The following is a 72,089-nucleotide window of genomic DNA, read 5'->3' on the forward strand; positions in this document are numbered from 1 at the left end:
GTTGCTTTGAAAAGAGAAGTGGACAAGTAATTTGGGACAAATTTTTTTTCCAAAGTGGACATGTAAAAAGGGACGGAGGGAGTACTATTTTTAAATTATAGCCAATCAATATAGTCAATACCACTGAAGGACAATGTCTTACAGGTTCAATAAATTTTACATAATGTCTTATAGATCTAGCCAACAATTATAGTCAACCTCATTGGAGATGCTCTAAGTAACTACCACTTTCTCTCATTAAAAAAAGGGTCCCTTTTACATATTATTTCTAAACTTACCGGTTTTGTCACTACTTACCATTGCAATATTGTTAAAAATTTAATTATTGGCTTTCCATAATTATGTTGTTAACTTAGGACTCATTTGTTAAATCTGAACGACAGTTTCTGAATGATTAAATTTCTGGATGATAAAAATTTCTGAACGCTGAATGAATAGATATTGTTTGATAAAAATTTTCTGAATGATAATGTAGATATATTATGTGATATTTAATTATTATTATGTTTGTTAAGATTTTGAATAAATAGTTATGCAATGCTATAATTAAAATCCTTTGTTATAATTAACTTCTTGCAAGAAGATTTAACGAAATTGAATAACATATTTTCATGATAATATTTATGAGGTTCTTTTGATTAAAATTACTTGTTGTAAAAATGAAAAAATAAATCACGTATTTATATATTTAATTTAAAATAAAATTTTAATGAAAAATATTGCTCAAGCTCTAAATTGAGCATAAGGAAAGAAAAACTGATGGGCATCGCATCACTCGTGACTGTCCTGGATCATCCAGCTTCCTTTTTATGCTCCTGCCATTCAGCTAAATTTTAGTGTCGTCCAGTAAAATTTTTGTGTCGTCCAGCTAAGTATTAGTTTGACAAATGATCTGAATAGCAGGTGTCGTTCAGTTTGGTACCGTTCCCCTGTTAACAAATGAGGCCTTAGTACCAAAATTTTGATAAATTGATAAATCCACAGTCAAAAATGTATATATTTAATACGAAAAAACTAGTATACGCCTCAAATTGCACAATGCGATGCATATTTCAAAAATTGTTACTTAAAACGCTAAATTTATCATAAATACATAGAAGCAAGTTTCAAGGAGTCCACACTTTTCTTAGAGTCTTGGAGTCCAAATTCCTGAATCCATTATATCTTAATATGATGGTAATTATTTTATGTTCTTTTTTAAAAATAAAAATATACAAACACAATATTTATTACTTTAATATCTAACCTTTTAAACTAACGGTGTTAACATCAGTTATGTGCATTGCATAATTCTAGAAAAACAATTATACCTAATTAGTCATCTCTTACGGGCCCTGCAAGATTTATTTGCGTTTTGATCCATCATACAACCGAAGAATCACGATTGCATATTATTGTTTTCGATTATCCTATTATGCTCTTGATGGTTTCTCAGGTTGAAGAATCTGATACGTTATTTTATGGTTTTCTTCATTTTTTATATTTTGTTTGATATGTGGTGTTCTTCGTTTAATTTTTGTCGTTCTTATTTGTTTTTATAATTGCAATTTTGTTTTTCTTAGTAATAATCAATTAAGTTGATTTGTGGCTTGCATTCTCATTCTCATTCTAATTTTGTTTGTGTTTTTCTTATCATTTTGCATTGTTTTGCAGAATAAAACATAATTATACGTCTTTAAGGATTGTTTCACATACGAAGTGTTACATTATTCTGCAGGATGTTTAACAAAATATATACTTAAATTTTGTAGGTTTTGCGTCTGCCCCACATATTAAGAGCTTAGACTCAAAAAGCTCTAATCATGAATATGATCTCCGAACAGTGGAAGTTTAAATTCGGATGATGAAATTGAATATTCGTCAACAAAGTGTTGTATATTATCGAACTAAAAAAGGGCTTCGTTCTCTTTCGTTGCAGAATACTAAGGCCATCTCCAACGGATGACTTTATCTTCATATTTTTGAAGTTAGAGCAATCAAAACAACTCCAACGCATGCTGGCTTTATCTTCATATTTGAAGATATCAACATTTTATCTTCAAATTTGAAGGAATACTGTACAACTTTATCTTCATTACTATTTGACCAACTCTCACACAACATATATATGTATCTATCTTTCTATATTTTATTGTATTAAATTGAGTTTAAAGTAAAGTTTGAAGGATTGGTTGGAGAAGAATAAAGTTTGAAGGGTTGGTTTGAAGATAAAGATAGAGACAAGATTGGAGATGGTCTAAAGAACGACTTCGGGTAATGAGATTGATTCATTCTCACTACCTAATTTGGGATAATCAGTTTTAATCGATGTGATAATGTGTGTATATGCATATTAGGGTTCATATCTATTTGAAAAGGGCAAAAATTGTAACTACTTGTATTTGTATTTGTAGTACTGTTGTGTTTTAAGTTTTTTGTAATATGAATGCAGATTATACTGTTGGAAAATTGGCTGATTTGGGTAAATTGTTCTGTAATGGTATTCTATATAGTGTTAAGTAGTGTTTTCTATGAAGTGTTCTGCACTGTTCAATTACTTGTGTGAGTAGTTTTAATGTTGTTTTTGAGTTCCTAGTATTATGAAGAGAACTGCAATGCTGTTGAATTATTTGATTTGGTCTAGTTTAGTGTTGTGCACTATTTTTTTAGGTACTGTTGGAAAATTGGTTGATTTGGGTAAATTGTTCTGTAATGGTATTCTATATAGTGTTATGTAGTGTTTTCTATGAAGTGTTCTGCACTGTTCAAGTACTTGTGTGAGTAGTTTTAATGTTGTTTTTGAGTTCCTAGTATTATGAAGAGAACTGCAATGCTGTTGAATTATTTGATTTGGTCTAGTTTAGTGTTGTGCACTATTTTTTTAGGTACAATGTTCTGTACTAAAAAGCCCAAATCAACATACATTTCACAACTATAGTATCCTAAGCTATCTAATTGCATGATCCTAGTATTTATAAGCCGTTTGATTTTGTTGTGTTTTGTTATTTGATCAAGCTCTTCATGGTATACCTTTTGCGTTGGTTTTCTTGTGATTGCGGAGTTACGAGTCCAGTTCTTATTTAATGCATCAATGCCTAGGGTATTTGTTTTTTTAGTGCACTGTCCAGCTACCTGAGCTTAAAAACTGTTCAGTCGTAGTCTTGTAATAGCTCTTGGGTTCTAGTTATTGATAATGTTTACTGATGTTGTGGTTTTGAGAAAGGTGTTCTGCCATGTTCTATTTTGTCGTTTATGTTTGATGAAGGTTATCAGTGTTAAACTATTGGTATTAGTATGGCTACTGTCAATGTGTATAGATTAAGTGAATTGTGTTTTGCAATGTATGAATATAAAATAATTAACTATATAAGAATTTGAAAGAGTTAATTCTATACAAGTGAATCTTAGAGATAAGAAATAAACTGGTGTCCTACAAGTTAGTAATTGATATTAATATTGTGCATTGGATTTAATGGCTGCATTGTAAAAGTTTTGTGTAAATCGCAATTTTAACGCGTTCTACAAATGATTTAGTTTTATTCATGAAATAGTTAATTCGTATATGTATGATTGACTTGTTGATTTGTTTAGACATTGTGATTGCAGGACGACGTCGAAGTGCAAGGCTTGTTGAAAGTCCAAGGGTGTACAATAAGATGAAGAAAAGGCCCGTGTATGTAGACCTTGGTGAGCAAGATCAATTTCCAAAACAAGATAGAGAAGGAAGCAATGACATTGTTTCCAAAGAATCGAGTGGCATTGCAAATAAATAACCAGGCCGTGGAATTGAAAATGTGATAAGTAGTGTTCCACGGCCTATACCTTTAACTAATGTTCATGATATTAAGTGTGAAATAAATCTTATGCGGGACAAACGAGCACCGATTTCACATGATGAAGGTGATGATTTTATGACCCCTCTAAAGAGATTGATAGAGAGTGAGAAAGCTATCATGACAAATATGAATGAACGGCAGAGAGTACCCCGTTCAAATATTGAGGGCACCCCGTTCAAATATTGAAGTTATTGAGTTAAAGACAACACCTCAACAAAAAAGTTAACCTGAATGAAGGGCAATGAAAGAAGGCCAGAACAGATAAGGTATTGCTATATTAAGGTCTTGACTATTGATTAGAGTTATAGTTTTTGCGTATTTAAGTGTGCATCAATATTGATGACCATAAGATAATGAATTCTAGACAAAGTAGAAACAATGATGAATGACTGAGGACTAGTATAATTATACCACTTTTTTTAAGCGCTAATCGTTTAATGATTTGATGGGAAAACATATAATTTTTTGTTGTGTGCCTCAGTTCTCTATTTTGTCTATCATACCTCATAACAATTCAAATCGTATTGCAGGTCAGTGAAGAGGGTACGCATGGAAGAGGTGAAGATGATCGGGGCGGGCAAGAGAATGATGGACTGAAGGGGGTAATAGATTCGAAGGTAATTTTATGTGCAACACATTATCTAGGTGTTTTGGGATATATGATGGTATTGATTGGAAGGCTCAATATGCCTGACAATGATTTGATAATAGGGCAACAAGTCAAGAAAGGATGATGAGAGGAAGAATTTGTTGAAAACCAGGAACAAGGCAAAAGGTGTTGTGAGGAGCATTGTTATGGGTAAAAAGGTCAGAACATACGACGAGTACATACAAGAAAAGTTTTCGTCATCGATAAAGACCGATGTGCTCTTAAACCTATCAGCAACGGAGATTAAATGGATCAAGGAAACAAGTTTTGGAGTGCTTTTAGATTTCCGTATGATTTGTTATGTGCACAAGCTCAGATATAATGTAGTGGATGCCTTTGATAGCGAGGACTGCTCACTTAACTTAAAATCAGGGGAAATTATGATAAATGAGATGATTGTGCATAATATTCTGGGCCTCTCACAATGGACTAAGGAGATCGAATTCACTCAGAGAGAAGTAATTGATAAAAGCTGGCAAGAACAATATTCACGCTCACTAATATTACTGTTGATGGTGCGAGATCATATCCTATCAAGTCGACGTCTAGACAACAATTTAAAATGGAATTTTTATGATTATTATGTACAATTTCTTCTTTGAGGCTAACCAAAACTAGTTTGTTTCTAGGGTTTAGGATAGCAGCAAGTGAAATTAATAAATTACTATCACCCCAATACTTATCAAATCTCTTCTTCATCTTAGAAGTCGTTCTCATCAAACAATTATCTTCACTAAAACGAGCTTCATCCAATATTTTTTTGATGTGCCAAAGTTCAGGGAGGAATAAATTCGAAGTGTGATAGTCGAAACCTGAAATAAGATTAGTGACCATATCAAATTCCTCAAGAAAATCACAAACAATTTTAGTTTTATCTCAATCCTCGTCGGAGGGCAATCACTGATAATTTAAATCTCTTTGAGCGTAACGAATAAAGACATCCTTGTAACTTATTGAAACCACCAGCATAACATATGTGGCATTCCACCTTGTACCGCAGTCAAGAATAAGTTTTGTATCAGGTAACTTCAACTGAGTGACAATATCACGATAAACATGAAGCCGGGAAGCATAATGTGTAACATACTTTACACTGGCACGCACGTTATGAATTTTAGACTCGATCTCAGTCATACCATACTGCACCAGAATATTCAGTTTATGCGCACAACATTTTACATAAAAAAACTTTCCATCAAGAGGAAGAGCGACTACATATTTTAATGTGTCCTTCAAATATTTCACAACCACATCGTTATTGCTTTCGTTATCAACTGTAATTGTCCATATCTTTTTCTCAATTTCTCAATCAACTAAGCACTTGTGCAAAACATCAGAAATTACTAGTCCAGTATGTGGTGGTGGGACATCAAAAAAATTTAAGATGCGTTTTTGAAAGGACAAAGTAGAATCAACAAAGTGACACGTCACTATCATATACTGTATAACATGTTGATCTGATGTCCATAAATCCGTAGTCACACTGATTCTGTTTGCATCTTTCAATAAATTCTTGATTTTGTTTTTTTGAATGTTGTAATTACTAAAACAATCTGTTCTCAAAACATTTCTACCAATTTTTCCCAATGAGGAGTGACTGTCCTCATGAAAAAGTTAAATAATTCATACTCACCAAAAGGAAATGGTAACTCATGAACAAGGACCATATGAAAGAAGACTTCTCTAACCTTAGCATGATCATACATGAACTTTTTCCCAGTAGTTACGCTTTCAAATATGCCAAGACCAGCAATGGTTTTGAGAGATAATTGTTGTTGCCCTTTTAGTTTGATTTGTCGTAAACCATGCACGTAGCCTCATATGCCGCAGAAGATGAGATGTACAACTACTAGTTGATTTTGAATACTTCTTTTTGCAGTAAAGACACTCAAATCCTGTAAATGTCCCATCAGGAGTTGTTATTTTCTTATTTCACTCCAAGTCTGTGAAGTTTTCTTCCTCTTTTTTTCCATAAGGCTTTGCTTGCGTTTCGTCTTCTACAAATATCACATTGTTTGCATCATTGTTTTCATCAATGTTTGTTTATGAAGGATGTTGCCGTGAAGGTTGTGAACTTATTGTCAAAATTTTCCTGCAAACCATAATCTAGTTTTAACACGTACATGCAATATACTCATATTCCAAATTTTCAATATATGTTATAATGTTAATATAATTGAAAATCTTTCATTTCCAAAAATATGATCATTACCTTTCTTAAAACCATGAAATGGCTTCTCCATTCTCGTCGTTGATCTGGCGAGCGAATACCGGGGGCGGAGTTTTGGGTTGGGGGTGATCGGAGTGCAAGGGATTAGAACATTTACAATTGATGGTGGTATGAGAAGTGGAGGCAGGGGATGTGTGCGACGACAGCGCTGACCGTCGGATAAAAGTGAGGCTTCTCGATTTAATCGCGGTATAGAGGTGGGTTGCTGCAGTTGGGGCTATTACTGTTGGGGGCAACGATAGTGACGTTCTGACTGCGTTTGTGGCGATCAACGACATCGATTATGATTGAGACACAATAAGGCTATGTTGCAGGAAGAGGTGGCGATTAGGAAGTGACAACCATATTTTCCGGTGGCTAAGAGAGAGAACAAAGGCAAGTGGGGTAATTCGGCGAAATGGTGATAAACCCTCTCTGCGCAATTGTGAAGACAAGTACCGTATTTTTGCAATTGTTTGATTTAGATTTTTAACAAGATAATATATATACAACAAATATAGACTAACAATATATTTGCAATTAATATGTTAAAATATGGTATTTTTGCTAAATTTCCTAAATTTTAAAATAGTCATTAAAAACTTATTTACGAAATATATTTTTATATGCTCTTTAAATTAAAGTTTAAGAGCTGATTTGAAGAGTATATAGTGACCGTTTGACTAATCTTATTTTTCAGAAATAAGAATTTAAATTTATAAAAAAGTGCATGAAATTGTATATTTTCTTTAAAATAAATCCTTATTTTATCACATGCCTTTTCAACATTTATATCCAAAAAAAATATATATATTTAAAACATTAAGCCCTTAAAGGCAGATTAGTCTTACACATTTACTCCCTCTTTACGTTAATTTTTGGCACATATTTCCACACTCTTTCCACACTCATTTAAAGTATAATTTTACAATATGTTTTTTTTAATTTTTTTCTCTGAATAAAAATTTAACGTTTAAGTTTTTAAAAAAGGAAAATTTTAAAAAAAAATTATAAAATTATATTTTATAGAAATCTCAAAATATGCGTAAATAGTAAACGTGAACAACCACGGGGATTGGTAGTAGTAGTCCGTTAATCGAGGACGGAGGGAGCAGTAGTCCATTTTGGAATGTTAATCGAGAGACATGATGCCTTAATAATTGCTGGCAAAGTTGTTTTTGTAGCTGACACCATCTCTCTCCCCTAAAAGTCCACTCCCTTTGTTTTTGTTGAACGGTGTTGAGATCGTTAATCATACTCCAATAACCACACCTCGCTCTCCCACAAACAACCTTAATCACCCTCCCACGTATTCATAAATATTCATGTAAGTACTCATGTCTTCCTTTCTTGTTTTTAAGTTATAAACTCTCACACTTGTAATAACACCCCACTACTTGTACACTATTTAACACACGCAAACACACATGTATGTATATTTATATGATTGGCTAGATTGCTGTGATTGAACTATGTTATTTTTACTTCATTTTTGAAAAGGGTCATCAATATTTCTCTGCTATAGTCTATGTTTGGTGTTTTCTTGGTATAATCACCTCAGTTGTTGACTGATTCAACTAGTATTGAAGTTTTTTATTTATCTTCTTACCTGTTAATGTTCTATTTTGTACAGGATTTTGTGCTTTTGTTTCCAAGAAGCAGCATATGTTTGTTGAAATACACCTGTGAGATTTTTTTGACTTTCTTCATTTTAATAAGCACAGCCATCAAAAAAGACCCTTTTCTTGACTTGGTTTGAATCTTGAATATTGGGAGTGTTTGAGATAGGGGGGTCTCTGCAATTTAGCGAATTAGTGATTTATTTCGTTTTATTGATTGGGTTGTTTGATAGGAAAGATGGGGTCTTTTCCTGGCCATGCTTTACCAGGAACATTGTTTCTCTGTGTTGGTTTGTGGCACATATGGTGTTCTATTGTAAGGTATATATCGAATCCACAAACGTTTCGAGTTAGGGTTTGGAATCCGGTTTCTGGTTTAGACGGCAGGCTTAGGTACTTGGAGCTATATCTTATTGCTATAGGTGCTTTTGCTGATATGTGCGTAGAGCTCTTATATTCGACTCACCTTAAGTTCTTTACGAATGGGATTTTGAATCCCCATCACATGAATGATTTTGAGCATGGTGGGATGCTTCTGATGTTCTTTATCTACAGTGTTATCATTCTGCTGTCCGAGCAAACCAGGTCAGTCTTCATCTTCAGTTTTGAATATATAAATTCTTTCTTCTTATATTTGTGCAAAAATAAAAACTACTCAGCATAATAGTTTAGTTTGAGAAGGTATATGTGAGCTCAGGTTATACATGGTATTAGCTTTTGTAGTAATCTTTAAGATTTAACATGGTGATCCCTCCCCCCTCCCCCGTATTTACTTCCATATGGGCTGACTTGCATAGCTATTTATAATGGATTGTAAAATGATATTAGGCGGTGATCATAATTTCAGTAAAAATTAATATCTTTATATTCAATATTCAAATATCTGTATCTTTGCCAGAAAAGGAAACCCTGTTATGTTAATGTTTGCCTTAGTACTTTACAGTAATTTGTAGACATGAAATACTCACTCTGCGGGTTATATTAAATTTGCTGGATAAACTTGTTTTTCAGAAACTCTGTATCAGGCTTTTAGGGACCACTATGAGCTTTTAAAAGTTCATTTACTGTTGCTTGTAAAGAGTGGTAGATTTTTATGTATAATAGACATAATTCTGATTAATAGGTTTACTTGGAGGGCAAATAATTCTGGCGGAATCTTTAATTGTCCAGGAGGAGATGAGATTTTTTACGGGGTCAAGACAAAAAGTTTGAGTCTTCTAATTTTTTTTTGATATAATTGAGTATCCTAAAAATATATCCAGTCAAAACTCCTCCCACCTGGGATTTTCCTTTTTTATAAATTGGCCAACTTTGTTGCTGGAGTTATTAATTTTAGCTTCTTGTAACTGTATCACTGCAAGCAACTCTTTTTCTTGTTACGGTTGTTCCCTTGTTTTTTTTTTTTTGCCCCTTTTTGGGTCAGAAAACACTTAAGACAAGAGTTTAGTCCCACAGACCATGAAACCAATCTGGAAATAAACAAGATGTTAAGACAACAAAGTTACTATAAAATAGTTATTACAGTCTAAACGCATATTTATACCTTTTTTGTCGCTAAATAAATGTATACCTCATTTTCGTAACATAGGCAGCATATGTTACTGTTGAAATTTGCATATCTGAGATATCGATCTTAACTGATAAAAATTTCTAATGTTGATTTCTTTGGCTTTTTGGTTAGTTATTGATAAATGGATGACTTCAATATTTATAGCAATAATATGGCAAAATCAATTTAATTGAACCCATGATCATTCATAGAAAATACAAGATCAGTCTTCTCCCATAATTGGCTAAATTACCAGATGACAAGCTTGAATTAGTGATGGTAAGTATTAGTGGCCAGCAGGAGTAATTTCTGTACTGTAGTTTGGAGAAGTGACAACATTTATGATCATAGCATTTGGTTAATTATTATCAACCTTTTCTGTTATAGTACTGGAGAATATTTACCTTTTCTGTCTGTATATACGGTCTGCAAGATTATAATATGCAAAACTCAAGTGTGTGTGTGTGTGTGTGTGTGTATTATATCTGATACTATGATTTTTGATCAAACTATAATAATGATGACATAGATAACAACACAAACTATAGGACTTTTTTATTGCTAATGGTGCTTGCATTTTTGGTAATTGCTTACACTTTGACCTCCTTTGTTTTATCAGCTATCTTCCATTGCCAGAAGGAGCTTTATGTTTCATCGCCTCCACAGCATTTTGTGCAGAGTACCTATTATTCTATTTTCACTCGACTACTCATAAAGGCCTCGAGGGTCACTACCATCTCCTCCTCGTCCTTCTTGTAGCGTTTTGCATCTTATCTAGTGTCGCAGGAGCACTCATGCCAACCAGCTTTGCAGCTGATTTGTCTAATGGCATTGCATTAGCACTTCAAGGCCTTTGGTTTTATCAGTCTGCTTTCACATTGTACGGGCCGTCCATGCCAAATGGTTGCCGACTGAAAGAAAACGAAGTCTCATGTATTTCTCCTGATCACGAGATTCGAGGGCAGCTGCTTGCAAACTTTCAATTATTCTCCATTGTATTTGGCCTCATGGTTGGAGTTGTGGGATCATATGGTTTTGCAGCTAAGAAATATGGGCAAGCTGAGACTATAAGTTCACAGGGCTAGCATAATTCTGTTCATCTTCTTATTTTTTGGTGCTCCCTCCTGAGAAGGATTACATATGAGAATCTCTTTCTGTCGAAACAAAGAGAATATAGAATGTACTATTTTTTATTTTTTCTGACTCTTATGTTTGGCAACACGAGTTTTAGTTGGGAATGCAAACAAGCTTTCCAAATATTAACTAATTAACAAGCTAACAGAGTATTAGTAGTGGTTTTTCGAATAATCATTACAGTTCTTTTGGAGCAAAAATTGTATAATGACATCTTCTGTTTAATTTATCCTTTTCTTTGCAACGTAATTGGGCAAAGACACTTGTAGAAAACAACTTTCTGAAATGGACGTTTTGTAAAATGATTATGGCCTGCACTGCAATTGGCACCCACTTAACAGCAAAGACACGTTCCCAGTGCGTGATTTCCTAGTCTAACATATCGCTTGTTTTTTCTGTTGTATACTATTTACTTGTGCAGGTTGATGGCCATTACCAGATGGCGGACATATCGCTATCACCTCTAAGCTTCAACGATTACTTGGTCGGTTATGAGATTCCTTTACAGGTACAATCTGACGCTTTCCTTTGTTTTTGAAAGAATTTTATTTGTAAGTCTTGCACCAAAAAGCAGAACATTGTATTTTAAATGTGATTTATTTGTTAATTAGCCCACACAGTGTGAATTGTGATCTTCATTGTGAATTCTATATTCTTCTGGTGGATGAGAACCCTGAGAAGACCACATTTGAAGAGCGGGCATGAGTTAAAGTTACATGGAAAAGCAGTATGTACACAACAGAGGGAATGGACTCTTTAATCATCAACAACAATTCGGATATGACAATCTCCTTCACAGATGAAACATGTGAATGGCCTCCATACTTGTGCCAACAAATGCTTCTATTGCATAGCAGAAAACACATCTGCTGTCAGAACCCTCTTCTCGTGCTCTTCCTCAAGTCTGGTTGAGAGGAAAGCATCAAGTTTACCGGAGAGTTCAGTCAACACAGGTCAAAAGTTCTCTTGTCTAAACACTTGTATCTTTTAGATAACAGAGCTTTATACACACATATCAGGAGTTGTTTATACGAAAGGCTTACTAGCTATTGCATAAGCAAGCCACACAGTATTGCCAAAATGTCAAATATCATGTAGTTAAGATTATTTTGAAGTCATCAATACATCCCATATATAGAGTACTGTACATTATATCTCCATTTGAGTCTTGTTAACAAGAAAACACAGGATAAACAAGGGCCATGCTGGGATAAAACAATCCAAAGTTCTGCTCCACACCTTCAGCCTTTAGGTTTTCATTGAACATCGCGAAGATAAAAGTATCCATCCTGTCTTCTGGTCTTCTTGGAGTCCCATTCTTCGTAACATGATCCACAAGATTTGTGTTATAAACTCTCGCATTATCCACACTAGCATAAGGATCATTCCCCGCACTTGGCCAACCAGACTCAGATATAGCCACTGCTATGTTACCTGCACCCACCTTCTCTATTGCTGCATGAATTGCATCAACCATAGCGTCAAAGAGATTGTAATACTGATAGTCCCCGTCCACCACAACAGGCTTTGTGGACTGAAAGGTCGCGTATTGCAATGAAATGTCAGACGGGTTCGAAGCATAACTAAAGTAGGGGTACACATTTACCAAAAGGGGTGCACCATTGCCATTCAGAAACGATATTATGTCCCCCATTATTTGTAAATTATCAGGCGAAAATGTTGCATTTGAGGGAGGAAAAGATGCTCCTAAAACGCTTGTTGGGACGACGGTTGTTACCTTAATAGTCCCCAGACCAAGGGAATTGAGAGCATTTTGCATGTTGTTGATTGCAGCAGGAACATTCTGCGCGAACTGTCCAGGAACAGCTTCATTCCCTAGTGTTATGTAACTAAATGTGACGTCGTCTTTGAAGGGAACGACGTTGGTGTTAAGCCAATCTGTAGAAGGTGCAGGATCATTGGATGCCCCGAGCTTAGGGAGGTCCTCGTTTCTGACTCCGAGGCAGACCCTGATGCCGGACTGGCGTAGAGCTCCCAGTATGTCAAGGTTTGGTTCAAAAAGCCTCATTTGTTGTATGCTACATTTGGCGTAAAGGCTTTTGACATCTGCTGGAGCTGGGAGATTGTTTCCGTTTGTTCCCATGTTTACACCAATTGATTCTGCAACAAAATTAAAATATATAACATATTTAAACATATTTTTATGAAAAATATATGATTACACAAATAATGTTGTTGTATGCCATCAATTTGGGAAACTCTTACGAGGTGGTACAACTTGTGATTTGGCCACATTAAGAAGAAGCGCGACAAATATCAGCATAAAAGAGTTCATCTCAGTCCTAGCCCAGCAAAAATTGAAATATTACTAGTTGTAATACTAATTGATGAGTGATGATGGCATCGGGCACACCCATATATACACAACTTTGGGGGTACATTAATTCTTTAGTTATCAGTTAAGAAAAATACATGAATGTGGTTGAAAATATTACAATAATTTATTATTTGGGATCTTGCCACCATTATCTCTAACTTGAAATAAAAAAAAAATCAGATATGGGTTATTTTTTTGATATCCGCATATGGATTAGTTTTTGGTTTTGGTTTAGAAAATCAAAAAATATTGATTTACACCTTTATTCATATTCACTGCTTAAACCTGTAATGGCCCACTACTTATTACTTTTATAGATTTTATATTTAATTTTTAATATATTTATTTTAATGAGGGAAATACTGTGTTCTAAATATTAACCTCTTAACGATATCTTCTAATACCCGGTATCTCGTAGTACCCTCTGACGTATTGATTCGTTCCGATCATCTCTTCAAATAATATATTTTCTATTAATTGTTCACTTAATAGAAGAAAAAATCATACATATATTATACAACTAGTCAATGTTAAGATTGTTTAATCTCTTTCTCTATTTTGATTATAATTAACCTTATTATTATATTTGTGTGTGCAGGATGATGAATTTTGTATTTGAGAAGGCATTGAACAGAAAATGAAGAGTACGAGGAAACAGAGTCATTGTCAGTGCAAGAAAAGAATAATGAAAGCGAAACTATTTAACAACTCTCACCTCCTTAGTTAAATGTAATTTTTAATTTTGAAACTGAGTTATGTGAATATCATAGGCAATATGATCTGCAAAATATTTATGACATATTTTTTTTGAAAAAAGATGTTTACACAAACAATGTTGTTATACGCGGTCTATTTGGAAAACTCTTACGAGGTGGTACGACTTGTGATGTTACCACATTAAGAAGAACAGCGGTGAATATCAACATAAAAAAATTAATCTCCGTCCGACACCAACAAAGACTGAAATATTATTAGTTGTAATACTAATTGATGAGAGTGGTGATGGGCATCAGGCACACCCGTATATACACAACTTCGGGGTACATTAATTCTTTAGTTTTCAGTTAAGAAAAATACAAGAATGTGGTTGGAGATATTGCAGTATTGTATTATTATCTGCGATCCCTCCACCATTATCTCTAACTTGAAATAAAGTCACATGGATTAGCTTTTGGTTTTGGTCTTATCTAGTAAATAATGAATTACACCCTTATTCACATTCACTATTTAAACATCGTCCTCTTTTTATGATTTATAATGGCCCCACTTCCTTATCACTTTGATAGACTTTATAATTAATTTTAATACACTAACACTGGTCTTCTAAATAATAACTTCTACCCGTAACTCTAGTACGTCTTAATGTCAGTATCTCGTGATATCGCGTGACATACTAATTCCTAATATGCTAATTTCTTCCGATCATCCCTTCTAGTAAGGTATTTTTTATTAATTGTTCACTAACTAATAAAAATTATACACACATATTATACAACTAATTAATTTTGAAACTGTTTCATCTCTTCTCTATTTTGATTTTAAGAAGTCTTATTATTGTATTTTTTAGGATAATCGATTTTGAATTAGTGCATTGAACAAAAAATGAAGAGTACGAAGATATAGAGTTATTGTCAGTGAAAGAGAAAAATAGTGACGACGATATTACTAATGAACACTAACCTCAGGAGGTAAATAAAATTTTTAATTATAAAGCTAAAGTCTATGAATATTATAGACAATATGTTCTACAGAATGGGTTTGAAATTATGATAAGAAATACGAGAAAAAATGATTGGGTTAATACATATCTAACAGTTGGTTGTCATCACTATGGTGAACTAAATAAAAAAAAAGTGATGGATATCGTAAAACTTAAATCAGTTGTGAAAACAAATTATAAAGTAAGATTTTGCACGAAAAGGATGGATGAGTAATAAATGGGGCACATGCCTCAATTTGGTAATGAGCACAATCATGATTTGAGTCCAAGTAAAGCACATCAATTTCGATATGATAGAAATTTGACTAAACATGTAAAGAGAAGTCTTAATTTATAAGATGAAACTGGTATTCTGATAATAAGAGTTACAATACTCTTGTGGTTGAACACAAAGATCACGAGAATATTCCTTTTAGCAAAAAATAATGTGTGAATTATATGAAGGTAATTAGAAAATTGAGGTTGGCAGAGGGCGATGCTGTTGTCCTTCAAAATTATTTTAACAAAACACAATCAATAGATTTTTATTTTTATTACCCAAAAGATCTTGATGTTGAAAATAAAAAAAATTATTAACTTACACTCTTTTTTTTGAAGAAAAGGAGATAATTCAATAAATAATAGTCATACGGCATCTACAAGAATGATCGAGTCGAATAAACACAGAAAAAATTAACATGCCTCTCTTCATACCCAAAATGAGAAATCAATATAAAAGAGTTCATCTCTCTCCTACACCAACAATGACCAACAATGACTTAATGACTTACACCAACAATGACCAACAATGTCGTATGCGAACTCTTACGAGGAGGTACAACTTGTGATGTGACCACATTAAAAAGAAGCGCGGTGAATATCAACATAAAAGAGTTCATCTCTCTCCTACACCAACAATGACCAACAATGACTTAATGACTTACACCAACAATGACCAACAATGTCGTATGCGAACTCTTACGAGGAGGTACAACTTGTGATGTGACCACATTAAAAAGAAGCGCGGTGAATATCAACATAAAAGAGTTCATCTCTCTCCTACACCAACAATGACTGAAATATTATTAGTTTTAATACTAATTGATGAGAGTGGTGATGGCATCAAGCAAACCCATATAAACACAACTTGGGGGTACATTAATTCTTTAGTTTTTAGTTAAGAAAAATACATGATGAATATGGTTGGAGATATTGAAGTAATTTATTATGTGTGATCCCTCCACCATTATCACTAACTTCAAATAAAAGGTCACATGTATAATTTTTTTTTTTGATATCTGCATATAGATGGGTTTTTGGTTTTGGTTCAGATAATCACTAAATATTGAACTACGCCCTTATTCATATTCACTACTTAAACACCATCATCTTTCAGTGAGTTATAATGGCCCACCACCTTATTACTTTTATAGATTTTATATTTAATTTTTATTATATCTGATTTAACGAGAGAAACATTGTTCTAAATATTAACCTCTTACTGATATCTTCTGATATCCGGCATCTCGTGATATCCTCTGACGTATTGATTCCTTCTGATCATCTCTTTTAATAAGATATTTTCTATTAATTGTTTATTTACTAATAAAAAATTATTTACATATTATACAACTAGTTAATGTTGAGATTGTTTCATCTCTTCTCTATTTTAATTTAAATCAACCTTTTTATTATATATTTTGTGCAAGGTGATGAATTTCGAATTTGAGAATCAGTGCACTTAACAGAAAATGAAGAGTTGAGGAAACAGAATCATTGTCAGCATAAGAAAAAATAATGAGAGCGAAACTACTAAACAACCCTCACCTCCGAAAGAGTTGAGGAAAAGGAATCATTGTCATATTACTTTTTTTTTAAGTAACTGTAGCATATTGCTAATATGAAATAAGAGTGAGTTGGGCTCTTTGGAATATAAAGATTTTGGAGTTTTATAAGACTTATACCAACACCGTTAGCTTAAAATAAAAATGCACAGTAGATGTGAGAGACAAATAGATAATATCTATAATTTAAAAAATTTCAACTAAAAACCTTATATATATAAAGTAATTGTATATTATTGTCTCTCAATTCTCTCCGTTTTTTCCTCCCATTATCAAACCGTTACTTACTGTCTTTCATTTTGTTCCCCTTAATTCACTGGTTACAGAATAATATGAACATATGAGTTTGAGAGATGAAAACAACTCCAAAATATGGTGAAGGACAATTGCAAGTAACAAAATAGAGGGACAAATTGAAGATAAGCATGTTGGTAGCCCGGTGCCTTGTGTAAAAACCGACCCAGTAAAAACTCTTGTAACTGTTAGATTAGAAGAAAATGAACAATCTAAATGGACTCTAATACTCCAAATACGTGTGGTTAGACCTATGAAATAAATAGGTCTTGCGCGACCCTACATTTATCACCGGTCAGGCATCAACAAATAAAACAGAAGTATTAACTTAGCAAAAAAAATAAAAATAAAACAGAAGTATTCATAACATCACAAAAGATACTCCATAATAAGCTTGTACCAAATGGCAAAATATATTACCCGAGGTAATGATTGAGTTTGCAGGCCAAGTCAAAGCCTTTAAAATTTTGCCGGCTTATGCATTTCATCAGTTTTACTGTACAAATTTCTATTCTTAAAAGTCGGTTATTAATCACAATTAATCATCTATTAATCCCGTTTCATAGTTTGTCAAATTGATTATATATATCTGATTATTCTATTAATCATCCGATTAATTTCGATTAATCCTTGTTCCGTGACTTCATCGATTAAGTCTGATTCTCGCTTTTTACAATACTCATACAAGCTCACACTCGAAAACATGAAAAGCATTTAGCGAAAGATTAGCCTGTGCGCGATGTCAGCAGCAGCAAGCAGTAAGCCTCATGCCTTGTGCATACCATATCCTGCACAAGGTCACATAACTCCGATGCTAAAACTAGCCAAACTTCTTCACCACAAAGGCTTTCACATCTCATTTGTAAACACAGACTTTAACCACAGGCGCCTTGTCAAATCCAATGGCCTGCAAGCCCTGGATGGTTTGCCAGACTTCAGGTTCTACTCTATTCCTGATGGCCTGCCACCCTCGAATCCGGATGCAACTCAAGATGTTCCTCTCATGTGCAAGTACATTCCAATCAACTGTCTTGCTCCTTTTAGCAAACTCATTTCGGAACTAAATAACACTTCAGTATCCCATGTACCTCCTGTGACATGTATCGTTTCTGATGGTGTCATGAGCTTTACTCTGAAAGCTGCTCAACAGTTTGGTATTCCAGAAGTGCTGTTCTGGACAGCAAGCGCTTGCGGCCTCATAGCCTATATGCAGTACAGCCAGCTTGTGGACAGAGGCTATATACCTCTACAAGGTAAATATGTATCTCTGATAAATGACTAACTATTCTGAGTTTTATCTACAAGATTAGCCAGCTATATATTTGTATGAATTCGACAACAAATATGCTCCTATCAAGGTATTGGGAAAATCTGCTGAACAGCTCCTATATATTGATAAGTCTATAACTTTATTCTTTCTCAATTCAAACTAGAGTCTGAGCTTAGTACCCAATGGGTACTAAGCTCAAACTCTAGTTGACCAACTCTCCTTTAACACTGCTAGCAAAGAGATCTTGCATCTTTAAATTTATTGGACTGAATTTTTTTAAGGGTTAACAATCAACCAAATCACTAAACTGGGCTCAATGTATGAAGTTAGTCACTAAACTCACAATGGTATCAAACTCGTCATTTGAGTTAACAGGTACATTTCGTTATTTAACATCCAAATTTTATAACAAGAAGAGGTGATGTGTTAAAATTTATCCGATGTACATCTATTAAGTAATTGAGTAACATCTCTTTTTAGCCAAATCAGCAATATAACACCTTTATCTCTAAAATAGATGTACATATAACGCATAAAAAAGAGAGACGTTATATTGACGTTATAAAAAAGAGAGACGTTACATTCACTTGATTATTAACCTATTTTTTTAAAAATCCTAGAATGACACAACTTCAATGTTTTATCAGGTCCGAGAGAATTATAAATGGATATTAAAATCATAACAAAAATTAAAGAACAAAGAAAGGATGGAAAATGGAAAATTTTATAAGAAAAATGAGAGTGAAAATTCTTTATGATGCCCTGAAGAAATTGAGTAGAAAGGATAGTGTAGTATTTGTGCTCATATCAATGGTTTGAGATCTAGTTAAAATTGCCAAGAATCAGTAGGAGGAATATAAGACTTCTTTTTGTTTGCCTTGCAGATACCAGCCATGTAACAAATGGCTATCTAGATACAGCTATTGATTGGGTGCCAGGAATGAAAGATATGAAATTGAAGGATTTTCCGCGTTCCATTAGAACTACTGACATAAATGACATAGTCCTTAATTTCTTTATAACCGAGACTGCAGCGCTTCCTAAAGCTCGTGCACTTGTTATAAACACGTTTGACACTCTTGAAGAGGATGCACTGAAAGCAATTTCTGCAAGTCAACCACATATATACACAGTTGGACCTCTGCACTTATTAATGAAACAAATCCAGGATAAAAGACTTATGTCCATCAGCTCGAGTTTGTGGATAGAAGAAGATAGCTGCATTGACTGGCTTGACAAAAAAGAAGCAAACTCAGTTGTTTATGTGAACTTTGGTAGTATCACTACCATGACTGCGGAACAGCTCAGTGAATTTGCCTGGGGCTTAGCTAATAGCGGAAAGCACTTCTTGTGGATAGTCAGGCCGGATATAATTGCTGGTGACACGGCCAAGGTACCCCAGGAGTTTGTGGCTGAAACTAAAGAAAGAGGCAGGCTGGCAAGCTGGTGCTCTCAGGAACGAGTCCTGAAACACCCTGCTACTGGAGGATTTTTAACACACAGTGGATGGAATTCGACTATAGAGAGCATTGCGTGCGGTGTCCCAGTGATTTGTTGGCCCTTTTTTGCTGAACAACAGACGAACTGTAAGTATAGTTGTGTGGATTGGGAAATTGGAATGGAGATTGATAATAATGTGAAAAGAAATGAAGTAGAGCAGTTGGTGAGAGAGCTCATGGACTGCGAAAGAGGAAGGGAATTGAAGAAGAAAGCATTGGAGTGGAAAAAGAAAGCTGAAGCCGCTGCAAGCCCAGGTGGTTCTTCGGATTTAAGTTTAGATAGATTGGTCGACGAGCTGCTGCTAGCAAAGTAGTTCAGACTGGTAAGTTTGAAGCAGAGGCGGATATTTGTTCTTTTTTGAAGTTATCAAATTAATCTTTAATATTTGACCCCTCTTGGTTTGTGATCTGGATCCGCCACTGGTACGAAGGATGTACACTATGTTGAAACACACACCACGTGTGCCATGAGTCCAGACTGTTCTGGATAATTCCAGGCTGTACATGTCAGCTTGACAGCTCAGCAAAGTTAGTTACTAGTTTGTTATTAGCTCCACCACTCTGTATAAATATAGCATCAGACTGAGTAGAGCACTACTTTTACTTTTCTCTGCATTCTTAGTGTAACAAAACAGCTGTGTACAAACAATGTGTTTTCTTCTTATTCAAGCAAGTATTGTTCTGTGAATCTGTGATGTGCTTTTGTTCGTTGCTTGATGTAGTGTGGAATCATAGATTTAACACACTAGAAGCTCCAAACTTCTTGATGCATATATATATATTATAATATTAAGATCATTTTTCACCGAAACAAGTGAAAATCACCAATATAATCACAAGACTTGGAACATAAGTGAAAGTACATGATAGGTGATGGTAAAACTTGGTCAAGAGTTTTTATTTTAATTTTGAATGTAGAATATTAAAGATGATTTGGACAATGGACTATTACTTCATGTGTAGTATTGCTGGGACTACTTCTGATCTTTGGTAGCAGCAAGAGTGTTCGAGATTTGTCAATCACTTAACTGATACAAGCAAGTTAATTAGTTATGTTTATTAGACTGCACCTCTGTCATATTTATGGTAAAGTATGTTTAAGGGGAAACATAAAACATAGACAATTCATGCAATACAACCTTAGAAAATCTATGGTAGACTATGTTTAAGGGGAAATATCAAACATTTCTGGACACTTCAACAGCTCTGAGGAAGTGCATGCTGGTGAAACAAGATTAAACTTACTTCACAAATCACAAGGACCAAAGAATCTTGCTTGAAAGATGTCGTGTGGAGAGAGCAATAAATACTAATGAGAAAACTGTTCCAAAATTATACAAACAAAAAAAATAATTATTCAATTCAATTTGTGAAATTTGCTAGCTGCCAGTATATTTGGGAAAACTCTTGGGGGTACAACTTGTGAATTGGTCACATTGTGAGTTGACAACAGATGTATTAGACTAATATACAGGAATTTAACGATAAACATGGTAACATTTTAAATAATTGAATCCTTTATTTAATCTCAAGTTGATATGTTTTAGAGCTACCCACTCAAACCGTCAGACGTTATTCAATATAATCCATCAACTTAAATTAGACATCTCAGAGACGAAAGACAAACTTTGAATTGTGAATATATATAATACATGTGACGGAACCGGAACTAAAATTTGGGAGCTCAAATTTGAAAGCAAGTGAGATTGTAAAAGACTGATTGATTTTGAATCTAGAGAGGGGGAGTCGGAGAGATCAAGCAGGTTGCAAGCCTGTGGGAAATGGACGCTGGGAGCCGGCTACCGAGAGGGAGAGCGCAACTGAACATGTTGTTGCGGGTTCGCGGCTGAATGAATTTATCGCAATGAGATATTGAGTTAGGGTAGTGTTAAGTGTGTGCGGATGACTTATGAGTATATCTCTTTGAACGTACTTCCTCCATTCCAAATTAGATGATTTTTTTGAGAAAAAAACTTATCTTAAAATAGTTGAGCATCTCTCTTTTTAATGCACATTTATCAATAATCTTACATTTTTACCTTTTCTTATTTATAATTTATAATGTATCATCTTGCTAATATTATAGAAAGTCAACACAATAAAATGGGTAGAGATGGGAAAAAACAATTTAAAACTTCTTAATACGTGTGAAATGAGCAAAAAGCTCATCTGAATTGCGACGAAGGGAGTATTTGTTAATCAGACTCTTTTTAAACTAAGAGCAAGTCCAAAATACAGAGAAAAAGAGAATATGTAAAACAATTTATTATAAAGATAGAGCAAGAAGAGAGGTGCCTTAAATAAGCCTCGAAGAGGTTGTCGCGGTGATATAAGACATCACTTGGACATTGTTGGATTAACATTTTTCATTAAATGTCCTAAATTATAATTTAGGACATGTTATAAGGCATCTGGTGGACTCGTTTTAAGTGCCCTAAATTATATTGATATCAATAATTAAGCGGGGCTGAAAAAAAATGCACCGGTGTTTTGAGGTTAGGAGCTCTAGCGTCCCTTAGCTCCTTCTAATTGCGCCACTGTGTTGAGACAAACTGTCACAAACGTGCATGCACGTACATGGCTTCCGTCACGACTCACGGCCATGTAAGCCTAATTCATCATTTGTTCTCTTGGATTTTCCATGAATCCAAGCTTCTCCGCCTCTTCTCCGTCACTAGTTTTATATCTCCAGCATCTCACCCGATTAGTTGACTTGTTTGTCCAACTAGATTCTAATATTCCGCAAACCAAAAATGACAACGGGGCCTTTAAAGTCAACTAGATTGTTGGCCCAAACACTGTATAATACATTCTGTTGAAATTATTCAGCTTAAATATAAAAATTTATTTATTCCAATACGAGAATAACACACATTCATCAAACAACAATAGGTTGAGTTCATATATTAGAAAAGTAAAATAAATAACAAACAAGCCACCAAATCGAGAATTAGTCAATTCTGCCCATTCCCTGAGTAGTAAATTCCATAATGTTGCCATCCATTTCCAACTTAGACATGTCATTCACATTCAAACCTATCCATGCTTCCATCCCTTGGCCTGATTCGTCAGCCAACAGAAAACACCCATGACTCACCGGAATGTTGGCCATACTCACCCACACAGGCTTCCCCCACCCGAAATCAGCTTCGTAAAATGGAAATTTCGACAAGTCACTAAAACAACCCGCACAAAAACTTCCGGGGTTCGTTATAGAATCTTTGAAATCATGGAAATTTTTAGCTACCATCATTTGTCCTTCTTCCCCAGTTGAGAGTGCATCTTTACATTCCTCTATTCCACTCTTCACAGACGTTGAAAGCATATCGACAAGGCTTTGAAATTCCACCCCTCCTTCACCTGCAACGGATTCAACGAAAGCAGTTAAGTAGAGATTCCCACACTGGCTTTTTCGCAGTGGAGGAATCGTTCTTCCCCTCAAATTCAGTATCTGAGACATCAAGAACTCTCTAGGGTTTGCAGGATTAGCAACATGCGAATCGATAATAGCTTTCCCTAGTAGTCCTACCACACATTGCACCCTTGTTGGCAGCTTCTCACTCAAGCTGTTTCCTCTAGCCTTCTCTTGAATTCTTGAAATCGCGCTCTTGCTAAAGTGAAACACCTTTGTAATAACCTTATGAACCTCGAATTTTTCCTCGGACCTGGAAAGACCTAAATGAAGTGGAGCAAAGTGTTTTCCCGGGAACAACAGGCCTGAGTTCCATCTCGGTGACATTGACAAGCAATCTTCACGACCATGTATCTTTGCATGAAGTGCCCACTCAGTAATGAAATTGCTGGTGGTTGCCATGTCAGCAACGCGGTGAGAACTCATCAGCCCAATGGCAAGCCCGCCGCAGGCAAATGTACTTACTTGTATAGCAAGCAAAGGATCACTAACCTCATCAACTGCACCAATTGGACGAGGAATCAACAAATTAAGCAGCTCAACCTTCAAATCCTTCCCTTGGCTGATAAGATCCTCGATTCGAATGTCAACCTTGGCTTCCACAAATTCAGCACCTTGGTCACTACAATCAACCATGCAAGCCTCCTTCACGTATCTTCCTGCTAAAGGGTAGAATCTAGTCAAAACCTTTGCTAGTGAAATTTTCAAGTGGTTACTACTCTGAATATCAGTGTAGTATAAAATTGTGGGAATATTCATCGTTGGGGAAAGCTCATCTAGTAATGATATGCGGTAGTGTTGTAAATTGGATGGAGTAGATATATATGGTTTTATGAGCTCTCTTGACAGGACTTCAACTTTCATCTTGTTTTTCAACTCTGGGAATAGCTAGCTCTGAAATGTACTAAATTTATAACAAAGCACAATGCATAAACTGAACCGAGCGGATAGGAATAGCTTCCAATATATAATGGACTTGCAAAGAAGTCGGTCAATTAAAATAATTTGTTGTGTGATTAACAAATATAATTGGGTTAATATATTTATATTGGATGTGTGAAATAATTTTTTTATTTGACATGTTTAATACGTTTTAAATAATTGAACACGACAAAAAATTAATTGAAGATGTTTAATTTTTTTTAATTATAATAAAAAATCAATAGAACACGTTATATATGAGGGAGTTTTAGAGGCTGAAGTCCAAATAACTTTTTGTTAGCTGTGTTTAATAAGTTTTTTATTTAATATTTTTAATAAATTTTTAATAATTAAGCAAGTAAAAAATAAGAGAATTTACCGAATATACTAACTTTTGGATATTTATTTGCCTATATACCACCTTAATTCTCTAAAATTTTGCAAATATAAAACATATAATCAACCAAATTGTCAAAATACTACATTTCTTTGCCATTTCCTTCTTCTTTCTCCTCTCTCGCTCTCCTATCTCTCTCCCTCCACCCTATCTCTCCTAGATACAATGAAGGGGCTAGCTCCCAGAAAACAGATCACACCATCAAAATCAATATGCCTCTTTTCTCTTCTCCGGACAAACACGGCGGCGCTATCATCGTCGAACTCACCACCCCCTCCCCCGAACTCCAGCAATGTCACCCCACTACATGCTCCAATTCACTGCTCGGTTCTCCCTTTCAAACACAACTCACCACCAGCCTTAGGGCTGTTCACGAACCGAACCGAGTTTTAGATTTTTTTTATCGAACCGAGCTGAGTCGAGCTTTTTTATTAAACAAAAAATAGTGTTCGAGCTCGAGCTCGTTAACTAACGAGCCGAACACGAGCTTGTTCACGAACAAATACGAGCCGAGTCGAGCCGAGCCGAGTCAGAAAAATTAAGGTCAAATCCCTACTTGGCTCTTAAAATAGCAAGCAAAATAAAAATTTTAGCGTTTTTTGATGGTACCATATTATAGTTAATATTCTCCTGATCGATTTGATATATTATATGTTGAATTCGGCTTTCAATAACATGTATATATTACGAAATTATTTAAAAAATATTGTACTTTTTCGAGCTTTAACGAGCAGAGCTCGAGCCGAGCTCGAGCGGAACACACTAAAAGCTCAGCTCGAGCTCGTTTTCTTAACGAACACATTTATGTGTTCGAGCTCCAGCTCGAGTTCTTAACGAACCGAGCCGAACCGAGCTTTTATCGAGCCGAGCTCGAGCTTGTTCGCGAACAGCTCTAACCAGCTTACGGTCATAAACCAATTACCATCAAACATCGACGGTCAGCGCCTTTAAACCTCCTGTTCCTTTAAACATAGTATTTTTGTAATTTATTTTAAAACATGACAATATTTTTGTTCTTTTAAACTTGATTATTTATGAAATTTTAAAGAGCATCACCAATCCCAAAAATATTTCGTGTACTCGCTTCTGGGCCTCAATCATTTTGGATATATTATTATCAGTCTTCGTCACCCGTCTCTTGACAAGTTAGACGGATCAAATTTTGAAGAGTTGATTTCGTAATTATATGAAATGATTCGGATTAAATTTCAAATATTTTTTTTCAAAAATCGAGTCAAATCCCGACTTTCAAAATTTAGAAATTAACCGAGATAAACTGACTCATCATATATATACACCAATTTAAATAATTCATAGGTTCACAAGAAAATTTATAAGATCATAATTTGTTCATATTTGTAAATAGAGCAATACCACGCTAAACTTATACTCCCTCTCTCCCTACAGTTTTTTAAGTTAAACAACGAAAGGCTCAACATGTATTTTATAACTTTTATATAATGTAATTTTATAAATTATTTTAATTATTTTTCTTCAGAATAAAAATGTAATGTTTAAATTTTTATATATATAAAAAAAAGAAAGTTAACAAGTATGAAAATATATGTTATATACACATTAAAATATATATATGTGACGAGTAGTGAGAGAAATTATAAAATAAAATAAAATGACGATGTAATTATATATTAGTGTGGAGTGAGTTCCACATATATCTTAGTTAGTATTTATACCAGTACTCTAAAAATCAGTAAACTCGATCGAGTATTCGTTTTCATGCACCCTGACCCCCAAATTTCGAGTAATCGAAGGTAAAAATAATTTTCAGAAAAATTAGTCAAAATTTGATTTGACTCCGAGTACTCGAGTCAAACTCAGAGTTGACAGTTTCAGTTTAAATATGAAAAACAAAACCTAATTCACGGACTTCTCTTATTTCATTATTGTTTACGAGTTACGACTATATTCTCTCAGGTGGTATCAAATCTAATTATTATTTGCTTTGAATATTTTGAGTTTTGATTTTAATATTATTATATTATTATTAATTTAGTATTAATATAGTAATATAAATTTAAAATATGAGAAAAATATATAAAAGTTGATATATGATTAATGATCCGTATACTTATTTTTAATACTATCCGAGTTCTAAATACTTTTTTCAAGAACAAATTGTATTAATCCGATTTTTAATTTTTACCGCCTCGATTTATACACACATTTTGTAAAGAATATTTTGTTTGAATGAATACGTGTTGCATGGGGAGAATCTTAATACCTTTAAAGATTGGCACTATATGATCTTTTACTCGATACCAAATATTTCACATTTGTAATGTTTGAATGTCTTTTAATTTAACTCCGGCATTAATGTTTTATATATCAATCAGAAATCTGCCGACTAAAATTTCAAAATCTGACATCAATGGAAGCAAGTGCAATGTTCGATCCATGTACTAATATATTTTAATTGTGATTATATTTTGATTTTAATTTTTTATCTTGTAACTTTTCTGAAATAATTTATTAAAAATAGGGAAATTGCCGGTAGTACACTTTTGATTTTGGCTTTTCAAGATGGTACACAAAATAGTTTTGGCTTCCGGTTGGTACACTTATACTATTGTATGATTGTATACCATGCTCCTTCCGTCAAATTCTGTTAAACAAACGTTAATTAATCCTAAATTAACTCCAAAATAAAATCTAAGAAAATTCTAAAAACATGAAGAATCTAGAAACAAAAGAAATCTGAAAAAGAATCACCGCCACTGCTTACGGCCCCCAATCTTTCTATCCAAGCAGCAACGACGGTTTCATACTAGCAAAATCTTGGCCAAATTGCTTCACCTATAGCTATAACCACGCTCCAATTATCTCCGTCAAGACTCCATCTCGTCAGCGGCTAAAGGACACATTCACGATCGTCGAGTTTTACCATCTGCTTTTAAACTCTCCATCCTCGATACTTTATGAGCACCAGCTCACGCTGCCGCGACGACCCAACCCATTTCCCAATCACCACCCAAGTACAACCCTCAAATTCATCTCTACGACCTCCTATTCTTTTAAATTTTCTTTTCAATCCTTGGACTCCGACAACAGCCATCCACCTCCACCAAGCAGCGCCACCTCTTTAAAATCACTGCCCAGCCTTCCATATACATATAAATGTGAACACATAACTCTCACCTATAAATCGATGTTGATTTCCCCCAAAACTCGGTAAACACTAATTTTGCTCGGTGTTTATCCTCAAATTGACTCCCCAATTCTAATTTCCTTTTTTTTTTTAATTTTATTTTAAGTTTAGTTTAGGATTAGTTAACGTTTGTTTAAAAGAACTTGATGGAAGGGGTATGGCATAGAATGGTACAACAACATAAGTGCAACAACCGGAAGCCAAAACTATTTTATGTACCATCTAGAAAAGCCAAAATCACAAGTGTACTATTGAGAATTTCTCTTAAAAATAAAAAAAATGTGTCAAAATTATATCACTAATTAAATATAATATAAAAACCGATTAACATTAAATAACTGAGATGTACTACAAATTGGACTTGAGTTTTATATTAGAATCAATTATTCATTTTTTTTTTAAAATCCCATGTTTCTGTGAGGTGCCTAATGTGCCAGCCGACTTGGCTCGTACAAGGGACCTGCTCCAAGTCTTGGTGTGTTGTTTCGAGTCTTTCGACGCATATGATCCTACGCGGGTCGTTTACGTGGTTTCAGTCCATTTTCTGTTGTTTGTTTTGCAGTACAAATCGAAAACCTTTACCGGTCTGGGGCCGAGTCAATGGTAACGTATATATTACGTTCAAGGAATTTTTGTTCCTAACTTAAACTGAAGGACTTTTTCTTTAGCAATAAATCGGACTTAGTTCATTATCATCCCGTGACAACTGCAAACGTCACCTTTTAGCTGCACGTAAAAGTTTATTTCATAATGTTAAAAACACATTGAGATGCAGATTTTAAGGCCATCCATCTTGACCGCCAAATCTGAAAAAAAAAAACAACAAATATGAGATTCTGGGTGTGGAGAACTAGTTCATCTAAAATCCAAAAATATGAGAAGATATGTCTCCAGAAAAAATGTTAGGTTATATTTTAACACCTCTCATCTTAAATAATAAATGCCTTGGTAAAATCAAGCTCTCTCGTATCATGTTCACAATCTTGCCCATCTAAAGTTTTAAGGTGTTAGAAAAAGATTCCATACTACTCCCTCCGTATATCTGCTTTTTGACTTTTCAGCACACATTTTAAGATGTTTTGACCACATATCTATAGATGTTATTTTCAAATATTTCTTTTTGTGAATATAAGTGTTGATATAATATTTTTATTCAGAAAAAAAAAATTCAAAAACAATCTTTTTAACTATATAATCAAAACACTTGATGCGTGCCAAAAAGTCAAAAGACAGATATTTAAGAACGGAGAGAGTATATTTTAACACTAATAATGTTTCAAAATATTATTTTAAATCAAAATTCAAGATATTTATAATAAGTGAGTACTTTAATAATATTTTAGTAATACTTTTAAAGACCTCGCTCCAACTAGTACCTTATTTTTCAAGGTAATACCTGACATTTCTAAATAATTTTTATTAATAAAAATTAACTTCTTTTATTTAAAACATATCTCTCCTCTCATTTTTTCCTTCCCTCTATTAGTGTTTCATATATATATTATATTATAAAAATAGGGCGCAATCATAATATATATTATTAGAATCACATGTCAAAATAGTATTATTTTTCTTTGCCATAAATAATCGATTTATTGATGACTTTTAAATTATTCGACAAAATATAATGAAAATCGGAGTGGACATCTCCCACTCTCAAGACACGATCAGTTAGCTAAAGAACACTTGTTCTCACTAAGAAGTGAATATCCCTATTATTTGCCGACCGTTTAACAAATTTAAACTTAATACTTTTTGTTTTCCAAGCTTGCAAGAAGAATGCGACATAAAGAAAATAATAGTATATACTTAATTTTCAAAAGTTAATAAAAAATTGTCAACAGAAGATATTTAGAATATAATTTCCACTATATATTTATTATATAATAATTTGAAAATCCACTTTTATAAATATCTGAAAAATCAGAACAATAATCTTGCAGGGAAATATTGCCGAAAACTTAAAAACTTTGTGATTGTCCGGAATAATTGGGTTTGAACTCCGTAAAATCAAGCTAAAATTTCGAAGTCAAATTTATTATGTGCCCTTTTAATCAATTTATTCGTCTACCAATTTTTTTTATCATTTATTTTAATGGTAATTATTAAGTAGTTAAGTGTAATATTAGTATATTTCTTATAAAATAAAAAGAGGAATGCAGGAATAAATTATTGTCACTAAACAATGTTAGTTTGTTATTTCTGAGACGACCTGCTAATATGACGGCTCATTATGTTGCCAAAATATCATATTCTTTCCCAAGTCGGATATTTGATAGGGGAAATGTCCCTATTGAAATTAAGAATGTATTGATGACTGATTTAATGATATAAAATTCTCTTTTCGTAAAAAAAAAAAAAAACGAGGAAGGCTGAGCGTCCGAAATAGCAACTATATGTGTGCCGTGAAGAAACTGCATGTAGACTCCACAGTTTCTAAGAAAAATGACATTCTAGTAAATCTAATGAATCCAAATAATGGGCAACTTCTTTGTTGGTTCCGAAAAGATTTTTATTTACTACATGTTTCTATTTAAAAGAAGAAGACGCATCATAAAGAAGCATTGTGCACTTAACTTAAAGACTCAAGCTGCTGTAGTTTAGATTTGTTTAGCAATAAAGAAAAGATGTTAGTAGCAAAATACTGTTTAGTGTTGACACTTATTTTGACATGCTCTCTGGATTCTTTACATCTTGTTCATGCACAGGATGATAATCCACCAGGTCTGAATCTTGTGTTATGTCACTCATCATCTTTTTAAAAGTAAACACTTAGCAACCACATTTATTTAAAGGTTGAATCATCTTGTAATATTGCTTAAATTCTTTCAGGCTTTGTGAGCATAGATTGTGGATTGCCTGAAGGTTCTGAATCGAGGGTAAGTAGTACCGGAATATACTACAAGTCCGACGCAAACTTGATTGACAGCGGTGTGAGTGAGAGTTTATTACCTTCCTACCTTGGGAACACGGTGGAAACATACTTGTCTACTGTTAGAAGCTTTCCGCAAGGGAAGAAAAACTGTTACACCATTCAACCTTCACCGGGGAAAGGTAGGAAGTATCTGATAAGAGCAAGTTTCATGTACGGGAACTATGATTCTTTAGACCAATTGCCAACATTTGATCTCAATCTGGGAACAGACACTTGGAGCACAATTGTATTTCAAGATAGTTATAGTGTTGTGAGAAAAGAGATAATCCATGTTCTGTCTTCAGATTATGTAAATATCTGTCTTATAAAGACAGGTACCTCGACACCCTTCATCTCTGCACTCGAGTTGAGGCCTCTCAATAGCTCCATGTATCCAATTGATTCTGGATCATTGCTAACCTTTCAACACATAGACTGTGACTCCACAAGGAGCAATACAGTTATCAGGTATCTACACTGCTAGAAACATTTATAAATCATAAAAAACATGTGCATCTACTTTTTCATGCAAGAATGTAACTGTTTCTTACCAGATAATTGCAGATATTTGACTATACAATTTCAACAGGTACCCAAATGACATTTATGATCGAAGATGGATGCCCTTTAACTGGACGAATACAAAAGTAAGCACTTCCTTAGACATTGCTAATAAAAATGAATACCTAGTTCCGATGGAGGTATTGAGGACTGCAAGCAGAGCACAAAACATCAATGAAACCTTCCAGTTCTATTGGGACACGACAAACACCAGTGAAGAATTCTATATGTACATGCACTTTGTTGAAGTGGAAAAGCTTCAAGCCGGTCAATCTAGAGAATTCAACATCTACATAAATGGATTACTGTGGTATGCTCAATTGGTTCCAAAGTATCTAAATGTGAATACCATTTACTCCAGAGGCCCAAAGACAGGTGATACCAGGTACAGAGTTGAAATCAACAAAACAGAAAGTTCAACGCTTCCACCCATTATAAGTGGCTATGAGATTTATACAGCAAAGAAATTTTCGAACCTTGGAACAAATGAAACAGATGGTATGTTTACAAGCAATTCTTAAATTTCTATCATTTCCTATATCTGTGGCCTAGGTTTGCAATTTGGTTAGTAGATGTAATTGTTAGATGATCACCACCCGAATTCTGTTAACACGCATATAAGATATTTCCATTTGTGTGCATAGTTGCTGCCATCCGTAACATCAAGTTAACATACCAAGTGAGAAGAGACTGGCAAGGAGATCCATGTGAACCAGAAGACTTTCTTTGGGATGGTCTTGAATGCAGCTACCATAGTTCTGATCACTCCGCCAGGATAATATCATTGTAAGAACTTTTTAATTTCATATAGAAGTGGTTAAACTGATTAAGACTCCACAAAGATCTCATTTGCATTTCTAAATTAAACTGCAATATATGATTTTGTATTCAGGAACTTGTCCGCAAGTGGACTAACTGGTGACATAGTTCCTTCTCTAGCCAATCTCACACAACTAAAAACGTTGTAAGTGCACATAACCAACATCAAATCTCTTGTCAACTTAAAGTTTGGTGGCTCCACTCAAGTTCAAAGGTAATCAACTGTTTCATCAAAATTCATATTCTTTGGCTGCTTCTTTATGTAGGGATCTGTCCAACAATAATTTAAGCGGGCAAGTGCCGGAATTTTTGTCAGAAATGCCTCTAAGTGTCCTGTGAGTTATTGTATTCCTTGAAAAGCTTTCCAATGATTCACCAAGATTGAATGGTGCTAACTTAATCTTCTTATTATCCACGCAGGAATTTAAAAGGAAATAACTTTACAGGACCATTCCCAGCTCAACTTCTAGAAAATAAAAGGAAAGGGATACTGGCATTGAGGTTAATGCTTTTCACTGTTGAAAAATTTCGCTCATTTACTTATATAAAACACAATATAAACTGTTATGAAGAATAGCATGCTAAATTCAAGTTTATGTAAACAGTTTTGACGGTCCGGGAAATGGTACAAGTAGAGAACTGTGTGGGAGGGAATCCTGTAAAAATAAAGGCAATAATTCAACCCCTGCAGTAGCTGGAGCTGTAGTTGGTTCAGCTTTATTCTTGGCAGCGATATTGTTTGGTACATGGTTATTGAGAAGGAGAGCATTACGAGGTACTGCACAAAACTAATGCTCAATAACTTAAGGTCATTGCTGGTAACTTAATATACCATTCCAAATTGATTTTAGTATTCTTTGGTTTATTGATGTAAAAATATGTTTTAGAGGATTATGACATAGCACTTTAGTAGTGTTTTTAAAGTTTTGTTATAGATGGATCTACAAGTTAAGTATGTCTGAAAAACGAGAATTTATTACTTAATAAATATTCTTCTGGGTTGTATGTTAATCTATAACACATCTTTCTCCATACAGTAGCTAGAAAATTGGGTAATCAAGACCAAGGGAATAGTGGTTACCTAGACAAAAAGAAGAGACAATATACGTACGCTGAGGTCTTGAACATCACTGGAAACTTCAAGAGAGTGCTCGGAAATGGTGGTTTTGGCACAGTGTACCATGGCCATGTAGGTGATACTCAAGTTGCTGTCAAGATGCTCTCTCCGACATCAACTCAAGGCTACAAAGAGTTCCAAGCAGAGGTATGCCATTATCATAAGTTATTCTACAGTTTTTGTATGAACATGTACTGTTAGTGTGTGTCAATTGTAGGCCAGCCTTCTGCTGAGCGTTTCCCATAAGAACTTAACCTCTCTGGTTGGTTACTGCAATGAGGGCATGAACATGGGAATCATTTACGAGTACATGGCTAACAGAAGCTTAGATGAGCATCTATCAGGTAAGTTTTGTTTCACTTTCTGGTAGCCTTATTCTTGTAGGTAGCATACAGCAGCTCAGGTTTCCACAGATTGTGGTATTTAACTGTTTTATTGGAGAAAATAAAAAGAAAAGGCTGATCATATGTTGCCTTCTTCTACAGGAAAAAACTCTGGTATTTTGAGGTGGGAAACTAGATTGCAGATAGCACTTGATGCAGCACAAGGTTAGAAGTCATTTTTGACTTACATTCTAGTTTCATTCCTTTTTTTTTTTCAAAACTCTAGTATATGTACAACTATTAGTCTTAGTATTGTTAACGTGAACAAAGGTCTGGAGTATTTGCACCATGGATGCAAACCAGCAATCATCCACAGAGATGTAAAACCGAGCAATATATTATTGAATGAACGATTCCAAGCAAAGTTGGCTGATTTTGGGCTGTCTAGAGCTTACCCAGTAGACGGTGGCACTCATGTCACCACGATTGTTGCTGGCACTCCTGGTTACCTTGACCCAAAGTAATCAAATTATTCTTCTGTCTTTCTGTTATTTTTAGCTATTTCATTTAATCTGCTTATTACATATTAGTGATAGAGAAGAATTAATCTATATGTTGTATTATTATTGGGAACGGTGGTAGAGAAATTTAGAAGTTTCACCAGAGCTACAATTTGCTCTTACTACAAATCACCAGAAACTACAAAGAAGTAAACTAGACGGGAAATTCAAAAGAACTTATTATTAACAATAGCTTTATGTTCCCTGCAGTTATAACACTTCAAATAGGCTAACAGAAAAAAGTGATGTGTTCAGTTTTGGGGTTGTTCTACTTGTGATGATAACCGGACGACCACAAATATTAACAACTGAAGACAGGATCCACATTGCGCAATGGGTTGACTCCATTGTTCAATATGGTGATGTACAACAGGTTGTAGACCCGAGATTCAACCGAAATTATAATGTGAACTCTGTGTGGAAAGCAGTAGAATTAGCAATGACATGCGCATCGAGAATTTCATCAAGAAGGCCAACCATGAATACTGTGGTGATGGAATTAAAGGAGTGCTTGGCACTAGAGATTGGTAGTCATGATGCAGATCCAAACAATTCAATTGAAATAGTCCAAATAGATCCAGAGAGCTCTTTGGTACCGGGACCTAGGTAGTTCAATATCTTTCTATTATGCCTTGTATGGTCACTGCATTAAGAATAACGGTCAAGTACTTTGTTACTTCCATCATTGCCCTTTATGAACTTATATTTGTTTTGATTTCAAATTTTTGATTGCATTGGATCGTTTACAGTGAAATTAGAGACAAAGCTATAACCTATAGGCAATGCAACAACTAAAATGTAAGATCCCCTTTTTATTGTTGAAATTGGTCTGAATGCCGGAGGTCCATCCATAGTTATGATAAAATGACTAATAAAAATGCACCAAATACATAAGAGTTGGTACTTATTGTGTGCTCATGGCACACCATAGGAAAATCCTTAATTAATTGGTTAATATTACAGCTCATTAATTATGACCTAGAACCTGTATGCCAGAGCTTAAAACCTGGGCTTTACGTCATTTTTGGCTTTTAAAATGAAAAATGTCTATTTCTATAATAAGTCAGAAGTTGGCTTAGACAAGTATCACAAGGACACTAGACATGATACCGATGATTGTAGATAGTTGGAGGATGTAGCCTAAAAACGCTTATGTAGCAAGAAGTAGCATTCGGGCTGGTAGTTGTTGTCCTCAGAAAGCTTTCTCCACATCACTTGTCTTCTCAGCCCCAAGTAAAGGCTGCAGGTAGTTGCTGTCCTCAGAGAGCTTTCTCCACAGTTGTCTTCTCAGCCCAAAGTGTTTGTAAATTTTGGACTTCATTCTTTGCATGACAGTGCGGGTATTAGTTGCATGAAATTTGTCGAACGAATACTTTGAAAAATGGAGATGTTCAACATTGTTCAAACGGCACATTAACCAATTCACATTGAATCCCCACCTCTGCAAGTCAGTAAAAAGTTCCCTGTACTCAGTGAGCAACTCAATGTCAACCTCTGTCATGGAAGTATTGGTAAAGGCATTTACTAAAGAGCACAACATATTCAGCTTCATTGTCCAGATTTTCTTGTTTTTTAAGGTTAACTGCGCAAAAGTTTCAGGATGTTCTTGCATGATGAGGTCAAGGAGGCTTACACACTCGGGGTTAACCTCGTGCCCATGCCAATACACGCAATCCCTGTTATCGCATAAAGGGTTGGCCAGATCATTGCTCGGCCCTGGTACTAGATTTTCAAACTTTTTGGCTTTGTCTGCATCTACCGCAAAATTTCCAGCCATGTAGTCTTTTGGCACCCTCGATCTCATGCCAACAACGTTTTGAGCTGTTTGGGACACGTCTGGAACCATTTGAGATATCACATTGTCCTGAAAGTTATGAAAGATCAGGATGATGCTAGACCATGCCAACAATGAATTTGAAGGTAATAATTTCCCAATCTGTGTTTTCACATGAAAATCAATTCTAAACGCACACCTATATATATAAATTAATTATTGTGTAAGATGAGCACAATTACACAATGATATCATTAATCACCCACTCAACTAAACCACCCTTTTATAATGTCCCCCTCACATGAAAAGTACTAATTTAAAGGATTAAAACAAAGTTCCCAATCAAATTCCTCATGAACCGGAATTTCCTTAGAACACATGACATATAATACTAATGCAGAAGGTAACTGATTGGACTGTCATTAAATACCTGCAGAGACGGTGTTTTGACAATGGTGGCACTAGGAGCACCACTGAGTAAGTATTCTTTGAGAGAACCAGATATACTTGATTCTTCGACTCCATGGGACAGTTTCAGGTACTTCAGTTTATTGAATGGACTACGCAAGAGTACTAGAATTTTCGAGAGTCCAGATAGTGCCTAGAAAAAGAAAAAAAAAAAATTGGCAATAAATACTAAATATTTCTCAAGAGAATTGTAGTAGTGTAAGTTAATTTCAGAATAAGTAAACATGGTTAGTTGTTCTTTAATTAACTTTCTTCCTCGAATCATTATTCTTGCAGAAAACAGAAGAAGGTACTAAACTGGATAATGCTTTTAGTTTAGTGAATGATCAAAAAACACAGTTAACTTTTAGGTGAATATAGTCGACTGAGTTTCGACATTTGACTTGTGATGGATATACTAAAACTAAAACCCAACTTAAATGAAAAACTGCATACTTGTTTAGCACATCAAATATGGAATAGCAATAAATTTAATATAAAGTTACCTGGATGGTCATCGAGTCGAGAGTAAGAATCTTGGCACCGCCCAGTTGTGAGAACATGGCTGCAAATAGGTATGCATGAGCTTTTAACATTTTGAACCCTACCTTCAACATTGTGTCATCCCAAAATCTGATGTCTACATTCTCCAAGCGGGAACCTTGAAAATTCAGACGAAAAAGACCAATAGATATAAAATTTTGGAGTCTGGGCGCCAAGACTTTAAAAGTCGCCCGAGGTGCAGTTTTTATGTGAGTCCTGATTTTGAGGTTCACCAATTGGGTGCAAGATATAAAACAGTATCCTACATTGTTGACCGAAGAATCTATATCCAGATTCACAAGACTACGGAGTGAAAGAATGTAGTGCCTTGGAAAGACCACATTACCAAGTTGAAGGGTTAATAGAGATGGAAAATACCAAAATATTTTTGGCAAAGTGCACGATTCCAGACGAAGTGTTTTTAAGGCAGGCAGACTTAACGATTCAGGCAAATCACAACGCTCAACGCAAAGAGTAGTTAAGGCAGGCAAACAAGTGAGACATGATTTCGGAAACTGGGGGAGTATGTTCTGATCTTTTGACGCCAGAGACAGAGTTTTCAAGCTAGGTAAATTCCAACAATCTGATTCCATCACTTTATCAGATTGAAATCTCATTACAAGTTTAAGTTCTTTTAACGACTCAGAGCTGAAAACAGATAATGAACAAATATCAAGTGATTCAACAGACAGACATTCAACATCGTGTGACATGACATACTTTCTCATTACATTGCTGATTTCAACTTGATCAAATCTACCCTCTTGATTCATCCGTCTCTTCTCCATATTTCGAAGTTTTGTATTTCTTCTGGCTCTTTAAAACGTGAATATCTATACTATACTATAAAAAGCCAACATGGGTATATTTTGTAGTCCTACTTTTCCTTCACAAATTTTGGTTTGGTCGTTGTTTTTTGGTCTTTTTTTATGTTACTTCGTTTCCTGTTAGTAATAAACAACTGCTCTTCTTAGACTTCTATATTCTCCTGGACATTGATTTTTTGGTCTTTTTTTATGTTACTTCGTTTCCTGTTAGTAATAAACAACTGCTCTTCTTAGACTTCTATATTCTCCTGGACATTGATTGCACAGACTAAAGCAAATAGTGCACACCACGTACACCTCCTCTCCGTCTCTACCACAGACACCTCCTCTCGGTCTATGAACCACCGCCCTCTCCGTCTCTGAACCACCGCCCTCTGTCTTCCTCTCCGTCTCGGCGAACTCCGTAGCTGGACGTTTATTCTACTTATCATTCCATCTCTTAAGAACTTCATCTGCGGTGAAGGTTTGTTCTTCATACATATATAATCAATTATATTTGAAGTTGTTTCTCTTCTGAAAATATATGGATATGGGTTTGTTATCCATTGGTTATTTATCTTAAATTTCAGTAATTTAGTTGCTTATAAGAATTGATTAATTTGATCTTTGTTTTAACTGCCTTTGTTGTGCTCTTTCTTTGGTTCCTGGTTGTTGTCTTTCTTTGCACGTAATGTGTTTGATCTGAGAGTTGTTTGAAAAATTAAGTCAATGTAATTGCATTCGGAGTTGTTTTTGACAAACAATTCTCCATAACTCAGCATTATGCTTAAAAACATAGGGGAATTCAGCATATGTGCTTTGTAGGTGCTACCTGAATCAAGCACGGTCATATTAATCGAATGAGATTTTTGTTTCCAAGCAAGTGTTTAGGTGATAAATTAAATTTTATTTTTTTTTATGTTTATTGTATCATGATTTTACCTAGCCACAATTTTGCAATATTTTTAACTACAGAACAGTTTTTGGTGTCCATGTCTTGCTCTCTGACTAACACCTGATTAGAGTTTATAAGTTAACACCATAAATGTTTAATACTCTTGCTAAGCTTTCCGCACTTTATCTTTGAGGTTACTGTATGACATGCATTGATGCTTGACGCAGAGTTTCTGTAAGTGAAGATTCAAGATACAGGGTTTCAGAATCTTAGTTAATACTTCTTTGCTAAGGCCAGGACTCGCAAAGCAGTCATTGTAGTTTTTTTCTTTCACACAATTTTTATTTGCATCGTGGTTCAGGCTTAGTGCACAAATTAAGTATTATTAACAGTCCTTGAACAGATCAAAGATGAATATTTTATAAATGCTAGGCTGTTTAACTTTGAGAATGCTTCAATTTGAATTATCCGTTTGTTGAATTCTTTTTACTGTGTTGCTTAAACATTCGGTTGCGACGACCACATTTTTTTAGTACTGCCAAGTGCCATGAGTCCGGGTGGATATTGTTTCTTAATATCCTGTCATGAGAAATACATTTTGCAGAATTGTTAAAGCCTCGTGCTTTTGTAGTAATAGAAGATAATAGTAGAATAGACGCATAACTCCATAAAAACACCCCTCCAGACTCCCTATCCTTCCTGCAAACTTCTAGAGGTTTAAATTTAGAGTTTTATATAAGCATTACTAATTCATTGAGTAATTTTATGTTATTATATGAATTGTCATTTAATAGTATCATGGCCGCATTTCGGAGTTTCAAACAACTTTCAGATCAAACAGTTTACCTGCATCATTCATTCTCAGTTTTTTCATGGTTTTGCCTCCCCTGCTAAAAGAACACACTCGGATTGCTGACAGCCTTCAACAATGCCTCTTCTGGGGTAATATTCAACCTTAACTTGCAAAATAAAATTAAAAGAAAATTGAGGTCATCAGGTTTAAATTTGGGCCTCCCTTATTATGAGCTCTTATACCACGATAGCTGGTAAGTTGCCAAATTTTCTAATATCTTAATTAGATGACAGGGAATAATGTTACTGTAGAAAGCAGACCAATGGTATATTTTTGTTAGTTTCTAACTACCTTAAGTTTACTTATAATTTATAGCAGCATTAGTACCCTCAGGGATCAGCGTTGGTTAGTCTTGAGTATCTGATGCAGAACCAATCAATATTCAACATGGCCTGGTTTGGGAAATAGGAATCATGTTGCATTTGGACTGGTCTAATAGCCTGCCCAGGCTTTAAATTATAAACTATGGTTGAAGTTTCTGGTTAATTGACACAAAGAGTTATGAACTAATTTATGGTAATAGCCTGAAAACACAGACTACTCCAGATCTTTTGTATTTATTAGACCTAAAAAATTCACAAGAAAAGCCCGTGGTTTCTAACTATCAGAGTTAGCTCCTGGCTCTTTTAATTCTACTGTATCGACTTCTTATTCTTCCATGGATACTCTTTTTTCAGAGTTTCCTTCTGAAAATCAAACTACTTAAACAACTTTTTATACAAAATTTAGTAAAAACGGATATGTTAAAGAATATCTAAGAAAATTAACATTGCTTCCATTCATATGTTTTTCAGGGGAACAAGAAAACACAGACTACTCCAGATCTTTTGTAATTATTAGACCTAAAAAATGCACCAGAAAAGCCTGTGGCTTGAGAGTTTAATTATCAATACAATTGCCTATTCTGGCTTGAGAGTTTAATTATCAATACAATTGCCTATTCTGGTGCCAAATGAATTGGAAAAGCAGGGTGTAAGAAATTGATTAAATAATTTCAAACTGATATTTTTATATTTGCTCAACTTATCTGTGATGACCTATAGAATTATGCTCAAATGAATTGTGAATTATATAGCTAACAGACAGCTCGGTGCATCAAAAAAATATTTTCGACTCATCTGTTGCAAATCCTGCAAATTCAGTGGCTACTATCAGTGGAGAAAACGTTCATAGAAGGATGATTCTGTCACACATTAACTATGACACAAATATGTAGCATGATTGTAGCTAGAATATATTCTGTATATCTCCATATATTTTCCCTTCCTGTAATTAGCTGTAGTTAGTTGTCAATAGCTTAGTCAGTGGCAATCTTTTCTATTTACCATGTATAACCATATGTAAATGGCTATATAAAGGCCTGCAATAGTTAATGGAAATAACAAGAATTGTTTCAACATTAATATGGTATCAAGAGCCTCCGATCTATAATTTTTTTTCCTCTTCATTTTCTCTTCTCTTCTTCACTATGGCCAACAATCAACTAACCAATGTTGCAGATCCCACCAAGCCTTTTACGCTTCTCCACCTTCCCAACACCATTAAACTTACTCCCACAAACTATATAGCCTGGAAAACACAACTTGAAGCACAACTCTTGGGACATGATCTTTATAAGTATGTCGATGGTTCCTTTCCTTCACCTCCAGCCTCTATCACCGACAGCGATGGAAAATCAAAAGCCAATCCAGATGCTCTCACTTGGTTCCGACAAGATAGACTTGTATTTGGGGCACTTGTTGGCACTCTTTCTCAAGATTTAGTTCCGCTCGTCTCTCATTCTGCTAGCTCTCATGAAGCATGGACAATCCTCAGATCTACTTACGCCAACCCCTCTCGAGGTCATCTCAAACAAATCAAAGATCGCTTGGCAAATCTGTCTAAGGGGTCTCTCACAATTGCCGAATATATGCAAGCGATAAAACAATGTACTGATAGGCTTGCATCAATGGGAAAACCAATGGACAATGAGGATATTGTCGACAAAATCCTTACCGGCCTTGATTATGAAGCTTACAAACCAATTATTGATGCTGTTAACACTCGTGATACAGTGATTTCTTTTGAGGAACTACATGAAAAGCTAATAACGAGGGAAATAATTGTGAATAAACAGCATGATGCAACTCCCACATCCATGTTCCCAGCTACTGCTATGACTGCACGTTTCAGGCCAACTACTGTTAACAAGCAACCATGGACTGCTCAACCTCCATTATTGCCTACTCCTCGTCAACAATCACCTGCTCGGCCACAACGTCCATACCTTGGAAAATGTCAGTGGTGTCGAGTGCAAGGTCATGCCTTGAACCAGTGTCCTTCATTCAAAACACAATTTCCCACAATTCAAATTCCTTCACCTACACAAGCTCGACCAGTTCAAGTTGGTCGCTACTCTAGAAATACTCCTCAAGCACACATGGCAACATCTAGTCTCCCTTCTGCAAGTGGATGGCTTCTTGATAGTGGGGCTTCCCATCATGTGACAAATGATCTCAATAATCTGTCCATTCATGCTCCATATGACGGTACCGAGGAGTTAATCATAGGGGATGGTTCTTCTCTACCCATCTCTAATACTGGTTCTTTCTCTATTATCACTCCTGCTCAAACTTTTAAATTCTCTAATGTCTTACATGTTCCCACTATCTCTCGTAATATATTATCTATATCTCAATTTTGTCATGAAAATAACACCACAATAGAATTCTTACCTCTTCTTTTCCGTGTCAAGGAGCGTTTGAAGGGAACAACACTCCTCCATGGACCAAATAAAGCTGGGGTTTATGAGTGGAATCCAAGTCCTCCTAGAGTCTTCACAAGTTTCAAAACACCTATTCACGATTGGCACCATAGGCTTGGGCATCCATCTAATTCTGTTCTTAAGACTTTAAGTTCTAATTTTTCTTTATGTATGCCAAAATATTTGTCATCTCATTGCAATTCATGCAATATTAATAAAAGTCATAAATTACCTTTCTCCAATTCTTCTCTTACTTCTACTGCACCTTTACAATTAATTTTCACTGATGTTTGGTCATCTCCTCTTCACTCCTATGACAATTTTAAATACTATGTGATTTTTGTTGATCATTTCACCAAATACACTTGGTTATATCCACTTAAAAAGAAATCAGACACCCTTGATGTTTTTATACGATTCAGAGCTTTGGTAGAAAATTTTTTTAAGAGAGAAATAATACAAGTTTTTTCAGACAATGGGGGGGAATATGTAAAACTACATCATTACCTAACTTCAAATGGTATATCACACCTCACATCACCTCCACACACCCCTGAACACAATGGGTTTGCCGAACGTCGTCACAGGCACATAGTTGAAACAGGTCTTGCTTTGCTATCCCATGCTAATCTTCCTCTCACATTTTGGACACATGCTTTTGCTACCGCAACATACTTGATCAATCGTCTCCCTACTCCTACTCTCAATAATGATTCTCCATTCTTAAGATTATTTGGTACCCCTCCAAATTATTATAAACTTAAGAATTTTGGTTGTCTCTGTTATCCATGGTTACGTCCATATGCTTCTCACAAGCTTGAAAATAGGTCTCTGCCATGTATCTTTGTCGGTTACTCTTCCTCTCAAAGTGCATATTATTGCTTACATTTCCCAACAAAAAGAATTTATACATCTCGTCATGTCAAATTTGTGGATGATATTTTCCCATACTCTGATCTTCAAGGTACAACCACACCAATCTCCAACCACACTTTCGATGAGTGGTGTAATATCCAACTCCCTGTACTTTCCCAGTTCCCTAATCAACCAGTGTTGCAATCTACTGCTCCTCCACAAGATCACCAAACTACACATATATCTTCACCGATTACATCCTCATCCTCTCCTACTACAACACCATCACCTCCACCACCACCACCTCGCCGCATTCTTCCTCGAACAATAGTTACCCGATCAAAAAATAATATTGTCAAGCCTAACCCCAAATTTTTGCACCATGTCACTACTACTTCATCTCCTCCTTGTGAACCTAGAAATATCACTCAGGCCCTCAAGGATCCTCAATGGCGTGATGCCATGACCAAGGAACATGATGCCCTTCTTCAAAATGATACATGGGAATTAATACCTCCTGATTCTTCTCAAAATGTAGTAGGATGCAAATGGGTCTATCGTATCAAGTACAAACCAGACAATAGTATCGAAAGGTATAAAGCTCGTTTGGTGGCAAAAGGTTTTCATCAACGTCCCGGAATAGATTACTCCGAGACTTTCAGTCCAGTTATCAAGCCTACAACGGTTCGTTTAATGCTTTCTCTAGCAGTTAATAATGGTTGGTCTATCAGACAACTTGACATTAACAATGCTTTTCTTCAAGGGCATCTCAGTGAGGATGTATACATGTCTCAACCTCCCGGATTTATTGACAAAGATTATCCTTCTTATGTATGCAAACTGAAGAAATCAATTTACGGCCTTAGACAATCACCAAGAGTTTGGTACCAAGAGCTACGCAACTTTTTACTGAATTATGGTTTTCGAAATTCAGTGGCAGACTCTTCACTATTTATTTACAATCTGCATAAGGTCAGCATTTATGTCCTGGTTTATGTTGACGATATTATTGTGATGGGTCCGTCTTCTTCAGCGTTACAAGATTTTATCACTACACTTGCAGCTCGTTTTTCTTTAAAGGATTTGGGTGATCTATCGTATTTTCTTGGAGTAGAGGTACTGCCTCACCCTAATGGCTTGTTCTTGTGCCAACAGAAGTACATAAATGATATACTTGTTCGTGCTATGATGAAAGATGCTAAACCTGTTCCCACTCCCATGGTCACCCAGCCTTCTTTAACACTAAATGATGGCACACCACTCAGCAATCCCACTGATTATAGGGCACTTGTTGGTAGCCTTCAATATCTCTCGCTTACTAGACCCGATGTATCTTTTGTCGTAAATCGCCTTTCGCAATACATGCACAAACCTACAGATATACATTGGGCTGCCTTGAAGAGATTGTTACGGTATCTTAACGGCACTTCTCATCATGGTTTGGTTATCAGTCGCAACTCTCCTCTTCTGCTACATGCCTTTTCTGATGCTGACTGGGCTGGTGACAGGGACACATATACCTCTACTACAGGCAACATTGTTTTTCTTGGTCGTAATCCTCTGTCATGGAGCTCTAAGAAACAGAAAAGTCTAGCTCGATCTTCAACCGAAGCAGAATTTCGGGCTGTCGCTTCTACTACTGCTGAGATTCTTTGGTTAAAGTCTCTACTTAAAGAACTAGGAGTTTGTATACAACAAGTTCCTACCATTTACTGTGATAATTTGGGTGCTACACAGTATTCAGTCAATCCAGTGTTCCATTCACGTATGAAACATTTAGCGTTAGACTTTCATTTTGTTCGGGAAGAAGTCCAACGTGGTTCTTTACGAGTTCAACACATATCTGGAAAAGACCAATTAGCAGATTCTCTTACAAAGCCTCTTGCCAGGACACGCTTTCATGATTTGTTTTCCAAGATCGGTCTTACCCAAAGGCCGTCCGTCTTGCGGGGGCGTATAGAAGGATGATTCTGTCACACATTAACTATGACACAAATATGTAGCATGATTGTAGCTAGAATATATTCTGTATATCTCCATATATTTTCCCTTCCTGTAATTAGCTGTAGTTAGTTGTCAATAGCTTAGTCAGTGGCAATCTTTTCTATTTACCATGTATAACCATATGTAAATGGCTATATAAAGGCCTGCAATAGTTAATGGAAATAACAAGAATTGTTTCAACATTAATACCGGGGTCGCACTCATCTGTTGAATCTGATACTTCTGATGGTAGTAACGGTGAGACATCGACTCAGTATCAGGAAGAGGAGCGAGACGTGGAAATGGAAGATGAATTGACTGAAGAACTTTAGAGAGGAGATGCTTTGTCTGACTATGACATTACATTGACTAAAGAAGGGGAAGCCATAAATGAGTATCTGGCGTTGATTGCTATTGTGGAAGACAAAACTTAGAAAGTTCCATCTTCAGAGTGACCGGTAACAAGTGATATAACTTCTACTAATCTTGGCAAAAATCAACTTATCTCTGTATTACCTGTCAATTTTATGATCATTACTTCATGCATTACTCAGCCATTTACACCCTTTATAAGTGTAATTGTGTCTATGCACCGGAGCCCCAAATTATGTATATAGAGAGGATGCTTCCTTTCTTTTACCCCCTAATCCATATCTTATTTCAAATATGATGATCTCCCTGAATCATTAATTCTTTAAAAACATCATCTGTTATTAGTATCTCCGTACAGAGTCGAGTACGGTTCTCTATAGGTTTTTCGTAGTATAAATTGACAGCAGTCCTCAACCTTGACACAGACTCTTTGTCAAGCCAGCACCTTCTACTGAACTTTTCCATCTTCATGTTTCACATGGATGAAAATATGACCTTAGTTTGAGTGATTCATACAAAAAGTTTTCTGATGAAAACTGCGCTATCACACGTAAAACTCGAGTTCTTATGTTCACTGATCTTTCTCTTTGTTACTTCTGTGCAGCCATGGATATATCTTCTGATCTTACAGAATTTGGAACAACTCCTGTAGCTGTAATATTTGTTGGCGTAACATCAATATTAGATTTTCCTACAACACTCGAGTATCTGGTACACAACATTTAGTACTAATCTTAAAGAAATATGCTTTCATTCGATTAACAAATCTGCATGTCTGTTGCACAAGAAACTCAAGGAGATTGTGTTACTGCTTATAAGACTGATGAGCAAACTGTTCCCTGACCATTAGTGATATGGGTCAGAAATAATATTAGATATTAAAAGCCCAAAAAGCACCAAAGCCCAGTTAAATAGGGCCCGAGGCTCTTAAATATTAATTAATTTCGTAATTAATTAATAGAGGCCCAATTGTAGGTCCAGTTACGAATACAAGTTCCACAATACGTCTATTTCTAACAGATAAACATCCCGGAGTGCGGATAGACATCAGCAACGAAAGAATAAGAGTTCTATCTTACCTCTTGTCTCGAGGCATACTTCGATAAGAAGTCTGATACACGGAATTGTACTTCCATCCGACTTCTGACTCCGAAGCGCCTATATAAAGGGCTCTACCCCTCATAACTAGAACTACGTTTTGGACTTGATTCTTCTCCACGCAGAAGATACGTAGGCATCTCGCACCGAGACCAGTCCAAAGCACGAATCGCTCACCCCCGTTTTTAGTTCTATAACATTTGGCGCCGTCTGTGGGAAAGCAACAACAACCATGACGAACCCAACCGGACCACGTTCTGAAATCCATGTTCCACGCAGTCGAACCACCACCGGGGTCTCGACTGAATCAACCCCTGTAACTACCACCCTCCCGCTCGGTACGACCATTGCTCAAACTACTACTCCTCTGACTTTTGGCTCGCTGCCCCCTCTGACTCGAGTAATTGCAACCGTCACCGATACCGGCACGCATTACTCAACCGTCACGACAACCACTCGTGGAGGCACGGGTGATGACTATGTACACGTAACTGATTACGACTCCTCGGAATCGGAGCAAGAGCGTGACACCCCCCCTCGAAGAAGGAGAGAAACCGATCATACTCGGCACCGTCGACGCCGCCACAGGCAAGAAACTAATGAGCCCCGGGGGCCAATAACTTATGAGGAAAGGATCCGGGCCTATGAAGAGGAAATCGCACGGTTAAAAAGAGACCAGGCAAGGATGCAACCCCCGGAATCTAGGGATGAAAACCCTCGTCAAACCGTGATGAATCAGATTCACTTGTTACCAGCAGGCGATCCTGATAACCCGGTTCCCCCTTTTACACAAGAAATCATGGGTGCAAGAATTTCCCGAAAATTCAAGCTCCCAACCATAAAAGCTTACGATGGCACGGGTGATCCCGCTAATCATGTTCGGACCTTCATGAACGCTTTGTTACTCCAGCCCGTCACTGAAGCAATCAAGTGCCGTGCCTTTCCCCAAACCTTGAGTGGGATGGCCCAACACTGGTATAGTCGCCTACCCCCTAATTCTATCTCTTGTTTTGCTGACTTGAGCAGGGCTTTCATAGGACAATTTGTTGGAAGCAAGACACATGCCAAGAGCTCTGCCTCTCTAATGAATTTGCATCAAGGAAAGAACGAATCACTCAGGGAATATATGAATCGTTTTACCAAAGAAGCCTTGAAGGTCCCAGACCTTGATCAGAAGGTAGCCATGATCGCACTCCAACAAGGCACCACCGATGACAATTTTCGCCGATCTCTAGCCAAGAGGGCTCCAGACAATATGAACGATCTACAAGAGAGAGCCGGAAAGTATATAAAGGCGGAGGAAAGCTTGAGAAAATCCCAGAACAATCAGGGACCGAATACCAACTTCAAGAAACGTGGGAATGACACGGAGTATAATGCTGAGAATAAGTACTCCCGGAAGGAAGAAGAGGAAAAATCGCCAGCTAAAAAGAAGACGGGGCCGAGGTTTACTGAGTATGCCAGGCTTAACGCCCCGAGGAGTCAAATCCTGTTGGAGATTGAGAAGGATGAAAGTGTCAGATGGCCGAAACCAATAAGGACTGATCCCGAGAAACGTAACAAAGATTTATATTGTCGATTCCACAAAGACACAGGACATAAGACCGATGATTGTCGACAGTTGAAGGATGAAATTGAATTCTTGATCCGAAGAGGCAAGTTGTCCAAATTTACCAAAGATGGAGACAAGAATCATCGAGACAGTGATAACCGTGGAAGAGACAACGATGACAAAAGAACTCAGCCTCGAGGGCCTGTTATTAATGTAATCTCCGGAGGACCCACGGCTGCAGGCACTTCAAGCAACTCAAGAAAGGCTTATGCAAGGGAAGTGATGAATATAGTTGGAGAACCTCCGAAGCGGGCAAAAATTGATTATGCTCTAGCATTCGACAATGTCGACCTTGAAAAGGTAAAATTTCCTCATGACGATCCTTTAGTAATAACCCCAGTGATTGGAAACTCATCCGTAAAGAGAGTGCTTGTTGATAATGGAGCTTCGGTGGATATCTTGTTCTATGATGCTTATGAAAAGATGGGGTATTCTGATACCCAGTTAACACCCTCAGACATGCCTATATATGGCTTCAACAATGTGGAAACCAAAATTGAAGGCATGATCCAACTTCCGGTAACTATGGGTACCGAACCCAGACAAGCCACGTGCATGGTAAATTTCTTGGTCGTTAAAGCCTCATCGACCTATAATGCTATCCTTGGGAGGACTGGAATACATGCTTTCAAAGCAATACCATCCACTTACCATATGAAGATCAAATTCCCGACTAGGAACGGAATTGGGGAAGAATTAGGAGATCAGAAAATGGCCCGAAGCTGTTATATTGGGGCATTAAGATCTGGAGGAGCCGGGGGGCAAGTGTTGCCTATAGAGGACCTTGATGTCCGAGAAGAAGAGGAAAGGAGAGGCAAGCCTGCCGAAGATTTGGTTCCAATCCAATTGTATACAGAAGAACCTGAAAAGGTCACTTATGTTGGGGCATTACTCCAGGAAGATTTGAAACAAGAGTTTGTAAGGTTCTTGAGGAACAACCGTGATGTTTTCGCTTGGACAGCGGCTGATATGCCAGGTATCGACCCCTCATTCATAACACATAAGTTGAATGTAAACCCCGTGAGGAAACCTATTAAACAGAAGAAAAGGAACTTCGCCCCTGAAAGGCAGGAAGCCATTAAACAGGAGGTCGATAAGTTGTTGGAAGCAGGTTTTATCGAAGAGATACAATTTCCAGAATGGTTGGCGAACCCTGTTATGGTCAAGAAGGCCAATGGAAAGTGGAGGATGTGTGTAGACTTCACTGACCTGAATGATGCTTGTCCCAAGGATTGTTTCCCTCTTCCAAGGATAGACACACTAATAGATGCCACCACTGGCCATGAGATGCTGAGCTTCATGGATGGCTTCAGCGGATATAATCAGATCCGGATGGACAAGGACGATGTACCCAAGGTATCGTTTATCACTGACTTTGGTGTATTTTGTTATTTGGTTATGGCCTTTGGACTTAAGAATGCAGGAGCAACGTATCAACGCCTTGCAAACAAGATGTTTAAACATCTGATTGGAAAGACTATGGAGGTATACGTAGACGATATGTTGGTGAAAAGCTTGAACAAAGCAGATCACCTTGAACACCTTAGAGAGGCCTTTGAAGTCCTGAGGACGCATAAGATGATGTTAAACCCAGCTAAGTGTGCCTTTGGGGTCGGTTCTGGGAAGTTCCTGGGTTTAATGGTCTCAAAGCGTGGTATTGAAGCCAACCCCGACAAGATAAAAGCTATCCTAGATATGGAACCCCCAAAGAGTGTAAGGGATGTTCAGAAACTGACAGGAAGAATTGCAGCTTTGGGAAGGTTTGTATCCAAGTCAGGAGACAAGTGCTTGCCTTTCTTCAAAGCGTTAAAGAAGGTTAAGAACTTTGAATGGACGGATGAGAGCCAAGTGGCCTTCGAACATCTAAAGAAATATATGGCAGAGCCACCACTCTTATCAAAACCCGTAGAGGGCGAAACCCTGTATGTATACTTAGCTGTCTCGGAACAAGCGCTAAGTGCCGTCTTGGTTCGGGAGGAATCCAAAGTCCAGAAACCAGTGTACTATGTGAGCAAGGTTCTGCATGGAGCGGAGCTCAATTACTTAGTGATCGAAAAGTTTGCCTTGGCCATGATTACGGCCTCGAGGAAGTTGAGACCTTACTTTCAGTCTCATAAGATAGAAGTCCTGACAGACCAACCTCTCCGAAATATTATACATAGCCCTAAGGCTAGTGGAAGATTGATCAAGTGGGCAATTGAGCTTGGAGAATTTGACATCCGATACAGACCTCGAACGACGATTAAAGCTCAGGCCTTAGCTGACTTCTTAGTTGAATGTACCATTAGCAACCAGGAAGTCGGGGGGCAAGGAGACAAGGTAGAAGAACCTACTAAGGAAGAAAAACCTAAAGAGTACTGGCTACTATTTTTTGACGGGGCTTCAAAAACAAAAGGTAGTGGTGCAGGACTTGTGCTCCAAAGCCCTGATGGCTTTACTGTGGAATATGCTATTAAGCTGGACTTTCCGACCACCAATAATGAAGCAGAGTATGAAGCATTGATAGCTGGACTTGGTCTAGCCAGAACCTTGAGGGTAAAGAATTTAAAGGTCTGTGGTGACTCAAAGCTTGTAGTCTTCCAAGTGAATGGAGAGTTCGAAGCCCGTGAGGAGACTATGCTAAAATATCTAAGGATTGTAAAGACCCAGATGGCACTATTCGAAGAATGCTTGGTAGAGTATGTGCCAAGGGAGGAGAACACCAAGGCCGATGCCCTGTCACAATTTGCATCTTCCGACGATGAGGTATGCTCAGGAAGCGTTTACTATCAGGTTTTGAGAACCCCGAGTATCGAAGCAAAGTTAGTTGCCCCCATTGAAACAGGGGCCACTTGGATGGATGAAATTAAGTTGTACTTACGAAGCGGACATTTGCCACCTAATGCTGATGAAGCACGAAAGTTACAAGTAAGGGCCCTTAAATATGTACTCATTGAGGGAATCTTATATAGAAAATCGTTTGTGATCCCTTACTTGAGATGTCTGAGGCCTGATGAGGCTCAAGAAGCCCTGAGGGAGGTACATGAAGGTGTATGTGGCCAACACCTGGGAGGAAGGGCTTTGGCTCATAAAGTCACTCGTCTTGGATTTTATTGGCCTGATATGCTGAAACATGCTCAGGATTACGTGAAGAAGTGTGACCGCTGCCAAAGGTTTGCACCTGTTGTACGACAGCCACCTGAGATGCTAACATCTATCAATACTCCTATCCCCTTTGCAATGTGGGGAATGGATATTCTTGGACCGTTTCCACTTGCTAGTGCACAGAGAAAGTTCCTCTTGGTTGCAATTGATTATTTCACTAAATGGATTGAAGCCAAGCCGCTGGCCAAGATAACCACCAAGCAAGTTGCACAATTTGTGTGGGAGAACATTATTTGCAGGTACGGAATACCTCGAGTCATGGTTACAGACAATGGGACTCAGTTCAATAACGCTGAGTTTAAAAGTTATTGTGAGGATTACTCGATTGAGTTACGCTTTACTTCAGTTGCTCACCCTCAAGCTAATGGACAAGCTGAGGTGGCCAATAGAATAATCCTCGATGGACTGAAGAAAAGAGTAGAGAAAGCCCAGGGATCGTGGGCCGATGAGATACTCCCTATACTATGGGCGTATCGAACCACATGCAAGGTTTCAACTGGGGCAACCCCCTTTCAGCTAGCCTATGGAGCCGAGGCAGTGGTGCCACTTGAGATCACTCATACATCCTCCAGGGTCCAGCAGTATGAGCCAGAAGCCAACGAAGAAGGTATGAGACTTGCGCTTGATATGATCGATGAGATTCGTGACGAAGCTCATGCTAAGATTGTGGAAAACCAGAAACGAGCTTCCTATTACTATAACCTACGGGTTAAGGAGCGATATTTCAGGGAAGGAGATCTGGTACTTAGAAAAATTGAGGCTTCAGGGGTAGGTCCCAAAGGCAAGATGGCTCCAAATTGGGAAGGCCCCTACCAAGTTAAGACTGTCACAGGCCATGGCTCATACAAGCTTCAAACCTTGGACGGAATTGAAGTCCCTAGAAGTTGGCATGCGACCAACTTAAAGATATATTATATTTAATATCTACTCTGTGATAACAGAAGTTAGTAGTTACCACGAGAATAAGGTCATGTTGACCACTGTCATGTAGTTAATTTCCAGAAATAGTTATCTCTTTTACTATAATAATAAAGTCCCGAGGATTTTAGCCTTGATTTTGTTAAAGTGTTATGAGTTTATTTGTGCTTACCTTCGAATAAAACATCCTGAAAAAAGGATACAGGCTTGAAGCTGAAAAAAGGTACTAAGTAAATTCCAAATGTGACGGATAAGAGACAACCGACCCTGATTGGCTATCCCGATCATTAAAAATGATTGAAGATGATTCGGAGTTTAAAAATTCTAAGTACGAATTACTTTGAATTAATTCCGATTTATAAAAATTAAAGTTCCCGTGACTATTTCGAAAGTTGAATTAACAGATCTTACGAGAGTTGATCTAGAAAAATTCTAAGCCGAAAATACTAAATACACGATATGCAAGATATGAAACAAAGGAACTTATATAAAAGTTAAAACCCCGAAGGGCATAAATATTCGAATAATTAGATAATTACAAGGGTAGAGCCACGCAGGGCATAAAAACTATCTAAGGAAGCCCATCATCGAAAATATCCTCCTGGACTTCGAGTTCAGGGGCCTCCTTCACCTGGGCCTCGTCCCGGGCTTCGTCTTGGGCCTCCCCACCCTTCCCGAGATCCATCTCGTCCAAGTTGGAGTCTTGGATCATGAGAGTCTCGGTTGGAATCTCCAAACTTTGAGAGTCCACCGGGTGCGAATCCCCGAGATCCTCGACCGCCATCGGAGAGGGGGTCTCCTCCCCGGGAAGCTTCGGGACGGGGAATCGTTCCAAGGTGACTCCCTCAATTTGGGAACCGAGCTCCTCTATGATCCTTTCCCAACAGGACTTGAAAGTCTCGGGAAAGGATGAGTTAAAATCCTCCGCCAGGATATCTTCAAACTCCTTGGACTTTTTGAAGTCCTCCACCGCTTCCCGACGAACCCGGGCCAACTCCGCCTCCAGAGTGCGGACCTTCTCCTGTTCGGCCACCAATTCGGCCTCCACCCTCCGAAACTGCTCAAAGTTAGCAGTCGAGGAGTCGAAATAACGGTCGCGGTCGCGTTCCGCGATCGACTTCTCGGCCCTAACCGCTTTGAGGTTGTGGACCGCAGCCTGGAGGTATGTATTGACCTGCAAAATTTTTGCGGTTAGAAAATTTGTCTAAGGAAAAGACTCGAAAACAATGTAATACGAAAAATGGGCTTACCGTTGCCACGGCTTGGGCCCCCAAAAGCTCGATTTGAAGGTCCTCGCTTGACTCCACCACGTGGGCTCGGTCCCGAGGAGTGATCACGCTCCGGGACCACTCAGCAGCCGCCCGGGAATCACCCACCACCGTGTCCTTTTTGAGAAGTCCCCACTCCACAACGTATGGATTTGGGTCCTCCTCGACGGGCACGGCCCGTGGAGTAAGGAAGGTTGGAACCTTCTCGATGATAGGGGATTTCCCCTCCTTGCGCGCCCTCTTTTCACGCGGCACTTCAGACGCCACAGCATTGGAGGCAGCGGTTTCCCGCTTCTTGAAAATGCTTCCAAGAGCAACTTGGGCTGCAAATCAGAAACACGAAAGGTTAGAAGCCCAATTTATAAAGGTAAACAGAAGTTTATTAAAAGCGCAAGTAGATGGGGCATACCCTCAGGGCCCAAATCGCTAAGCCCATGTAACTGGAGGGAGGCCTCCGAGATAAGCAACGAGCAATGGTGGAGGTTGTCCCCCGTCAAAACCCTAATTGCAGCCTCTTCCTCGACCCCCAACTTAAGGGACCGCATTGTTCCATCCTCGGCCCGGCTGAAGTCCGAGTAAAAGTAATCGGCCCAGTTGGCCCCTTCCATGTATAGATAAAACCATTGTTTTTTCCAATTCGGGAGAGAATCAGGGGCCGAGTCAGAAACAAAGATGCTGCGGCCCAAAGTCCGGTATTGGATTTTGACCCAGCCTTCGTCATTTGGGGCGTTCACAAACTTAAAAAGGTATCTAAATACAGCCACGCTGGGCTCTAAATTATGCTTCTTGCACTGGACCAGAAAACAATTTATGAACCTCCAGCCATTGGGCTGGAGTTGGGTTGGACATACCCGGGCTTCAGCTAAAAGTCTATAAACAAACATAGGAGGTGGCAACCTAAAACCGGCATAGAAGGTTTCTTTGTAAATTCTAATTGCCCCGGGCTTTGGGTAGCAAGCCCGGTCATTTGGGCCTGGGAGCTCGGCCCTGTAAGGGTGTTCTATTCCAAACAACTTGCTCATAATATCAATATCTTTCTGGGTGAGCTTAGTGGGATAATTGTAAGCATCTAAGTGAAGTAGATTGGGAAAGGCTTGACCAAATTCACTTAGTAAATCCCTAAGACAAACAACACTAGCATGGACGAGGGATTTTTTACCTCGGTTGACGCGCGAACGAGCTGCAGGTTGCTGCGAAAGCTGGGATTGCTGTGAAGACGCAGAATCGGCCATTGATCTTCTTCGGATGAAGGTATGAAACCCAGAAAATTATGAAGAAATGATGAATATCGCCCGGAAAACTGGGAATTCCTTGAAGATCGCCCGGAAAACTGGAAAAACTTTGAATATCGGCCGGAATCTGGAAAATCTTTGAAGATTGCCGGAAATTCGCCTGAAACTTCGCCTAAAAGCTAGAGGATATTTGAGAGTGTTTGGGGGGATTTTTAGCTCTTGAACTTGGAAACTATTGTGTGAAATGAGAAATGAAATCTCAAGTCACACATTATATAGAAAAAGCTTAACCCGTTCACTTGCCGGTAAACCCTAAAATGAACTGGCTACAGCCAGTAGAATGGGCCTTGGGCCGGTCATTAAGCCTTGCCAAAGGCGGGAAGCCCATAGACCTGAAAAATTCGGACCTATTCTAGAAGGATCTCGAGAATTCTCGGAGATACACGCAAAAAAATAAAGAAAAAAAAAAAAAAAAAAACTATATAGGCCTGACAGGTTATAGACTAAGGCCCACAACCTATAACGGTAACATGTTCCTAAGACGATTGTAGCGAAATGCTTTACTTACGAAATAAATACCAACATGTCTCCTTGGCGGGGTTACCCACGCCAATGAAGCATAACAATTGTAGCCTTAGGAAGGCCATAAAGTCAGCCACGCCCAGGAAGCATATTTCCTAGGCGTGGTGTAGCAACATGTCTCCTTGGCGGGGTTACCCACGCCAAGGAAGCAAATCAATCGAAATCTTAGGAAGGCCATAAAGTCAGCCACGCCCAGGAAGCATATTTCCAAACGTGGTATAACAACATGTCTCCTTGGCGGGGTTACCCACGCCAAGGAAGCATAACAATTGTAGCCTTAGGAAGGCCATAAAGTCAGCCACGCCCAGGAAGCATATTTCCTAGACGTGGTATAACAACATGTCTCCTTGGCGGGGTTACCCACGCCAAGGAAGCATAACAATTGTAGCCTTAGGAAGGCCATAAAGTCAGCCACGCCCAGGAAGCATATTTCCTAGGCGTGGTGTAGCAACATGTCTCCTTGGCGGGGTTACCCACGCCAAGGAAGCAAATCAATCGAAATCTTATGAAGTCCATGAATTCAACCACGCCTAGGAAGCACTTCTCCTAAGCGTGTTACAAAATTGGGTCTCCTTGGCGTATGTACCCACGCCTAGGAGACATCTTACTCTGGAAAGAGCCTGGGAGCACGCCTCCTAGGCGTGGCAACAAAAGGTGCCTCCTTGGCGGGTATAGCCACGCCAAGAAGGCTGTACACATGATGGAACACTCAACAACGCCTAGGAGACGTGTCTCCTAGGCGTGGCTATTTGAATGCCTCCTTGGCGGGGGTACCCACGCCAAGGGAGCATCTCAGGGAGAGGGATGAATTTCTATTAAAGAATTATTTAATTCTTAAAAGAAATGTCCCAAGAATTACAAAAATTCCAAAAATAGGGAAAAATACAAGAAAAATTCCTGAAAAATCAGGAAAAATAGTAAAATTGGGATTTTAATGTTTTGAAAATTCTCTAAAAGGCTCGAAAATTCTAGAAAATTGGAATTTAATCGAAGAAATTCCAATTTAATTTGAATTTAGCCCTGAAAAAATACGAAAGTGCTCGAAAGTACCATTACAAACGTAATTTTGAAGGACGCTTGTTATACCAATAACAAAGACTCGTAAGTGTCATGAAAACGACTCGAAAGAAGGATTCTTGTCTTCCGGTACTCCAATCGAAAATGAAGTACGATCACGAAGCATACGAAACAGAGTTATCTTTACTGTACAATCAATTCAAGTCATCTCTCGAATTGTTTCAAAGTAATCAACATCGATGAAATCCTTGCGCTATTTATGGAACTTCAGACCTTGGACGATGGGAATTTGCAGAAGTTAGCTTTCTCGCATGATATATGAGTCAGGAGCTCAGAAAGCCGATAAGGACTCAGCAACTTTTGAAAAGTTTTTGCAAAACTTGTCGAAAGTTGGGGGGCAAATGATATGGGTCAGAAATAATATTAGATATTAAAAGCCCAAAAAGCACCAAAGCCCAGTTAAATAGGGCCCGAGGCTCTTAAATATTAATTAATTTCGTAATTAATTAATAGAGGCCCAATTGTAGGTCCAGTTACGAATACAAGTTCCACAATACGTCTATTTCTAACAGATAAACATCCCGGAGTGCGGATAGACATCAGCAACGAAAGAATAAGAGTTCTATCTTACCTCTTGTCTCGAGGCATACTTCGATAAGAAGTCTGATACACGGAATTGTACTTCCATCCGACTTCTGACTCCGAAGCGCCTATATAAAGGGCTCTACCCCTCATAACTAGAACTACGTTTTGGACTTGATTCTTCTCCACGCAGAAGATACGTAGGCATCTCGCACCGAGACCAGTCCAAAGCACGAATCGCTCACCCCCGTTTTTAGTTCTATAACCGAAATAACCGAAGTTTTATATATATTTATAAAAATTTTAAATTATATTTATATATAATATAAAATATAAATAATATTCATATACATTAGTACATTACAGCCTTAATGTCTTATGACCTAATCCTCATTTACTAATCGAATACATATCTCACCGCCCCCAGTGCCTTGCGCCGTGACTATGACTACCTCACCGCCGCACAGGCGCACCACCTGACCACCGGCACCAGACTTCCGATTCAAGTTCAAGCTCACTGTATGGCTATTGGCTACTGTAGTCTGTATGCTTAATGCTTGAATCTTGATGCCACCCGATGTTATGCTATTTGCAACCGCCAGAGTTTACATTGAGCCCCAGTAGATTTAACCCCCGGTAGATCATATATCTTTTTATGCATTTTTTTAATTTGTTTTTGAAGTTTTTATATATATATATATATAAAGTTCGGTTTTAACCGAACCGAACCGAAAAAACCGAAGTAATTTCGGTTCGGTTCGGTTCGGTTTGAATGATAAGTAGAGTTTGGTTCGGTTTCAAAAAATATGAAAGTTTGGTTTTCGGTTATTTCGGTGCGGTTCGGTTTTCGACCGAACCGGCCGTTTGCTCAGCCCTACCTACAAGCTTTTGTTAAATCAATCAATCATCAATATTATATTATATTATATACTTATATAAAATAAGCGTAAGAGAGATAATTTGGTCGCATGATTACATGGTCCAAAAGCTTATCATCCATTGGATCGTATATTGAATAAATAAGCACCGTTAGATTATAACAAAATTAACTTCTAATTCTATAAGGCAACGATATCTACTTGCATGTTTATAATTCCTTTTCTGAATCCAAAATAAATTCTGTATTTCACATGTTTATGTTTTTTTTAATCCAAAATAAATATTTACTACCAGCTTTAATTGTAGAATCATATAAATCGCACCGTCACAAAATTATTTTTATCTAATATATTTTAAAATTAATAAACCGGATATTTTAATCCAAAACAAATATTTCCTACCAGTTTTAATTGTAGAACCATATAAATCGCAACGTCACAAAATTATTTTTATCTAATATATTCTAAAATTAGTAAATCAAATTTAAATCATATTATAATAATTCTAATATAAAATATATTTATAAATATAATCTAATGGAAGTTGACGTCACATATTCTATTCAATATATATTAAAATTTGATAGAAAAAATTTAATATTTTGGCATGATACATAAGAGAAAAGGAATGGCTTGACTACAATAGTTTATTTGAAGCCATTAATGGCTGTGACGGTGTATTTTATACTGCATTGCCACTGTCGGATGATCCAACATGTGTGACCAAATTTTTTTCTAGAAACAAGTCTGAAAAGTAGAACCTATATATTTTTACAATAGTTCTTACTTACAAACAAATCATAATTTCAAATTTTATTTAATTGACTATTTTAATTTATTATCTCTAAATTAAATTATTTCACACCATTTACAATATATTTAAAAAGTTAATAAATAATTAAAAAGTTCTCGTGCCTTGCACGGGCTATAAGCTGGTACTTATCTAATAAGCGCAACGGAGATAATTTGGTCGCATGGTTGTATAGTTTAAAAGCTTATCATCCGTTCGATCATATATTGAACAAATAAGCACCGTTAGATTTAAACAAAATTAACTTATGTTCTATAAGGCGGCTGATATGTACTTTGCATGTTTATAATTTCTTTTCTAGAATCCAAAACAAATTCTATCTTTCACGTGTTTATGATTTTCTTTTAATCCAAAATGTATATTTCCTACTAGTTTTATTTGTCGAATCATATAAATCACACCGTCACAAAATTATTTTTATCTAATATATTTTAAAATTAATAAGCCGGATTTATAATTTGAAGAACGATTACAATTTTTTTTTAATCCAAAACAAATTACACCTTCATATTGCATGTTTATGATTCCTTTTCTTAATTAAAACAAATTATGTTTATCAATTTTAATCTAAAACCATATAAATTTTTAGAAAAATATTTAAATCTCATTATAATAATTCTAATATAAAATACATTTATAGATATAATCTAATAGAAGTTGGCGTTATATATTCTACTTAAAATATATTAAAATTTGATAAAAAGAATTTAATACTTTGACATGATATATAAGAGAAAATGAATGACTTGATTACAATGGTTTATTTGAAGCCATTAATGGCTGTGAAGATGTATTTCATACTTCATTGCCACTTTCGCATAATCCAACATGTGTGACGATTCTTTTTTATTTTTTTTTACAGAAAAAATTGTGAAAAGTAAAACCCGTATTTTTAACATCTTTTCCTAATCCAAGACAAATTATGCCTTCTACTTGCATGTATGTTATTCAAATTATTAACGAATATATTTTATATAAAGATTAATAATTTAACATAAAACTATTTTTAAAATAGATATTTATATTCAAGTATATATATTAAAAAGAAAGACGAAAAACTATATACAAATATGCATTACATCATGCTATTAAATATTTTTATTATTAAAGACAAATACGTTAGATTAAGTTACTCAAAACTGTTAAATCATGGAAAACTAATATTTTTGTTTAGATTCTACTAAAATTTAAGATAAAATTTTAAATTATATCAACATCATATAAAAATTATATATATTTTTTATAATAGTTCTGACTTACAAACAAATCATAATTTCAAATTTTATTTAATTGAAAATTTTAATTTGTTATTTGTAAATTAAAAAATTTCACATAATTTAAAATATATTCAAAAAAATTATAAATAATTAAAAAGCTCCCGTGCCTTACAAAGGTTATAAGCTAGAATCAATATAAAGGAGGATGCACGGCGGTTAGGTGGCGCCTCTATTTTTGCTAAATCTTTTTTAATGTATAGTTCGATATTATTTTTCTGAATTTTATTTTCTATTGAATAAGAATTTGATGATTAATTTTTTATTAAAAAATTGTGAAATTATATTTTATGAGAGATTGGAAATGCCTGCAAACAGTGATAAAGGGAGTACTACTTTTGTTTTTGTCAGGGTCTACATTCTCGTAGATGAGTTGTATCATAGATACAATAAGCCGCAACAGAGATTTCTTTCATCCATCAAAGTTTATCATCTAACCGAAAGATATGCAAGATATCTCCGGACGTTTAGATAATAAGACTTTAAAGTCTGAATAAGAAAACCCATAAGTCTATTTCCATGATCCTGAAAATCAAAACAAGCAAATAGAAATATAAGAATGATAATTTAAGTAAAAAAAGTATATATTATGTGAAAATTTTAAATCCGATAATGACATATATGTCTTACAAAAAAAATAATATATTATTTAACAATAAGAATAATAGAACTTATAAAGAATATTAGACAATTATGTAAAATTATAATGTCTAACCAAAGCGAGAATTTTGGTTAGACACACAGATACTAAAATATTCATAATTCATATTAATCTTTTTTTGTTAGAACAAACAACATTAACAAATGATTTTATATCTTTTGTCACGAAAATAAACAAAAGAATTAACCATACTCTATATGAAAAAATATACGATACAAAAATATGTTACTAATATTTTACCTCTATATTGTAGAATACTGACATTAATAATTAGATATATTAAAATATTTATTCCATAAGAAATAGATATAAGCTCACTAATTATATATATGGAAATTTTTGATATGTATATACAAAAATTAAGTTGGAGCCAACAAGCTGTAAGTACAATTTAATACTATAAATAATTTTCAATAAAATAATATAATAATATTTACTAGTTATCAAATATGACACCAAAATACCTCTTAAAGGCACAAATATGCCATCAATTATAGCCTCCAAAAATGGTACTCAGACTATTAAAAGTCACTAAACAAGCCCTATGGCTTGACCACCAAGAAATGGTACTCAATTATTTATCAGTCTCCACTAAAATAACAAAAGAAAATTATATGGTAATTATAACACTTTGAACAAAAAAAAAGTGTTATAAGATATATAGTTATATATAATTTAAAACATTTATTTAAAAATTCAAAATTTGAATCTTAGAAACTTAATAAAAAAATCAATTACCAAATTGAGAAAGTAACTGATAATAACTTACTTAAGGATGGTTGACCAATATCTTAATGATCATTAAAAACACATTTAAGACATATAAATTAAATACAAATTCTTGCCTAAATATAACTATCAGCCTAAATTAAGAAGCTAATTTTTTGTTTTTTAGAAACGTAAAAGATTTGAAAGTTAGACAAAGAATTTCATGATCCTTACAAACCTAATCCGAAAAAGTACCAGGAACAAAATTATAAACACACATATCAATAGATCATCAAAACACACACAAACTTATACATTATATGAATATAACTATTGAACTCAATCAAAAAACAATATTAAGACTCAGTCTTTGATTCTATACCATCATCACTAGGTTGCTCTCAATCTTTTAACATTTGCTATTTCTTTTTCTCATACACTTTTTCAGTCAATATAATATGTTACAAATAATAAGTTAATTGCTACAAATCCCAGCCCAGCATAAAGCGTAAATTATCATAAAATCAACGGAAGACTAGGATCACTACACAGAATTTTATGTGCGCTTCGAGAGAGAGTAAGAGAGGGAGGGAGAGAGAGAGTGAGAGAGAATAAGAGAGAGAGGGAGGGAGAGATAGAGAGAGGGAGAGAGAGAGGGAGAGGGAGAGATAGAGAGTGAGAGAGAGTAAGAGAGGGAGAGGGAGAGATGAGAGTACTACTTTTCGACCTGTATATATCATAGTGGAAAGTGATTTTTGTTAAATGCGTGTATCTGTCATCATCCATTGGTCGTGTGGATAACCTCATCAAATTTATTCAAGATTTCAACCATATCCATCTATACATTATATTTAGGATGTCCAAATTTGTTATAAACTGTTGAGAGTCCTCATGTTTGGAAGATGATTATTCAAGGTGTTTAGAAATGTCCTCAAACCGAAGAGTGATCCCAAGTTCCGCATAACAGACCCGTTACTGTTGCGGAATAACTTTAGCTTAATAAACATGTAGCTCAACACAGAGGGATGATTCAAATAACAGAGGCTGTCAGGCTGCTGATAAAATCAATGTCAAACATTGATAGCGGGTAGGCTGGCGGTCAAACGCTGGCCGAAGGTCCTAACCCGGTAGAGTCCCTCGCACACAATAATCAGGCTCACCCGGCTAGCCATATTAGTCCAACCGACACTTGTTGTGCAAGTCACAGACTGACATGATAGGGACCACTCACAACAATCAAATACTGGGCGATAGAGACAAATGAAGGAACATTCCAAAACACTGTTCTCCCGCTGACACCTGAACACGTGTAGATGATCCAATCTCTACAGGTGTATGAACAGGATCCCACGTACGTCCCCTTAAACCCTAATTCTTGGCCTATAAATAGACCAAGGAAGAGAGGTTACACTCTCTTTACACTCACTCATATGCTTTTGTACACACCTGAGCACTCAGCAAATATAAACACTAAAGCCACCAAGCCACCACATACAGCAGCCATACTCCCGCACACTCACCCTTTGTACTGTTAGATAACTCAATTTTTGTCCTTCCATTTCGACGCCTGTACTCATTCTCACGCCAGAGGCGCCGCGGAGATCAAACCCCCCTCCGGTGTTGTTTTGCAATTACCCACCCAGCAACAACACCGCAAGACACTAGTACACGGTGGAGGAAGCACCGGAACGGGATCGTGGCATTATCAAAAACAGTGCACGATGCATCTCAAATGACATACGGGTACTTGTTAAAATTATATTATTTTCTAATTAAAAAACTTTGCATCAATAAAAATCGGTGTTCTAAAAGTCGACGATGAATCGGGATTAATCGCTGTTCGGTCGGCCTTTGTCTCGATTAAGCGTTAATCGGTGAAAAAAAGCGTTTTTTCTCAAAATTGGTCAAAGACGGGATTAATTGGAAAAGTCGGTCAAAAATCAATGAATTTTAAAAAATTAAAAATACAAAGTAAAATTTTTTAAAAATTGTAAATTTAATTTTAAATAAAATAAATGGTACAAAAATGACAAATCACTAAAATCAAAGTTGTTTTTATTACCTTTCACTCTTTCAATATTAGCCTTTAAACTCTGATTACAAAAATCTGCAGTATCTTCCTTCGCAGATTCAATCAAATTCAAGCTTATATATGAGATGATCGGACTTGTATATATATATATATATATATATATATATATATATATATATATATATATATATATATATATATATATATAAAGACATGTTTTGTGTAGAAACTTTTTAACAGAAGCAGCCACGTGTGCGTGGAGATGAAGATGAAATATACTGAAAGAGAAAAAGATCGAGAGAGAGGGGCAATTAAGAAGATGGGTTTGTCACATGATGCTGCTCCGACTTTCAAATTCTATGGGGTTCCTCATGGCTCAACTGGTATGCCCTTCTATTACAATTATTTACAGTATTCTTTCTGTTAGGTCCTGAAACGATTGTAGAAGGGGGGGTTGAATACAATCGTCACTAAAAATCGCGGCGGAATAATCTGATTTGAATTAAACTTGTTAATCAGATTTTAATTAATTAATATAACAATGTTTTAAGTCGTTATATAATTAATAAGGTTCGTTTTAATGTCCACTAAAGTTCGTAGAATAAATTCGACAGGATGTATTCTAGTTTTAGTGATTAAAACAACCGAGTGATCAAAGCACAGAAAACTGTGGATATAACGAATAGCAAGTTACAAACAACTTTAAAGTTTACAATGCAATGAACAACATACAAATGAAGAAGTGAAGCCATATTTATAGGCAAATCACTTGGATCTAGGTATGACATTGAAAGGAATGACTTTCTAGCTTAGGAATGACATTACAATGGAAGATATGACATTATTACACAAAGCCATGCCATAAAACAAGGAAGGAATGACATTTAAATGGAATGTCATACTGCCAGGGGCGGTATGACTTTATTCCTTGGCCACTACACTTCATTTGGCATGACTTTACCAAAGAAAGTCATTCGGTTGAGCTTTGTATGACTTTTTAAGTCATTTATAAGCAAGTCATACACACAATCAGAGAATGTCTAAATCAGAGACACGGTATGACTTTTTTAAGTCATACCAGTGAATGTCTGATACCAACAAACGGTATGACATTCACAAAGACATATCAATTCAAGTCAGAATCAAGTACACGGTATGACTTTTAATTAGAAAGTCATACCGATTGATTAAGCTATGCAATACTCATCAGTATGACATATTAAAGCCTATTCTGAGAAAGTCTGCTCAACTGACACGGTATGACATTATCTGAGAATGTCATACCGAGCCCAAAATGCATTAAAACAATTGATTTAATTGAATAAATACTTACTAATTACTCACTTAATTATATTAATTATATAAATTCATAAATTAAATTAATTCGAAGGTGAATTAATTTAATAAATAAATTATACAACCAATTTAATTAATTTGAAGAGTGAAATAATTAAATAAATATTTATAAAATTATATTCCTTTAGCAGCAGGGACTCCAGGCTTTGTTGAACGTTGTAGATCTCTGTCTTGATCGAACGACCACTTATAGTTGATGCAGAACACTTAATCTGAGTAGCTGACACACAAATGTACTGTCTGGTTCATCTGTATCTAGCTGAATTAAATATTCTTTATCAAATAAACATTTGAAACGAGGCTTGTTCGTCGAGTCTATGTCTTCGTAGATCTTCTTCATAAGTAACAATAGTATGGAATCTTCTGAATAAATAAAGTATTAAAACTTTATACCTTCTGGACTTCTGGACGTGCTACAAAAGATTATTTGTACACTGAGGCTTGAACATATTAATGAACTTCTTCCAGTGGTATGCAGCAGCATCCTGAAATTCTTCAAACATATAATTTCAATAAATCACTTGACGTTCTTCGTACGGATTCCTTCAACAGTACTTGCTATTTACCTTGCTTTCTTATCAGAGTTGAGTTGGTACCTCTTTAATTACAAATAGGCTAAACATATGCCTTTCAATCTCCCCCTATTTGTTTGTTAACATAACATGCAAATTATTGAGAGGATAACTCAACTAACTGATAAGACAAATGATTAAACATGAATTGTAAATAGCAAAAAGTTTCTGGTATTTCATAAAACATTCACCAGAATTCAAAAGATTACATTAGATTACAAAAGGATGTTCTTACTGAACATATATTACAAATCCCTAATGAATCTAAAGATCAACTTCTCCTTCTTCGATATCAGAAGTGTGAAGGATAGGAGTTGACGGTTCTTCCCTGGTTGGCACTTCAGATGTAGTGGATTCACCACGCTTCTTTCGTTCCTTTGCCAGAGCCAGTTGATGTAGCACTTCCAAATCCACAGGGTCTTCGCGGAAGTCTGATGGCTGAGATTTTGTAACATTTTTCATCCTTCGAAAGTATTGAGCAACATTCTTTCGAGTGCAGTGAGCAAGAATCATATCATCAGCATCAGACTTAGCTTTAGAAGCGAAGCCCTTGGTTCTTAACAAAGTGGAGCTAAGAGCAAGTTGCTTAGCGGGATACTTTGACAAGGCTTGATCATTGAGATAGACAGTGCTGAAGATCTCCTTGTGAACGAACTTTACACAGTACGGATTCTTGACAACCTGAGGACTATTGAATACAGCTTGTTCCAGCAGTTTGTCACGAAGGATTTCGTTCAAATTGGAGCTTCGCCTAACCTTGTTTCGAAGCACCCAGAGCTCAGATACAGAGAATGATTTCAGAGATTCGACAGATAATCTGAAAGAACCATTCCTCTGTGTATAGACAATTAGCTCCCATTCCTCTAGCAATCCCTTAACTGCCACAGTTACATAAGATAATTCTAAAGCAAGGGCATGCATAAAGACATCCTCGTCAGGGTTTACCTCTCTAAGATCATAGATCAGAGATAAGAACTTTTTGTCGTTGAAAGGCTCCCTTTGAGGTCCATTAAAGATTCTTCTTGATATGTCCCAGCTTTTTCCTTCTTTTCTCCTTATATCAAGATTCTTCTGCTTGATTGCAGCATCATAGATTTTCTGTTTCTCGATCTTGATTTGTTCTTCTGTGATCAACTTGTCCTCTAGAAGTTTTTGGAAATCACAAAGCTTACGCTTCCTAGCTTCATTTTCAGCTTTGAACTTCCGGACATTCTCCTCATGTTCTAGGTCAACAGGTTCTTCATCCTGAAACAAATAACCCTCATCAAATTTACCTTCTTCTTCTGCTTGACGATAGGTAGCATCGAAGACGTCATCATCATCCATATCCTGTGGATAGTCATCATAACTATCAGAATTGAATACATTGTCGGACTGATGTAACGGTTCTTTGCCTTTAGACTTATCAGTTTCTTTGTCATGGGCAGATCCAGAAGTGGTATTTTCCTTGTTGCTTTGATTTGAGCTATTGCCTCTGTCATCCCTGTCACCTTTGTCTTCTCTATTCTCCCCCTTAGTTGAGGGATCCTCTCCGGAGGGTTGATCATCAGACTTGTTGGAGTTTCTGAGGAGTTGATCTAATTTGCTGTCGATGGTCTCAAATTTGGACATGTAAAGCTCATGATTAGATCTCATCTCAACAGCTAACTCATGGATTTCCTCTTTAAGCTCATCCCTGTAAGAACTGGATGGCCTCTCCTCAGCTTTCTGTTCCAGGGTCACCAACTGTGCACCCTTGAGCTTCTCGTTCTCAGCAATCATTCTGGCAAGCTCAGCTCTTAGCTTTGCCATTTGTTCCTCAAATAGAGCAGGGTCAGTGTGTGCACTCACCTCACGTACACTCAAAGCTGTTTCACTAGCCTCACGTGCATATGTATCGCTCGGTGTTTGCCTTACATCACTCTGTTCATTCACTCTGCCTGCTGTACCTGTATATACTACCAATGTCCCCTGAGATGGGTTCAAAGGTAGTGGAGGAACAAATTGTCCTCCGGACGCCTGTGAAGGCAGATTAACTTGCACGCTGCCAAGTTCTGCCTGATCAGAAAAGAACGTGTGATCAGAAGAGTTTTCATACATGATACATTGGTTTGAAAAACTGACCATAGTAAGCATCCACGTAGATAAAACATTTTAGATACCAATTTTGAACAATAAGGTTTAAATTTGGTAAACAGTGGGTGTCTCACAAAAACATTCTGCAGGTGTATCACTCGACACTCAAAATATCTCTCAGTTTATGGGTAAAGACGTTACTCATAAGTTCTGTAAGTGTTTCACTCCACACAAATCCTGAGCTTCCAAAGTGTGATGTACCTGCAATTAAGATCACCTTTGCCTCCTCATGGAAGGTCATTGGTGGTGCAATAGGAGTTCGTAATTCCCAGTCCTCGTTAGACTCGTCGGATAAATCCAAGTCATAGTCCACAAGTTGCCAACTACTTTCAGAGAGTAGTAAATCCTTTAAAGGATCCAGAGTTTGATTCTGGGAGGGTAGACATTAGGCCTTTCAATGGCATGAAACCTATGTTTCCCTCAGATACCTGTTAAGGCACATGACCTTAGAAGAATGCTCTACCAGAGTAGATTGCCTTTCACCTACAAGGGTGAAAGATCCCTTAGGGGATCCGGAAACGTTCCTTCCGGGAGGGTAGACAAGGACGATTTAGATGGCAACGTGTCCAAGTTTCCCTCAGATGCCTATGAAGGCACTTGGTTCAATAAAGAACCAGCAATTCCAGTGTCTATCCCTGATATGGACGACAAAGTTATTGCAACCGTCAATCACTTGAATATTTACAAACCACATAAATATTCACAACATAGATACCAATAAGAAATACTTTACAAGCATGCAACAAACTTAAAATAGAAATAAATATGTAAAATATGATTTTTGATTGATTAAAAACGATATAACCTTTTTGCACATTTAATCAAAAATCTAATACACATAATATATAAAATATTACACATATATTTTGTAAAATTCAACTTTAATTAAATATAAATACTTATGAATTTAACTTTAATTCATTAAAATGAATTAACTTAAAATCAAATATTTATGCTTAATTAATTTTGAAAATACAAAATAAATACATATAATTATCTAAATGCACAGTGAATATTACAGGGGAGTATGCAGCACTTTTAGAAAATTATAGAGACAGATAGGAACATGCATAATTACACATAAAATTCAAAAAAATATATAATAATATATAAAATACATATAAAATATATACACAGAGAATCATGGCATATTTAACATCCCTAGCTCACAAACCAACTTAGAGAAAGTGGATTCATCAAGTGGTTTCGTGAAGATGTCTGCAATCTGATCAGCCGTGGGTACGAAATGTAACACCACAGTACCATTCATGACATGTTCTCGAATGAAATGATACCTGATATCTATGTGCTTGGTTCTGGAGTGTTGCACTGGATTGTTGGAAATGGCTATGGCACTGGTGTTGTCACAAAATATTGGAATTTTGTCGACAGAAATACCATAATCATTTAATTGATTCCTGATCCAGAGAATCTGAGCACAACAACTACCAGCAGCTATGTACTCAGCTTCAGCAGTAGAAGTGGACACTGAGTGTTGCTTCTTGCTGTACCAGGAAACCAACCGACGTCCTAGAAATTGACAACTTCCAGACGTACTCTTTCTATCAATCCTGCAACCTGCATAATCAGAATCTGTATAGCCGGTTAAGTCAAAACCAGTATTCTTAGGGTACCAGATACCTAAACCAGGTGTACCCTTAAGATATCTAAAGATTCTTTTGACGGCTATAAGATGTGATTCTTTAGGATCAGCCTGAAAGCACACAAACATGTTGCAAACATAATATCTGGTCTACTAGCAGTGAGATAGAGTAATGAGCCAATCATACCTCGATAGCTTGAGATATCAACTTTCTTACCAGATTTATCCTGGTCAAGCTTAGTGGCAGTGGCCATGGGTGTCTTTGCCGGTGAACAGTCTTCTAGATTGTACTTTCTCAGAAGATCTCTGACATACTTTGACTGGCAAATAAAGATTCCATCTTCCTTTTGGCTTACTTGAAGACCAAGAAAGTAGGATAGCTCACCCATCATACTCATTTCATAATTACTCTGCATTAACTTAGCAAATCTCTTGCACAAGTTATCGTTAGTAGAACCAAATATAATATCATCAACATATATTTGAACAAATATCATATCATTATCATGCAATTTGTAAAAGAGAGTTTTGTCTATGACACCTCAAGTAAATTTATTTTCAATTAAAAATTCAGAGAGGGTGTCATACCATGTCCTTGGTGACTGCTTGAGTCCATAGACAGCTTTGAATAGGAAGTACACAAAATCAGCAAATTCTGGATTTTCAAAGCCAGGGGGCTGTTCCAGATATACATCTTCTTCCAGCTTTCCATTCAGAAATGCACTTTTCACATCCATCTGATAAACTTTGAAGTTGGAGTGTGCAGCAAATGCAAGGAATATTCTGATGGCTTCAAGACGAGCAACTGGAGCATAGGTTTCATCGTAATCAATTCCTTCTTCCTGTGAATAACCTTTTGCAACCAGTCTGGCTTTGTTTCTCACAACAATGCCATCACCATCTAACTTGTTACGGAAGACCCATCTAGCTCCAATTGTAGACTTTCCTTTTGGTCTTGGAACCAGGGCCCAGACTTCTTGTCTCTCAAATTGATTGAGTTCTTCTTGCATGGCAAGAACCCAATCAGGATCAGCAAGTGCTTCATCTATTTTCTTTGGTTCTAGTTGAGATAGAAATCCAGAAAATAAACATTCGTTGGATGTAGCACTTCTAGTCCTTACACCAACATCAAGATCACCAATAATCAGATCAAAGGGATGATCTCTGCTCCAAATCCTTTCCCTTGGAAGTTGTGTCCTTGATGATTCAGCAGTATTATCATTAGGCTGATGTGTATGACTAGTTGATCCACCAGCTCCCCCTGAGTTGTTGCCAGGTTGACTTGATGATCCACCACTAGCATCAGTGGAATCTCCAGCATTATTGTCATTTCCTCCACCATTGCCTGGATCATTATCATTGTTGTCATCACCTGTTGCAACCTCAGGTGGTACATCATCATCTGAATCAGAATCTGGATAGTTGTCAAACTTCAGAGATTTAGATGGATCAGCAGATTGTAAACTTGGTAGTTTAGTGTCATCAAATGTTACATTGACACTAACTTTTACTGACAGAGTATCAATTACAAAAACTCTATAAGCATTATTTGTATAACCAACAAAAATTGCTTCAGATGCCTTAGGCTCAAACTTGTTCAAGTTCTCTTCACCATCCTTGAGAACATAACACTTGGCTCCAAAGACATGAAGATGTTTGACATAAGGTTTCTTGTTGTTATACAGATGAAATGGAGTTTTCATATGATCCTTGTTGATCAAAGTTCTATTCTGGGTATAGCAGGCAGTAGACACAGCTTCAGCCCAAAAGTACAGAGGAAGCTTTGCTTCAGCAATCATAGTCCTTGCAGCTTCGATCAGTGTACGATTCTTTCTTTCGACGACTCCATTCTGCTGAGGAGTCCTTGGTGCTGAATACTGCCTTCTAATTCCCTTTTCAGAGTAAAAGTTGATTAGAGTTTGATTCTTGAATTCTGTGCCATTGTCTGACCTTACAGCTTTGACTGGCACACCTTTATCCAATTCAACTAACTTTATATGATCAATCACTGTCAACGGGGTTTCATCCTTAGAAGCCAGGAAGTAAACCCAAGTAAATTTTGAGAAATCATCCACAATAACCAAGGCATATCTTCCTCCATCAATGGATGCAACATTCACAGGGCCAAACAAATCCATATGCAATAAATGAAGTGGATCTGTAATGGTATTGATGGTTTTGCCTTTGTGAGATGCTCTCTTCGCTTTTCCTTTCTGACAAGCTTCACAGAGATCATCAGTTGAGAATTCCAGGGAAGGCAACCCTCTCACTAGATCTCTCTTGACTAGAGAGTTCATGGTTTTGAAGTTGAGGTGTGAGAGCTTCTTATGCCATAACCAACTATCTTCAGCAGATGCTTTGGCGTAGAAACAGTGAACTTCGTTTCCTGGTCCTGAAGATAAATCAGCTACGAATATATTGCCCTTCCTTATGCCACATAGTGAAGGACGCTTATCCTTGATATGTTTAATGATACATATCTCCTTTTCAAAATGAACATAATATCCTTTGTCACAGAATTGACTGACACTTAGGAGATTATGTTGAAGTCCTTCAACTATTGCAATATCTTCTATGATGATCCTTCCAATTTTGTACTTGCCATATCCCACAGTACGACCTTTGCTATTATCAGCAAAACTGACTGTAGGGCCAGCTCCTTCTCTTATGTCTTCCAGCAGGGATTTATTGCCAGTCATGTGCATTGACGCTCCACTGTCAAGCACCCAGGTAACACGAACAATTCCACTGGCACCCTGCAAAAGACAACTTGATTAAACATTCTTTGGGACCCACACTTGATTGGGTCCAGCATACTTAAAAAACTGATTTCTATCAGGTAATACAACAGAGCCTCTTGGACTGATACTTGGTTCTGATTTGACTGAACTTACTTCCTTAACAACAGCCTTAAAAACCTTGGTTTTAGGCTTTGAAGCATAAGTCTCCTTCCTGACACGAGGAGGACTAGCAGTCTTTGATCTAGCATGCTTATTGTTTGTGTGTTGTCTAGGAGATGTGTTTTCATTTTTAGCATGCAAATTTCTAAAATAAGCAGACATCATATTGAAAGCACAAGTCATGCAATTATCAACACCACAACATTTATGACATGCATCAAAAGCAGGAACAACAGGAGTATCAGTCATAGTAGTAGGAACATCAATAGATTCTACTCTAACCTTGTTATCAGATTTAAAGTTCTCAGTAGAATGACATCTATTGTTCTTGTTCTTACTATTCACA

General features: G+C 36.5%; 6 protein-coding genes across 8 annotated transcripts; 3 read left to right on the forward strand and 3 right to left on the reverse strand.

The window, feature by feature from the left end:
• Positions 1–7,794: 7,794 nt before the first annotated feature.
• On the forward strand, positions 7,795–11,104 carry LOC108197099 (uncharacterized). 3 transcript variants are annotated; one of them, XM_064083150.1, is made up of 4 exons: positions 7,802–8,000; positions 8,307–8,358; positions 8,526–8,877; positions 10,461–11,104. In XM_064083150.1, exons 3-4 carry the CDS (start codon positions 8,531–8,533, stop codon positions 10,924–10,926), a joined length of 813 nt encoding a protein of 270 aa, XP_063939220.1. In that variant the 5' UTR covers positions 7,802–8,000; positions 8,307–8,358; positions 8,526–8,530; the 3' UTR covers positions 10,927–11,104. The 3 variants fall into 3 exon arrangements, with proteins under 3 accessions (XP_017220094.1, XP_063939220.1, XP_063939221.1); XM_017364605.2 differs by having other exon boundaries at positions 7,795–8,000; positions 8,307–8,877; XM_064083151.1 differs by lacking the exon at positions 8,307–8,358.
• A 1,042-nt stretch (positions 11,105–12,146) lies between these two features.
• LOC108197098 (glucan endo-1,3-beta-glucosidase) lies at positions 12,147–13,079 on the reverse strand. The gene has a single exon (XM_017364604.2). The coding sequence runs from the start codon at positions 13,077–13,079 to the stop codon at positions 12,147–12,149; it is 933 nt and encodes a 310-aa protein (XP_017220093.2).
• Positions 13,080–17,762: 4,683 nt separating this feature from the next.
• LOC108198983 (UDP-glycosyltransferase 85A8) lies at positions 17,763–20,598 on the forward strand. The gene is made up of 2 exons (XM_017366755.2): positions 17,763–18,403; positions 19,305–20,598. The coding sequence occupies exons 1-2, from the start codon at positions 17,890–17,892 to the stop codon at positions 20,231–20,233; spliced, it is 1,443 nt and encodes a 480-aa protein (XP_017222244.1). The 5' UTR covers positions 17,763–17,889; the 3' UTR covers positions 20,234–20,598.
• A 2,157-nt stretch (positions 20,599–22,755) lies between these two features.
• On the reverse strand, positions 22,756–24,244 carry LOC108198133 (pelargonidin 3-O-(6-caffeoylglucoside) 5-O-(6-O-malonylglucoside) 4'''-malonyltransferase). Its single transcript, XM_017365904.2, has one exon. The coding sequence runs from the start codon at positions 24,193–24,195 to the stop codon at positions 22,870–22,872; it is 1,326 nt and encodes a 441-aa protein (XP_017221393.2). The 5' UTR covers positions 24,196–24,244; the 3' UTR covers positions 22,756–22,869.
• A 3,119-nt stretch (positions 24,245–27,363) lies between these two features.
• LOC108197824 (probable LRR receptor-like serine/threonine-protein kinase At5g59680) lies at positions 27,364–34,928 on the forward strand. Its single transcript, XM_017365533.2, has 13 exons — positions 27,364–30,539; positions 30,648–31,197; positions 31,319–31,788; positions 31,935–32,076; positions 32,183–32,254; positions 32,376–32,444; positions 32,530–32,610; positions 32,715–32,884; positions 33,147–33,373; positions 33,444–33,570; positions 33,712–33,774; positions 33,880–34,069; positions 34,320–34,928. Exons 1-13 carry the CDS (start codon positions 30,443–30,445, stop codon positions 34,717–34,719), a joined length of 2,658 nt encoding a protein of 885 aa, XP_017221022.1. The 5' UTR covers positions 27,364–30,442; the 3' UTR covers positions 34,720–34,928.
• Positions 34,929–50,453: 15,525 nt separating this feature from the next.
• On the reverse strand, positions 50,454–54,652 carry LOC135148472 (uncharacterized). Its single transcript, XM_064083709.1, has 3 exons — positions 53,830–54,652; positions 53,403–53,743; positions 50,454–53,326 (listed from the first exon to the last, which is right to left on the reverse strand). Exons 1-3 carry the CDS (start codon positions 54,650–54,652, stop codon positions 52,724–52,726), a joined length of 1,767 nt encoding a protein of 588 aa, XP_063939779.1. The 3' UTR covers positions 50,454–52,723.
• Between the last annotated feature and the right edge of the window lie 17,437 nt (positions 54,653–72,089).

Source organism: Daucus carota, chromosome 8, assembly GCF_001625215.2.
Source record: "Daucus carota subsp. sativus chromosome 8, DH1 v3.0, whole genome shotgun sequence".
Lineage (NCBI taxonomy): Eukaryota > Viridiplantae > Streptophyta > Magnoliopsida > Apiales > Apiaceae > Daucus > Daucus carota.

Coding starts and splice junctions, on each gene's coding strand:
- LOC108198983 (XM_017366755.2), top strand. CDS start 17,890: ATGTCAGCAGCAGCAAGCAGTAAGCCTCATGCCTTGTGCATACCATAT. Junction 18,404..19,304: donor AGGCTATATACCTCTACAAG/GTAAATATGTAT, acceptor TTTGCCTTGCAG/ATACCAGCCATGTAACAAAT.
- LOC108198133 (XM_017365904.2), bottom strand. CDS start 24,195: ATGAAAGTTGAAGTCCTGTCAAGAGAGCTCATAAAACCATATATATCT.
- LOC108197824 (XM_017365533.2), top strand. CDS start 30,443: ATGTTAGTAGCAAAATACTGTTTAGTGTTGACACTTATTTTGACATGC. Junction 31,789..31,934: donor TGGAACAAATGAAACAGATG/GTATGTTTACAA, acceptor TTGTGTGCATAG/TTGCTGCCATCCGTAACATC. Junction 32,885..33,146: donor GAGAAGGAGAGCATTACGAG/GTACTGCACAAA, acceptor TTCTCCATACAG/TAGCTAGAAAATTGGGTAAT.
- LOC108197099 (XM_017364605.2), top strand. CDS start 8,531: ATGGGGTCTTTTCCTGGCCATGCTTTACCAGGAACATTGTTTCTCTGT. Junction 8,878..10,460: donor CTGCTGTCCGAGCAAACCAG/GTCAGTCTTCAT, acceptor TTGTTTTATCAG/CTATCTTCCATTGCCAGAAG.
- LOC108197098 (XM_017364604.2), bottom strand. CDS start 13,079: ATGGGAACAAACGGAAACAATCTCCCAGCTCCAGCAGATGTCAAAAGC.
- LOC135148472 (XM_064083709.1), bottom strand. CDS start 54,652: ATGGCCGATTCTGCGTCTTCACAGCAATCCCAGCTTTCGCAGCAACCT. Junction 53,744..53,829: donor TAGCGATTTGGGCCCTGAGG/GTATGCCCCATC, acceptor TCTGATTTGCAG/CCCAAGTTGCTCTTGGAAGC. Junction 53,327..53,402: donor GGGCCCAAGCCGTGGCAACG/GTAAGCCCATTT, acceptor AAAATTTTGCAG/GTCAATACATACCTCCAGGC.